The following is a 72089-nucleotide window of genomic DNA, read 5'->3' as shown; positions in this document are numbered from 1 at the left end:
CCGCGCACGTCTCCCGGCGGGGCGTATAATCCAGGCCGCGGTCTGTAGAGGGATCCGGGCCGGCACCGCGGGGTCACCGTACCCTCCTCTCCCAGCACGTAGGGGGGGGCTCCGGGGGAGTGACAGGACCTCAGCACGGGGGACAGGGAGATCTCCCGGCTGATCTGCGGGCTCCGGCCTCGGTGTCTGCGGCTCCTCCTCGATACACAACGGAAACTGCTCAAAGTCGTCTACTTCCTCCAGCAACTGTAACATGGGGGGAGGACCCAGAGTCCCGACTACTGAGAGCGTCCTGGTTACAGCGAGTCCCGACAGGTGAGCGCCCTATATCACCTTACCATTGTATGTATATGTATATGTGTGTGTATATATATATATATATATATATATATATATATATATATATATACATACATACATACATACACACACACTATATACATATATATATATATATATATATATATATATATATATATACACACACATATACATACATATATACATACACACTATATACATATATATATATATATACACATATACATACATATACATACACACTATATACATATATATATATATATATACACACACATATACATATATATTTATATATTACACACACTATATGAGATACATAAATATGAGGTGTATATATGTGTACTAGTATCTGTCTATCATATCTATCTCATACACACTAATCAGCCACAACATTAAAACCACTGACAAGAGAAGTGAATAACATTGATTATCTGGTTACAAGGGCACCTGTCAGAGGTGGGATATATTAGGCAGTAAGTGAACAGTTCTTGGAGTTGATGTGTTGGTAGCAGGATAAATGGGCAGAGTAAGGATCTGAGAGACTTTGACAAGGGCCAAATTGTGATGTCTAGATGTCTGGGTCAGAGCATGTCCAAAACTGCAGCTCCTGTGGGGTGTTCCTGGTATGCTGGGGTTAGTACCTACAAAAAGTGGTCCAAGAAAGGACAACCGGTGATCCAGCGACAGGGGCGCCCTATTGATGCACATGGGGAGCGAAGGTTAGCCCGCCTGGTCCAATCTAACAGAAGAGCTACTGTAGCACAAATTGCTGAAAACGTTAATTTTGGCTGTGATTGATGGGTGTCACTCAGAACACACAGAGCATCGCAGCTTCCTGCGTATCTGTAGACCAGTCAGAGCGCCCATGCTGACCCCTGTCCACAGCCAAAAGCGCCTACAACGGACACATGAGCACCAGAACTGGACCATGGAGCAATTGAAGGTGTCCTGGTCTGATGCATTACATTTTCTTTTACATCGTGTGGACGGCCGGGAGCGATGTTTACCTGGGGAAGAGATGGCACCAGGATGCACTATGGGAAGAAGGCAAGCTGGCGGGGGAAGTGTGATGCTCTGGGTAATGTTCTGCTGGGAAACCTTGGGTCTTGCATTCATGTGGATGTTACTTTGACACGTACCATCTACCTAAATATTGTTGCAGACCAAGTACACCCCTTCGTGGCAGTGGTGTTCCCTGATGGCAGTGGCCTCTTTCAGCAGGATCATGCGTCCTGCCAAAATGCAAAAATTGTTCAGGAACGGTTTGAGGAACATGACAATGAGTTATACCAAAATAAGATTATAATTAACTGTCAGAAATAGCTGATTATATAAGAAATAAAATGACCGCTAAGAAATAAAGATATTCTAAGCCAGAAAGCAGTTCCCTGACCACATTTAGGGCTACTACATAAAACTTAATCTATATAGTTTGGAGCAGAAAAGGGAAAGGGGGAACATGATAGAAACTTTCATATATATCCAGGGTTTGAACAGGAGGAAACCATTCTACAAAGGAAGAGAAGTATTAGAACACGAGGACATGTACTGACACTGGGTGGAAGTAGGTTCAGGGGAAATGTGAGAGAAAATTGCTTCACATAAACGGTAGTGGATAAGTGGAATAGCCTCCCATCAGAGGTGTTAGAGGCTAATACAGTAAAGCAATTTAAACATGCTTAGGATAGACATAAGGATATCCTTATAAAGGATCAAATAGGGTTTGAGGTTATCATAAGTTATTAAATGGGCAGACTAGATGGGCCAATGGGTTCTTATCTGCCGTCAAATTCTCTGTTTCTATCTATGCACATATACATAGGCTCTCTCAGGTGATCCTGTTATCTAGCTGCATTTGGCATCACTGATAGTTATATTTTCCATGGCTGACTATCACAACAAGTCATGTGATATGAGTCTGTGACATCACTAACATCGTCTATCGGGGATTAATTCCCCTGAATATTGGTTGACACTTCAACAAGTTTGCCTCTTATTTTGTGCCTGTAAAATGTTCACCTAACTTGCAAGAAAGTAGAGCGTAATTTGATTTCTATTTATTCCTTTGTGGACTGAGAACATATAATAACAGGAAGTGCATAGTGACGTCTTTTCTTTCTTGTTAATAAGTTCTGCACTAACCGGATTGTTTCACTATGGTAATGGGATATTTGTTGATCAATTCTGTGTATTTACCATGAAGAGTGTTCACTTTCTTGCTGTGTTATTCCTTATGTTGTCACTGTGTCTCTAGCAGGTTATTTATGTATTCGGGTAGAAAATGTCCCTCATCTGGCTTCAAGTTGGACAGTGTGGAAACCAGATTGGACAGGAATGGTGGCAAATTCTCACCAACAACGTAGCTGAAACTGACCGGTAAGACCTGATGATGACTGTTATGTGGTCAGTAGTAATATGGCCGTAACTTTCCTTCATCTCCCATATCCACGACATGGTCAGTCTGTAGCGGCCTATGGTTCTAACGGGACGGGGATACGCTGTCGCTATAGAAAGATGATCATTCCTATTCTATAAGAGATGAACTTGGTTTTATCATCATTGTTTAAGTATAAGAAGAGCCACAAAACTCCACAATGCTGGACAGTGCTAACAAATCATACATAGGGAATGTTTGCCCTTCGTCAATTTATTTATATGTTGAGCAACTGAACACATTATGATAAGTTGGATGTGTGGACCTGATTTTGTGCAGAAGTGCTTATGAAAGATTATCAGGAGACTCCAAACCCTATTTTGTGCTGTTGGGAGACCCTGCTCGGTTCATTATCTAAAGCCTTCCACCCTCCGTTCCATAGGACAGACAGATAGATGCTGATCTCTATGGAGAGACTGATTACAGAGGCGGGTGGCGGGGAGGAAATAGCTATTCACACCACCCCTGCTCCTTCATCTGTGTGCACTGAACCACAGTGATCCCAGCTTTCTATGCAGTATCCCCCTGACTCTGGTTTCTCACAGTAATTATTGGTGTGGAACAGCTTTGTGGTCAGAGGGCCGGGTGAAAGTGCAGGTCCTCTGGTGTAACCACATGTAGCTGCCACCATCAATGATTTGTAACTGTTTGGGGGGAAGCTGTAATTAAAGCTTTATATTGTCTGCTAGAGGTTCCTGATCTATACCGCCAGCCACTGATCACATATACACAGTGCTGTAAGGGGAGACTCTGTAAGGGGAGACCTGGGCACTGGGGGAAGGGGGGGGGGTTTGCAGGTTTTGAATTCTGGGTGTTATTTTCGGCAGGAGGAATTTCAGCTTCCGGTCTCAGCTGCAGGTAAGTAATATGCCACCCCCCATTTGTTGTAAGTGGGGGGCATATTTAATTAATGACAACTCTAACAGTAAAGGTCCATGTGCTGGCAGGAGCGTGCTCAGTGTGAGCCTGAGAAACATCCCGTGACATCATCAAGCCGCCAGCTTTCAGTGCTTTGGCTCTGAATGATCACATGAGCTTGTTGTATTAGTGAAGCTCCTCCCCCCTGCTGCAGGGATGAGAAAAGCTTAATGAGCATATTTAGTTATATAAAAACACTCCGTTATTTCTTGTGTATTAAGCTTTGTAATATGAAGCCTTTGCTATATATTTATGATGGTGGATTTACTTGGTTTTTTTTTTTCATACTTGTACATTGCAATCACTTAATGCTCTCTGTATGTTAGAGCACAATATCCGTTCTATTAGTTAATACCAGGTCCAGGAGTGCCCCCCTCCCCCCCCCCTCCCCTCCCCTCCTTTTCCCCTCTGGTTGGTTCTTCCTCTATCTGAGAAAGCAGATTGTCTTTTAGTTTCCTTTACCAGAACTGGCACCAAATTATATCTGGGTAGTTACAGCTCCTATAACTAGAACCTTATAATGCTTCACTGCTTTTTCCGCTTCCATTAATAACAGACTTCTGTAACTCTTATATACTTTGTGGCTTATTGCAAATACCAGTTAGCATGTTGCTGTTATTTTCTTCTCCATATTGAACTACCCCTAGAATATCCTCCCACCGGGCAGGTCTTAAGCAGGATTTTATGTATAGACAGATCCTCTCCCCCATTTCTACCGTTCCTATCCTTCCTCCACCTACATTACTCTTCTGTGGGCATCGGGGTGTCTCACGTCTGCTGCGGTGTCGCCATCTTTCTGAGACTTTGTGCCGCTTTGCTCCTATGTCTGGTGAATGCAGTATTTAGGCAGTGGATGGGCCCCCTGGCGACAGGTGTATATACCCCTTCATAAAAGGCTGGTCCTTTAATTTTATTCAATATATACATTTTAACTATAATAAGGCTTATGGAGTAGGACCATTATAACACCGTGAGATATACATTGTATGCAGGTGCTTTGTACAGTGATACTTCGTAGTATGGAGTGTGAATGTAAGGATGATTTCAGCTGTCACATTATTCCACAGGTATCCATATTTTTCCCGCGATGGACTGATTAATGCCATTTGTGTAGACAGTGAACCCAAGGTGATTCGGAGACTGCGGCAACAAGTGAAGAAAGGGTGAGTTACTGTCTACGCTGAGGTGTGTCCCCGAGGCTAGCACTCTGTTTCACTTCTTCCAATGAACCGAACCTTAAATTGCTCCACTTATTACTTCCATTTCAGAGTTTATCAGTAGAAAAAATGTTGTTATTTTTTTGTGTATTAAAAACCACTAAAAGCAAAATTTAATAAAAATTGTAAAAAAAAACATCATTGATACATTATTACGTATCACTGTACACTGGCCGGTTATTACGTATCACTGCACTGACCGGTTATTACGTATCACTGTGCGCTGACCGGTTATTACGTATCACTGTGCGCTGACCGGTTATTACGTATCACTGTGCGCTGACCGGTTATTACGTATCACTGTGCGCTGACCTGTTATTACGTATCACTGTGCGCTGACCTGTTATTACGTATCACTGCACTGACCGGTTATTACGTATCACTGTACACTGACCGGTTATTACGTATCACTGTGCGCTGACCGGTTATTACGTATCACTGTGCGCTGACCGGTTATTACGTATCACTGTACACTGACCGGTTATTACATATCACTGTGCGCTGACCGGTTATTACGTATCACTGTGTTTATCCGCAGGTATTTCAGAGATGCCAATATCATTGTTGGACAGAAAGGAAGAGGAAACAACTGGGCGTACGGTAAGGGCAGAATCTGCTTCATTCCAAATCCACATGGGATCAATTTTAATGTGGGCGTTGGGTTTAAACCTCTTTGTGTTCTAAAGATAAATTGTTTTGTGACATTTAAAAAATGTCATTAAGGTGACACAAAACGAAGAGAAAACAAGAGAAGTCCCTGAATGTGAGACCAACAAAATCATTCATTCAGCTCTATAGAAGTAAGATAATGTCATTCTTGTCACCTCTAGATTGGAATAACCAGTTGGGACATTTATTCCACTCACCACAGAACGCTCCTATGGCTATATCTGTCTGTTATACTCGGGAACATAGAGCAGAAACAGCCACCACATATAGAGAACGGACACACAGAATCTATTACAGAGAGTACCGGGCCATCCAAATGTCCAAAAACTGCTTCCCTATATTATTGCTTATGGGACTAAAAATATTTTGGTTATATGACAAAAATACTGAACTTTGTACCTTTGTAACCAGAATGGGTTATTATGGAAATATCTGCGACAGAGGTAAAGTTTGCAAAAGACCATAAAAACCACTTACTATAATCTCTGATGTGGAACAAAAACACCTTCTGCAATGGTTACACCCCAGTCCGTGCACCTTGTCAATGTGTAGAACAAAATAGTTTTTATGATCAAGACGGACTGGCCGGGAGCGCCTGGGAATAAAGAACAGAGAGAGAGGAATTTTTTTTGTCGTCTGGGAAAGATTCATTGAAACTGTTCCTGACACAAAACTTGTTTTTCAACCATCAATCAGATTTAAATAAGCAAAAGAACTATTACATCCTAAGGCTCCAAAGAACCACACACCCCTCTCACTGCAGTATTTAATGAAGGACCCCCTCCCCTAACGCTCATCCCCTCCCCCTTCCTATTTACTAACCCGTCCCCTAACCCTTATCCCCTCCCCCTTCCTATTTACTAATCCATCCCCTAACCCTCATCCCCTCCCATTCCTATTTACTAACCCATCCCCTAACCCTCATCCCCTCCCCCTTCCTATTTACTAACCCGTCCCCTAACCCTTATCCCCTCCCCCTTCCTATTTACTAATCCATCCCCTAACCCTCATCCCCTCCCATTCCTATTTACTTACCCTCCCCCTTCCTATTTACTAATCCCTTCCCTATCCCTCATACCCTCCCCCTTCCTATTTACTAACCCGTCCCCTAACCCTCATCCCCCCCCCCTTCCTATTTACTAACACCTCCCCTAACCCTCATCCCCTCCCCCTTCCTATTAACTAACCCATTCCCTAACCCTCATCCCCTCCCCCTTCCTATTTACTAACCCGTCCCCTAACCCTCATCCCCTCCCCCTTCTTATTTACTAACCCATCCCCTAACCCTCATCCCCTCCCCCTTCCTATTTACTAACACCTCCCCTAACCCTCATCACCCCCCCCTTCCTATTAACTAACCCATTCCCTAACCCTCATCCCCTCCCCCTTCCTATTTACTAACCCCTCCCCCAACCCTCATCCCCCCCCTTCCTATTTACTAACCCGTCCCCTAACCCTCATCCCCTCCCCCTTCTTATTTACTAACCCATCCCCTAACCCTCATCCCCTCCCCCTTCCTATTTACTAACACCTCCCCTAACCCTCATCACCCCCCCCCCTTCCTATTAACTAACCCATTCCCTAACCCTCATCCCCTCCCCCTTCCTATTTACTAACCCCTCCCCCAACCCTCATCCCCCCCCCTTCCTATTTACTAACCTATCCCCTAACCCTCATCCCCTCCCCCTTCCTATTTACTAACCCATCCCCTAACCCTCATCCCCTCCCCCTTCTTATTTACTAACCCCTCCCCTAACCCTCATCCCCTCCCATTCCTATTTACTTACCCTCCCCCTTCCTATTTACTAATCCCTTCCCTATCCCTCATACCCTCCCCCTTCCTATTTACTAACCCCTCCCCCAACCCTCATCCCCCCCCTTCCTATTTACTAACCTATCCCCTAACCCTCATCCCCTCCCCCTTCCTATTTACTAACCCATCCCCTAACCCTCATCCCCTCCCCCTTCTTATTTACTAACCCCTCCCCTAACCCTCATCCCCTCCCATTCCTATTTACTTACCCTCCCCCTTCCTATTTACTAATCCTTTCCCTATCCCTCATACCCTCCCCGTTCCCATTTATACCCCCCCCCCCCCAACCCTCAAGCCCCTCCCCCTTACTTTTTGGGGGGATTTGATTTCTCATCAAACACACGTCCTGGGGATTTATAATCAGCACTTTCATTTATAATTGCTGGACATTGTTGGTGCCTGTACGGTGACAGGAGATCAGAAGACGTAGTTGTACATATCTAGAAGGATATAATACATTATTCAGTTCCCGGCACTCACATTAGTTCTGACAGTATCTTCATCTTGTCCCCAGGATACCGAGGTGTCTGTAGCAGCTCTGACAAGAGCCTGCTGGACAGGACTATGGAGAGTTTCCGCAAGGAGGTGGAGCGGAGAGACTGTTACAGCGGCACCGTGATCCTGCACAGCCTATGCGGCGGCACTGGCTCCGGTAGGTCTATCGCCGTCCTCGGTGATCATGTGACTGGGAGTGTAATAAACCGGCTGTCCGGTGTTTCTCTATGGAGGATCGTATATATGTGGTCTCGCACCCTGGGAGCAGGTTCTATCTATGAAATATCTATTGTTCTCCTCAGGATTGGGTTCCCGCCTATGTGAGGAGATTAGAGACACGTACCCTGCAGGATACATCCTGTCTGTGACTGCAGCCCCCCACCAGACTGGTGACACCCCCCTTCAGCATTATAACTCGCTGCTATGTCTGTCTTGGTTACAGAGGTAAGGCTCATGTGGCGAATGTACTTGGCTATTTACTAATACACTCTCACAGTGGTCACTTACCCTTAAAGGGGTAGGAAACTGAACTGGGGCCGGAAAAGGGCAGGGTGTCATATCGTCAGTTTCAGCAACTTGTGGGGCAGTGGTGGGTATCCCAGTTGTGTGTTTCTGAATCATCCTATCTTACTGTCACACTTTTGGTATATGAATATACTGGCAACATTATGTAGCCCAGTTTTGGCTTCAGATCTATTTAGAGAGTCATTAAAAAAATGACTATTTAGCGTCAGTTGTGCTTTCATAGAAGGCTCCTGCTGAGTAAGCGGTGGCACCGGCTCCAGTAGGTCTATCTCCGTCCTCGTGATCATGTGACTGGGAGTGTAATAAACCGGCTGTCCGGTGTTTCTCTATGGAGGATAGTATATAAGTGGTCTCGCACTGATTTCTTATTACTGGTTATATAAATGGGGACTGTAGTCCAATATAGCTTGGGTTAGTTTCTTTGCAGGTAATGTTACCACAGGTAATATAATATTACTGTCTCGGGGAAGTGAATGAAAGACTGAGTATATATTGGATACCCATCCTAAGAGCAGCCGCTATGTAATCACTGTCTTAGGTACTGCGATGGGGTCCTTCTCTTCCAGAATGATGAGGTGATGAAGAGAGCAGCTTCTGTAGTCGACAAGAAGACATTCACCACTTCTGGTCTGCAGCCATCGGTCTCCCTCACCTCAATGAACACTCACATCGCCTCCTGTGTGGCCGGGCTTCTCTATCCGGTATATTCCCTCAAGACTAGAAGGTATCATCCACCGGTCCTCAATCTACTTGTAGAGACTTCATAACATGGAGTCAGAGAGTATTGGAGTCGGCACCATTGTTTTAGAAATATTTTGTTAAATCATTCTGTGAATTTCAGAAACGAGTTGTACCTTGAGATCATCCTATGGTCTCTTGCATTGTGGGCAACTGATGTTATAAGTATCTTATGCTAAACTCAGAAAGCACCCTTTGTTTGATCAGTCTATTTTGTATAGATTCAATAATTTGCCAGTGTTCTAGAGAGCAATGTATCCTACATCAGGTAAAGCACATTTACATCCAAGATCAGTTTGTATAAGCCGCTTTTTCTGTTCTTTGTCAGCTCTGTGAGCGTTGGCTCGGAACCCTGGGAGTTAATCCGAACTCTTTGTCCGATGTCTACTATGAAATTCCTCCACACGTCCCATGTCTGCAGGAGGTGGGTGAGAACTTTCCTCCAATCAGTTGTATGCGGGTCCTTATGGCTCACACTGAACATCAACTTTGTTCATGGCTTACAAATTATTTAGTATAAAAATAATAAAATAAAAAATTACACATATATATATATATATATGAGGATGGGGGTCCCAGTGGTGAGATTCCCTCCCCCCTCCCACTGTAGTCATGCAAAGAGTAAGCCGGTTACTATCATAAGGGAGAATTATCCATTAAGCCTTGTGGCCCATACTTTATACATAATCTTCACATTAATAGTGAAGCTGGCATATAAGTTATATACAAGTTATCATGCTGGTTCTTGCCTCTATTACCAGCGCTGAAAACACTTCATTCACCTTCAGTATCTAGTGAATATTCCTGTATATTCTGTGTGTACCAGAGGTCTGTAACGGTTGTTGTGATAGGGAAACTTTCTTGTGCAGCATTAATATTTTATCATACGTTGTAATAGATTCCCAGGTGGATCCCTTCACGGTTTCATTCTCTCCACAGGGGAACGGCCTCTTGGGATAAAGTGACATCTTCCGTTGTGCAGACTCTTCCGCGAGCTGATCCACACGGACGTCTCGTATCCTTTCCTTGTACTCCTAGTAATATTATTTCATAATACAAAGATTTGTGAAATTGCTGATAAAAAGATTTTAAAATGTATTACAATGTGCTAGCTTTAAAAAGTATTTGAAAAATAGGAATTTTGTATTTACCGTTAAATCTCTCTCTGAACACGAGTTCGAGGACACTGCTCACCTTGGAGTATAGAGGATGCTGTGGAAGTAATGGCACTAAAAAACTTGTCTAGCCTGCTCTCCTCCCCTCTATGCCCCCTCCACAGGAAGAGCTCAGTTTATTTACTAACCACACCACAAGAGAGGGGGAAAACACAACCAACAGAACTTTCAGAACAAAGGGAGGGAGTGCAGTGTCCCCCAACTTGTGTTCAGAGAAAGAGATTTTACGGTAAGTACAAAAATCCTATTTTCTCTTCCACACTTGTTGGGGGACACTGCTCACCTTGGGATGTTCCAAAGCTGCCCATATGGGTGGGAATGCTCAGAATGAGCGGCACGTAAAACTTTACTGCCAAAACTTGCGTCTTTTGAAGACGTGGAAACGATAAACCCTGGTGTATGAACAGAAGACCAAGTAGCTCCACTACACAACTGCTCAACCAAGGCGCCCTGCCGCGACGCCCAAAATTCACTAACTGAGCTTCTGGAATGAGCTGTCAGACCTTCAGGAACTGGAGAGCCCTCCGAAATGTACGCCTGTCGGATAGTAGCGGTGACCCATCTAGCCACCGTCTGCTTTGTGGCCGGCCAGTCACGCTTGCGATCGTCATACAGGACTAGAAAGCTTCCGAACCGAAGCTGTGCGGTCCACATAAATCCTTAAAGCTCTGACCACATCTGAAGAGAGTCCTGACCAGGCGCCAGCGAATCCTGAGGAAGAACCAACAGAACAATATCCTGATTTATTTGAAACCTCGAGACCACCTTAGTTTGAAACGAAGGCTTAGTTCTAAGCACCGCACGATCATCATTGAAAATGAGAAGAGGAGTCCGACATGACAGGGCTGCCACCTTGGAAACCCGTCTGGCCGATTCAAGTGCCAGCAAAAAGGTTACTTTCCACGAGAGAAGTTTTAAGGAAACAGAGTCCAAAGGTACAGAGGGCGACTTTTGAAGCGCCAAAAGGACCAAGTTTAAGTCCCATGGAGCCACTGTCGGAACAAAGGGCGGTTGTACATGAAGTACACCCTGTAGAAACGTCTGCACCTTCGCTAACCGAGGGATACATTTCTGAAAATACATGGAAAATGTCACGAGCCGCAGCGGTACTCACAGCCGCCGCGGCTCGCTTCTCATGCGCCCCAGCGTCCCGGCCGTCACCTTGACGACCGGGACGTCATTTCCTCTTCCTGTCCGGCCGTTACCAGGGCAACGGCCAGACGCTAGTACACTAGCGCTGCGTCCCGGCGGTGCTGGTAGCCGGGCGCATGCGCATAGCAGGCAGCCTGTGGGCTGATTAGGCTTATTAACAGGCATTAGCCTGCAACTGTGTAGGTCAGGGGCAAGCCCTGATTGGCCCTGCTGGATACTAGTAAATTAGCCTGCAGGAGTGTGTTCAACTGCTGATTGGTCTGTGTCTGTACTTAAGGCAATGAGGTCTGCTGCCTCATTGCCGGTTATAGCTTCTGTGCTCCAGTCTGCTGACCTGCTTGTTCCAGTCCCTGTGTCCTGTATCTACGTTTGACTTCCCGTGTATGACCCTTGGCTTCGTATTGGACTTCGCTTGTGTTTCCTGTGACCCTGATCCTTGGCTTGTTTACCCGTTCTGCTACTTTGCCTGTGACCTCTGACCTCAGCTTGTTCATCATTACTGTTACCTGCTGCCGGCCTTTGACCTCTGTGTGGACCTGACTCGTCTTGCCTGGGTTCTCCCCAGCCGGTACACACTTCACGACCCTCTGTCAGTCTGCAGCCCAGTCTGTCCCCACCATCAGGGGCTCCAGTGAACACCTGACTGGCAGAGTAGACTCCGGGTTGTGTTGTGCCGGCTGGAGGGGTTCCTAACAGAAAATGCCTCTATCTGAACCTTAAGGGACGACAACCTCAATCCCTTGTCCAGACCATCTTGCAGAAAAGCCAACACTCTGGCTAAACGAAAAGAATTAGTAGGCGCTTTGGTCTTCACACACAAACATATATATGCTTTCCAAATGTGGTGATAAATGGTGGATGATGACTGTTTTCTTGCTTGGATCATGGTTTTAACCATTCTCTCCAAAAACCCTTTCTTTGTGATAATCAAGGATTCAACCTCCAAGCCATCAAAGCCAATCGATTTAGGTCCTGATGAAACCTTGACTGAGGAGATCCGTCCTGAGAGGCAGACACCAAGGACGATCCACCGACATGTCTAGAACTTCTGAGTACCACACTCTTCTTGGCCAATCTGGTACCAGTAGAATCACTGGAAGTTTCGCCTCTCACTTTCTGCAAGATCCAAGGCAGCATCGGTAAAGGTACACCAACTTGAAGTTCCAGTGTACTGTCATAGTGTCCACTAAGAATGCCTGAGGGTCTCTTGACCTGGCACAATACCTTTCCACCTTGTGCCGCGAGGCCATCATGTCTATTTCTGGCCGACCCCACCGAAGGTCTATTTGAGAAAACACCTCAGGATGGAGCGACCATTCACCTGGATGAAGGGCATGCCGACTTAAGTAGTTGGCCTCCCAGTTGTCCACCGCCGGAAAGAACACCACTGAAATTGCAGGAACCTGTTGTTCTGCCCATTTCATGATCTTTGACACTTCTTTCATGGCTAGAAGACTCCTTGTTCCTCCTTGATGATTTATGTAAGCTCCCGCCATAGCATTTTCCAACTGTATTCGGATCGGCCAACGTGCCAGGAAGAACTGTGCCTGAACCAGAGCACTGAATACTGCCCATAGTTCCAGAACAGTTATGGGCAACAATGCTTCCTGCGGTATCCAAGTCCCTTGTAATCTGAGGTAAAGAGTGACTGCACTTCATCACAACAAGCTGCCATCTGTTGTTACCACGGTCCAGTCCCACACCGAAAAAGGATGCCTGTGTTAGGATGTCCCTCCTCAGCCACCAGAGAAGAGACAGGCGTGTTGTCGGTGACAACCCAAAGACCTGCCTTTCTAAGTGGGGATCCGACCTTGACCACTTTGCCAGAATCTTCGTTGGAACTTGTGCAAATGGAAACAAGCAAACTGCAGATCCTCGAACTAAGAAACCATGTGACCCAGTAGCTTCATACACTGAAGTACTGAGACGGGATTTAGAGATAAAAGATCTTTCAACTGACGCCTGATCTCCCACACTTTGTATGAAGGGAGAAAAACCCTCTGACAATATGTGTCGAACAACAATCCCAGGAAGACCATACGTTGGGTTTGTATCCAACTGGATATTTTGTAGTTGATCACCATCCGTGTTCCTGCAGAATGTCCCCGTCAGCTGCAGATGAGACTGAAGCTGAGGTACCGACTCCTCCTTGATCAACAGGTCGTCTAGGTAAGGTAAAATAGTCACCCCCTGTAAACGCAGCAGAGCTGCCATTATAGCCACAACCTTTGTGAACACTCGCGGTGCGGTGGCTAAACAGAATGGGAGAGCCCTGAACTGAAAATGCTCCAGACCCACCGCAAACTGCAAGAGACTTTGATGACCGCTACATATCGGAATATGTAGGTAAGCATCCTTGCTATCAAAGGAGTACTCGCCTTTCTTCATGGAATTTATAACAGATCTGATGGACTCCATTCAAAAGCTGGGTACCTGTAAGCTGGTGTTGAGGGTTCTGCAGGTTTAGAATTAGTCTGCAGGACCGATCCGATTTTTGCACCAGAAAAAGGAATCTGCTGGCGCTATATAAATAAATGTTGATGATGATGATGAGAGTAAAAACCTTGACCTCTCTGCCCCAACGTAACTAGAACAGTCACCTCGGCATCCCGAAGTGACTGTACTGCCCCCTACAAAACCTGTCTTTTCTCTGACTCCTTGGGAAAAGGTGTAGTCATGAAACGCCATGGAGGTGCCCTCACTAGGTCCAAGATGTAACCCATGGACACCATAATTTTCACCCAGGTGTCTGTGGTGGACCTGAGCCGCTGCTCCTGAAAGAGCAGTAGGCAGTAGGACTGTGTACCCGGAGAAGAGGAAAAGGTATTAGCACCTACCGTCCCAGGCGTGGGTTGTCTCTCCTTAATTCGGCAATAGACGGTGCCAGCTCCTTTGCCCAGGCTGGTTCCCTGATGTCCGCCGTACCCGCAGACGAGCGCCTGCCCAGGTCCACGGCATCGCATACCGTGCACAGGCCCCCTCTAGTCTGACCGTCCACCAGGCAAAAAACACACATCAGACCCTGGTGTGGACTGCGCTCCAGCGACAGCTCCCTCCAGTATATAATATGCCTCACTACCTGTTTGCACCACAACTTCTCCAACAAATGCCAGCGGACAGGCTGGGCAATTGGACCACAAACAGCTCTGCCTCCACAGCAGTCACGGGCGACCGGAGCATACTGCCGCGGCTCTCGGAGCGGCCCGCGTCGCCACCCTGGAAACGGCTGGGTCCTGGACACTACCGGAGGGCTAGGTGACCCTTTTCCCGGGAGCCCTACATAAATCAGGGAGGACGGCACTAAAGCGCCTCAGGCGCTCTCCCTGAAGTAGCTGCGTCGGTCACTCGGTGATTGCCGCAGAGAAATCCTGGCTATCTATAAAAAAAACACAAAAAAAACCTCTAAGATGAGACTAAAAGTGCCCTACTCTGTAGGCACTATGCAAAAAACCTGAGCTCTTCCCGTAGAGGGGGCATAGAGGGGAGGGGAGCAGGCTAGACAAGTTTTTTTAGTGCCATTACTCCCACAGCGCCCTCTATACCCCAAGGTGAGCAGTGTCCCCCCAAATAGTGTGAAAGAGAAATATATTTTAAACTACTATTATCTGTAGCCGCTATCCCTCAGCTTTACAGTCTGTCTATACTTTCCTTAACGCGCCATCCCTCAGCATCACAGTCTGTCTGTACTTGCCGTAGCTCGCAATTCTGAAGACTACTCCTTCCTGCTGTCCCGCGACTCTGTGCTGACTAAACTGAAGCAGTCGTATCGCTGCGTTTCCTGGAACCCCTCTCCCGTGCGCTGCTGGACAGGTCTGTACATTAAACTGCAGAATAGCCAAGTGACATATAATGTGTAGAGACCATCTTGCTGAATTAAACTTCTGTCCGGTAGTTATGGAGGGATTCAGAGACTAAACTTGTGACGCTGTGGAACTACAAGTCCCACCATGCCTTATTATAACCCTTCTGATTTGTGTTTCTTACAATGTCAGATTATTATTCCTGTGTTGTTGTTGTATTACAGACACGCACATAACTATACTTTTGTATTATAATGTTCCGTAGACCCCCAGAATATCCTGGACCCCTCATGTCACAGCCATTCCCTGACTGTCTGCGCCAATCACTCCAGCGCGGCTGACCTGATGAGCAGCGTGCTGTACAAAGCTCAGGCCATGTACGATGCGGGGGCCTATCGGCATTGGTATCAGAGATACGGCTGCGAGGACGGCGATTTCCAGGGGGCTTTCGAGACTCTGCGCTCTGTCGTGAATGAATACAGCAGCCTGGGAGTGCAATGACCACAGCTAGAAGTTCCTCCGTTACTTGTTTCCTAACAGGATTGAGCACAGGCCCTGCAGTTACAGCGCACGTTCTCTGCCATGACCCCGTTACACGATCACTTGCTCCAGTGACCAAGAATCTGACCACAAAGAAAGTTTTTCTATTTATACATTTATATTCAGAAGGTTCTTGTTTTCAATGACTTTATTTAGGTAAAGCAACCTCGTTATTATTAGGATCAGAATTAATTTTATTGTACTTTCTCGGAGACCACTAGATCGCCAAATTGCTGCAAGAGCGCAAGGAAAAATTATGATTATTTTCTTGTACTAGGATTTGATGTTAATTTATGTTACTGCACAATGTGACTCTGACAAGTGCTACTGTTAATGATCTCATCAGTGTTTATTCCATTGTCCATTCTTAACATATTTATTAATTTTTATATGATACAATCTACTTTTTAAAAGGATAATTAAAATATTTTTTATTTAATGAAGTGTGCTGGTGACTTTTTTCTGATATTTGTATTTAATATTTTAAAACAAAAAGTGTAGGTTCTGGGCACATGAAATATAGGTGTGGAAGTGAGAGTCAACATATGGATAACGTTTAATTCATATATAATAAAACACACATAACTGTGTTCCGGCCAAAACAAACAACAAATGTATAAATCACAATAATATCTTGAGGTTGTATCACAGATATACTGTAAGCAGGAACTGTAATTCCAAATGAATTTGCAGATCTGACATAGCATAGAAAAAGTCCAATAGTAAAGTCGATGTCCAGGATAATAGATATTGTTGGTCAATGTCAACGGCTGGTGTGTAAGAAAATTGTGTTAATCACAGAGCTCTCAGGACGGAAGAAAGTTCATGGATATCCAAATATTGCAAAAGTACATGGTTACACTCATATTTTGGTGTAGATGTGGCTCAGTCAGGCTGGGATGTCCTCCTGCAGTCCAGGGGCTAGATTTACTAAGCTGCGGGTTTGAAAAAGTGGGGATGTTGCCTATGGCAACCAATCAGATTCTAGCTTTAATTTATTTAGTGATTTCTACAAAATGACAGCTAGAATCTTATTGGTTGCTATAGGCAACATCCCCACTTTTTCAAACCCGCAGCTTAGTAAATATCCCCCCTGGTGTTCTTTTCCTCCACTAGTTGCAAGTGGATGATGATTACGTCCGTAGCCCCGTAGTCAGAATGCAGTTATGAGGTGGCGAATGCGCGCTCCATTCATACAGACGCCGGCTGAGCCGATGCTGCTGCCGCTATCAGTGTAGACGAAACTGAATTAAACTAGCATGCTAGGGATGAACGGGCATAAACCTTGTAGATGTGGAGATCTTGTGGGTATGCAGCACACTGTGAATAAGTGAAATAAGGTCATAGACCCAACGCGTTTCGCCGGTAATAAACAACAATGGGCTTCCTCAGGGATTACTGGTCATCCTTGTGGTATTTCTTGGTCCCGGCCGCTGTTCGCAGGTGCTGGTGATTGGTGGATAATCAAGCAGGTGAAGGGTTAGGGTGAGACAGCTGATGCCAAACCAATAAAAGTTCAAAACAACAATTTAAGAAAATAAAGTTACTTTTGGAGTCATTATTGGTATAGATGACGAATAATGATAATAAATGAGAATTTTGCTTATTTCAGATCAGACTGGTAATTCAAAACTAGTCATAAAATGAACAGTTCCTGCTTACAGTATATCTATGATACAACCTCAGGATATTATTGTGATTTATACATTTGTTGTTTGTTCTGGCCGGAACAGTTATGTGTGTTTTATTATATATGAATTACACTTTATCCATATCTTGATTCTCGCCTCCACACCTATATTTCATGCACCCAGAACCTACACTTTTTGTGTTACCAATACTGCGGATTCCCCTCCGTGTACATATAGGTTCTTGTGGCTGCACCAACATCTGTAAGGAAGCGCGGCTTTACCCATTTCCTTTACTTGTTCGTATTTAATATTTTATTTTATAGTCATATACGCAGTTTAACGAAGGAACTACCTCCGAGCACACTGGCTGGAGAAGGTCTCCTACTAGACAGCTCCCAGTTGGCTGATCCGTGGCCGTGGCTCCCGTTCTAGCAGGGAAAGGTGAAGGTCGGGTAATGGTGTGTAACTGGCGACTTTTACACACATTATTTCAATGCAGGTAGTTATTTTTTTTATCTTTTTATACGTTTTCTCGCTCTACAGTCCCCATGAAACTGGACAACACAGTTGAAAGAAGTGGAAGTTGATAGTGTAGACTGCCAGAAAAGAATCAAGCATTGGAAAGAATAATCCTAACTGGTGCAGAGTAGAAAGAGCTGCAGATTATTGGTGCTCATGTGCAGCTGTCCTGCAATTCTGCTGCGTAATCTGCAGCTCGTTCTGCAAGTATCAGTTTTAATCTTCCTATTAATTAGTATTGCTCTAATCTGTGCATGCATTGGATATATGTATCTCGACTATTATATATTGTACTATATTATATAGCTGAACATGTATGTTTCCAGTTTCTGTATATAGAATACTGGAGCAGACTATGGCTATGGATTAGGAGCACCGGATTGGGGTGTGATACCTGTCAAATCAGGTACCAATATTACTACACACTTCGGGCCGGATTCATGAAGGCAAAACAAACATTTTGTCTTGATGGATGCGTATAAAGGGTATACACACCGTGAAAATGGGTTTACGTATGTCCGTATTTAACAAGGTGCGGATGTAAATATATGTGTAGTGATGACTACAGGTGTAGGTCCGCTCTACTAGACGGGAAACCGCAGGATACAACCAATACTTATGAGGAATATAAAACTATTAACTCACAAAAGAACGTACAGAAAAAAATAATAATATTCAATTATTGCCACCTGTTAAGTCATTATGAAAAATCTTTAAAAATAAAATTAAATACATTTATCTGGCTGTTATTAATGCCTACTGTACTGTAATGCATTTTTACAGTTGCTCGTGATTACAAACCCAGTCATCCTCGCTAGTAATCGGCACTTACTACTGACCTGTAGGTGGAGCAAGAGATATAGCGGATAAACACATACCTTTAAAGATGCCCAAAACTTGAATTGGACGCTGCTGGTGCGCTGGAGATTGGCACACCCTTACTATACACTGACTACGGGCAAATGCCCCTTCTCAGCCCCGTCCCCTCCCAGAAATCGTGAGCTGTAGTAAGTGTAAGTGTCCTTGATGAATTGGAATTTGTTGTGTTCTGTGGCGTATGTTCTGTTTCTGGGTAATTATTTGGATTATACGCAAAAATCGCCAGTTATGTTCCTTAATTCATAGCGTCTTACATGCTTCATACAGTATACTGCATACTGTTGTTTGCTGTATATAGCTGTCACTATCAGTGATATTAAAGCCCCCAGGGTGTTCTCGAGGGGGGGGGGGAATGCACAGGAAAACCCTAACACTACAATGGCGTGGACATTCTCTTGTATTATGTCTCTATAACCAGAAGGACGACCCCTGCAGATCAGCTAGAAAGTCTTTCTGACTCAGCAATGTATAACAACAAATTCTTGGAACAGGTGTATAAAATGGGATTTTTGATCAACTTTCTCCAATGAGAACAGAAATCTTAATAAGGACAACGGTGAAAGAACAGGAAGAAAACAAAATGTAAAAAGATGGTGTCCAGTGTCTCCCATTGGAATCATGAAGTTTAAAGGGTAGTGACAGGTTCTTTAAAACATATTACATTGTCCTATATAAACACATATTTGCTCTGTAAACATAACAGAACACTCTGGCAACATTTAAAAGACATATTGCTGTGGAGAGTATTGTGTGTTTGCAGAACAATATCCATTAAGACGAGACAAGTAGACTAAGAACAAAGAATTTTTAAAGGCAAATGAACAGATAGAGATGGTTTCATTTTCCCACATGTAGGACACTCAAAGCAGACTCGTTTAATATGCAATAACATTGTACAACAACATAAATAAAGCAAAAAAAAATTGAACAGAATTATCCTAAAAATTCTGCGTTATGGGCTAAAAAAATGTGCTTCACTGACTACACTGTATAAAGTGTTGGCCTGTTATAGGAAAAAAGCTATGGGATCATTGCTGAGGATTGCTTGGAAAACACAAAAACCTTTTCTGATGCAGATATAGTATCCACAATATCACCACTGAAACCTTTAACTGTTTGAAGGTAAACGGGAAGAACAATTTCAGTTTGGTTTTCCGCAGCAGCATGCAGAACTAGAATAATTGCAGAAGACTTGTTTCACAGCTGCAGGTTAGAAATAAAAAAATACAGACTATAACAACAGCTGTGGATAAATCGTGTGATAATCACATAATATGAAGAAAAAAAAACCCAGATGTAAATAGTTTTGCCAAGTTTTGAACAGTTAACTGTACGGCATCTTCACTTTCGGTGTTCAGCTCAGAACTTTACCTGACGGCAAACCCAAGTAAGTGGACTGTGACTGGATCACTCATAAATAACTTATGGTATCAATTTAGTTAAGGGAAATAGCACAGGACGCTGATTTATATAAATTGCCAATACACTTATTTTTAATATTGTATATATTCTGATATAGGAAATCATTATTTCTGAAACCAGGGTAGAAACAGTTTTTTCCTGTTTTCACCGTACTAAAGGATATGCCTTATTTCTGATGCATATGTCTGATACAATAGGCCTTTGTGGATGGAGGTCTTATGTGTATTGGGATTATTTAGTATGGAAGTGTCGTTGTTTAGGATTTGTAAGGTTGCTAGTGGAAACCTCCAATTAGGCATGTGCAGGGAAGTCTGATAGCAGAAAGTGCTAACGAAGTTTTGTGATGAAGTGTCATGCCTGCTCTGGCCAAAGGCCCAGCAGGGGTTCGTTACTGTGTGGCCTTTTGCCCAGAGTGAATTTCATAGATAAGTGTAAATTTTGTTAGCCATGAAATGCATGTAAATCCATGTTTGTGTAAATAGAGTATATCCTGATGCTAAAAATAGCATATGTCTGAAATGTATAAATGCACTGACTTGTACACTGAAATGTGTTCTTCTGATTTCAACATTTGACCTGATCACACTGGTACCTCAAACCAGTGTGAGCAAATAAACATCTTGCTTCAAGACCTGCTTGAATACATCTTCAATATTGCTGTATTCCTGTGATCTACAGATTAGACCCTAAATCTAATCCGTTCGCTGGCTGTTCTGAGGTTTTGACCCAAGCTTTCCAGTACCGCCGCTCTGCCTGCTACCAAGCAGCCCTGGTCAGCGTGATAGACCAGGGGGGATCCATTCACAGCAACCCTGATCCACAGTAAGAGGTCAGGAGTACCAGCCCAGGTACACCAGCAACGAGATACGCTAACCAGAAGAAACCCGGTACTGGATGTCGGTAAGGAGTCCAGTAGTGGCAGCTCGTGGATGCCCCTCCTACTGCGGCAAGAGGGCGCTTTTTGGATAATGAAAGGGAACAGTGGCAAAGTAAGCCCAGCCGGTTCCCAGCAACATTAGACAGAGTGGCAAAGGCGGTCCATCCTGTCACATGAACCTTTACTAAAACTAGTTTAATAACTGTTATATAGGAAGAGAAAAACCAGGAGCAGTAATCCCATAAAACCAAACTGGTAAATCATAATCCTCAAATAATACAGGAGTTAACTACAGAGGTAGCAGCCATCTTGAGAAAAATGATGTTGGTAAAGGTGCGTGGAGGACCAAATCTGGAAGGCATAGGATGTAACGAAGGCTCTCAAGGACTGAGCTGTGACTATGAATGAGGAATTTGTGCTTTTATAGAATTAACCCTGTAGATGTGTTGACATATCTGGTACAAATAAGCAGATTTGGGTCGGATGTCCCAAAAGAAGGACAAAAGAGATTGCTCTAATGAGGTTATGGGTGATGTGGAGTTAAGGCTCATGCCCAGATAAATGCCTCACTCAGGAAAGTCTAAAAGATTTGGGAGGAGAGAAACCCTGAGTGAGTAGGATTCCTGGTCACACCACAAGGACTTACGAACATACAGACAACTGTTTCCTCACTCTAACAATGGTTTGGCTGAAGGCATCAGATAAGCAGCATGCAGTCAGGACTACAGCAAGCACATGAGCGGCAGGTTGGGGTGAAGTGTTGACCCTGTACTAGTAAATCCTGTTAAGACTGGAGATGCCATGGGTCATGAGCCAGGAAGGCAACAATGTCCGAGTACCAGGCCTGGCCTTGTTGGGGGCTATGAGAATAGCCATGGCTACCTCCTATATGACCCTCTAAATAGTCTGCGGTAGCATAGCTAGAGGGGGTGAAAGCAGACCAGTTGGTAGCACGAAGGAAAGAACACGGTGTCCACACCCACTTCGGGATGGTCCTAGTACCAGACCATGAGTCGCAGAACTCTGAAGTTGTGACAAGACACTTTCAGGTCCCCAATGTGAATGTGAGGTGCTGAGACACCTCAAGGGGAAGAGTCCATTTGAGCGAATCCACTTGTTCATGACAAAGTCGGTAAGTCACTTTTCCACCACTGGGATATTTACCGTTAAGATCACAGGAATGCCGAAGTCAGAATCACAATGGCCTCTGCCCTCACATTCCTGCTCTTCGTGTTCACCTGGTGATTGATATAAGCCGTTGAGTTGGTGTAGCACGATTGGACTCACATTGGGTGAACCTAGTGTTCCCCTTCAGCTCTATGATGTTTATGGAAAGGTGCAATTTATCTGCGGACCAGTAGCCCTGGACCGGGAGGTAATTTAAGATGTCACTCCAACGTCTTACATCTCTAGGGAGCTTCCAAATGAAGCAGTGTGGACAGACAACCCTCATGATAGGTGAGACAGAAGAAATGGCTTATTGAGGAAATGGTGGGAGGTATTCCATTGCTGTACAATATCTAGCTGTAGATACCAGGCCTCTATGTCCCATAACATTCCTGGCCTGGGATCTATGAATTCCAGACCAAAATAAGGAAATTTAGGAAGACTTTTGACGTGTGATTAGCTAGCTTTAGAATGTCAAGAGGTCAAGAATATGGGGGAGTTGCAAACTTGCTCATGAAGGTATCTGCAAAGGTCACACTGGCAATTGTTGACGGGACCAACTGGTAGTCCCGTGAGGTGCGTCAGTGACATTACAGGAATCTGCACCACTCGTCAGGGGTTCCCATGTCGGATAGTGGAGCCGTGGTGGAATCATGCACAGCCAGGGAATTTGTAGCCAAGGTATAGTACGGCAAAGGGGTGCACAATAGCTGCCAGTAAGAACAAATAAAATAATATCAGCTAAGCTATGTCCACTTCCTCAGGATGTTAAGCTGTACTTGAGAGCTAACTCCATGACCTGCAAGAGGAGGTGTCGAACTCCAACCTCCGCCAGGACCTATAACTCACCATCCCTGTGCCCCCCTATGTAACACATGACAAATGTTTCATGGTAACGAGAGACCGAGCTGTAAACTCATCAGTCACATTGTGTTATATAAATTTATTAAACTGTAAAAATAAAATTATACAAATTTATGTACAACAAAAGACCGTTGTGAAATACTTTATTGTGGACTGATGTTCATGCTGAGAATACGGACTGAGGGTCTGTGGTGTTTACACAGCTGTGAGCACAGAGGGCGGCTTGTTCTTCACACTGCTGGTTATCACCCCGGCTTTCTTCTTGGCCGGGGGCAGAGTAGTCGTAGCTCGGCTGTAAATGTGCTGTGATAATGAGAATATAAGTTATTATTGTGTCACTATTTCTAAACCAAGATAACCTGACAACCGAAACTTGGCTCCTGCTCCATAGGTAATAAGAATAACTGTATATAAAACATCCATCATATATTATCGCTGTATAAAGAACAAAACAAACCTATGTATAATAAAGAATCAGTTCCCAGACACAGACTGTCTATGAGTGGTCTGCATGACACAGGAAGTATTGTCTGGTGTGAACAGATGGCGGAACAATGGAAATCCAGGACAAGCCAGATCTCCAGATAACATAATATCATTAGGAATAAAATACTGTTCTGATGTTTCAAATTATTATAAACTACAAGTACAGCTCCCAAAATATCCGTTGGGGTCCTAGTACTAATATAACAAATGTCTCTGTTTTGGACATTCTTATTTCAATAAATAACACTCAATGTGGGAGATGGCAGCAGCCATATTTATTTTCTAAATACCAGAAAGTCTAGTGAATAACTCCTCCCTCCAATTTACATAGGATGCCCCCGGCAGAAGACAGGAGAGAGGGAGACAAACCACATACTACCGAAATAGATCCTGTTATCACCATGGAGACGCATGTTTTACATACTGGATTTGTGCTTTTCCACAAATCATATTTGGGTGTTACCAATTCCCAAAAAGAAAAAAGTTTCTTACTGTGATGGAACGATGGTACAAATCTACACCAAAGTCAATAACAACATACTTAATACATTAAGGGGCATATTCAATTCCGATCCGATCCGCGGTAACGTGCGTTACCGCGGAAAATGCGCACTACTGCCGGTAATATGGTATCGCAATAACGCGGATTTTCGTACGCAGCCCTATGGGCTGCGAACGAAAATCCACGTTATTGTGGTACCGCGGATTACATTCGCGCCCGTTCCGGCGCGATCCCGCGAATCGGGATCGGAATTGAATATGCCCCTAAAGGTGGGAAACACGGTTTCCTTTCAAATAAGCATCATACAAACAAATACATTAAATGTGGGACACACTGTTGCCTTAGAGATAAGGATCATACAAACCATTTGATTGGATTTCATTCTGGCGCTATGGAAAGGGAGGGCCCCTGGAGTCCCCATTAACAGCTCTCGCTGGAGTCTGTCGTATCTTTCCTGGTCGTCTTCACCCTGCAGGGTGTGATGCGGGAAATGTGACAAGTTCTTATGTCTATAAAGGTTTTAGTGAACTGCAGGTGGACAAACCAGTAATAACTGAAACATAATGTGTAAAATAAATAATCATGGTCTGAAGACGGAGGATTCAGTTAAGCTTCACCAATGGTGCCTTCAATGTCACGGATGGGATGCTTCTACATATATGACCATAAGCCCTTGCCCTAAAAATTTTCTTAAACAAAAGGGTAGTGTGGTAATCAGCTGACAGGGTGAAAAATGATTCCTTAAAATAAAAAAAGCTACAAGTTCCAGATGACTCAAACAGTTCTCTGGAACATCTAGATTGACAGCTCCGTAGTGACAAAATGTTTCAATATTTACTAAGCTATCAAACCTTTGTTTAACTGCGTCTGTTACAAGCTTCCACCAACACACTGCCAGGAGGAAGTATTTACAATTACTTTATTTGATCAGAAAGGATGAGTTATAATCTATGGCAGAGAGTGTTATTCCTTATAATACTGTATGTTATTAATGCTGAAGTGATGAGGTCACTAGATTGTAATTATAACCAATGACATCACTGTATTCACAGACAGATAACTATATCACGGAATGATAGGTTCTCTCCGATGGATCACTACATGTATGTCCTCATTACTTACCAATGACAGAAGCTTATTAACCGGGATCATTCCGGGTCTGAGACTGCCCCCAAATTTCACTGTGTTCTGCACGTCCTCCGGGATGACAAAGGATTCGTTATACCAAACCTCAAACTCTGATAGGAGTAAAACCAACGGTGATCATCAAATATCATCATAACCCCATAAAAATCATCAATATTTTTAATCAGGCCACAAAGATTATTATCAATCATCATTGTCACCTTCCAAAGATCATCAAATATCATCATCACCGCATAATTATCATCAATATTATTAATCATCCCACAAATATTATTATCAATCATCATTGTCACCTTCCAAAGATTACCATCAAATATCATCACCCCACAGAAATTATCTTTATATATCATCACCACTCCACAAAGATTATCATAAAAAAATAATCACTCCACAAAGATTATCATCATCATCAACCCAGAATGATTATAATCAAATATCATCAGAAAGTTTAAAATTCAATATCATTACCCCACACAAATTATTATCAAATATAATCATCATCCCAGAGATATCATCAACTATGATCATCATCATCCCACAGAGATTATCCTAGATATATACCTGGCAGCTATATAAACAATACACACAAATGGACCTTATTTACAGCAGGGTGTAAAGCGCACATGTGCTGTAACTCACAGCAACCTGTCAGATGTTAGTTTTACGTTTCTGATGGTGTCTGGTTGCTGGGGAACACATCACCACATACTGCACCAGTTTATAAACAGGTCCCAACACATAGAACGTGCACCATTAATGCCACCACATCCGTTTAGAAAGAAAATATGACTTTGAGAATAACATGACAAAGAGCCAGAATGTCATCCGTGAATATCCGAGAAAGAGCCAGACCTGCGACTAGTCGCTGCCGGCACTGATCCACCAGTTTCTGGCAGTACTGCACCTCCGCCTTCAGGTTCTGCAACTCATCGAAGTCTGCCCGGTATTGTTTCTTCAGGTCCTTCAGCCTGACGATCAGCATGAACTCTTGCTCGTCGATGATGACCTGCCCTTCGTCACTGATGTACTCGCCTGTTTGGGAGACACGACCGATCATCGGTGTCCTCATGGTACAAGGACATCATACATTGAGTATTATATCTCCATATAAAACCTCACCGGTATATATAAAAAGTGCTCAGTAAGTGTCAGTCTAGGTAACTGTATTTTAAAATCAGAATAGAATTAATTTTATCCTTTGTCCAAATTTAAGATTGCTGTGGCCATTTATCTTCTTAAAGGTCCGTACACAGGTGTTGAAAAACAATCCTCATTGTCTACGCTACAATGAGACCTCACTACGTTTCTTCACTTTCAGAAAAAAAGGCGCCTTAGAGGTGACATAATTAGTATAATTAGTAATTAGTATAATAAAATATACTTGAGGCCACTACAAGGAGTTTTCTAAAAAAAACAATTATATCAGGGACCACACAGAGGACAAATGGTCATCAAATGCAAAGTGAATAAAGACGTGGGGGGGGGGGGGAATGTCACAATGGGGGGTTATTTTTACTTGCTCTGGATCAACGTAAGTAGAATTTCTGATATGATGAACTTGGTGACCCCCTTTGTTTTTTCACCCTCACTCACTATGTAACTATGTAGTAATTCCATAACAGTAGTTCTATAATAGTAGTAGTTTCTGGGCCCTATAGTTCCCCTAGCAGCTGGCGAGCCACAGGTTCCTATGCCTGCTGTGAGTACTGGGTCCTAGAGCTTCCTGATGAAGCTTACATTGATACCTTGTTTCTCTCTCTCCAGCTTTGTCTCGTTCAGGTCCTGGGTTGTCGCATCTATTTCCTTTTTGATCATATTTATCCTCTGAGTGATCTCCTTCAGTTTCCTCCTCCTGTCGACCAGGATGGATTTGTTCTCCTTAAATATTCTGTTCAGTTCGCTCCCTCTATCCGCTTTAAAGTCTTCAAACGATGATGTTTTGGAGGGAGGAGATCTGGGGAGGGGGAGGGGGGGACCATCAGTGATTTTACAGTCTTAGTAGAACACAATAGTGGTGCTTGTGAATGAGCATTGTTCCCTAAATATCCCAGGACTCACATTTGAACAAGTCGGAAGTATAAACCTCGTTTCATATTCAGGTGCTTTTTATGCATTTATTTTATTACATTAAAATGTTCTGATTCGTTACAGGACTCTCTATCTTTGTGAATGTTCTAATGCTCTGATTGGCTAGGAGGTGGTCTAGCCCTGTGTATGTTCTAATGCTCTGATTGGCTACAAGGTGATCTAGTCCTGTCAATCCCCTAATGCTCGAATAGCCTACAGCATTATACCAATTCATGATTTGTAGAACCAGTAAACCCTGCAAAACTTATTTGTTTTAGCCCCTTGTAGCCATAACTATACCTCTGCCCCATTTTCATCAGTTGTGCAGGGCTTCAGTGAAAAGCTCTGCTGGAGGAACATGGTTACGGCACTGGACAGACACATGTATATATGTGCACACTACATTGACCAGGTTGGGAAGTCCGTCCCTCTTCTGGTCTTTAGACTGCAGGACTCATCTTATGGAATCTTCCAAACTGCCGTTGTGAGATGACTCCTGCAACGTATCGGTCGTCATCCCTAGACCAGAAGAGGGGAGAGTTTTCCACACTGCTCAGCCGTAGGTGCGCTCACATGTGGTCCCCTCTGTTATAAGATTAACAGCTCGGCACACTGGGGGCTGGAGTCATGCAGATCTCTAGTAATTACTTCCCTTGGCTATGGCACGGTGGCTACCAGTGTAACACACACACAGATGACAGTTCTCACCCCGGGCGGTTCGTCTCCTCTTTCGCCGGCATCTCCGAGTTCTGGGTGTCATTAGTTTCCTGCTGCTCTTTAACAGTCGCCTCCTTCACATCGAGATCCCGGAAGGACATTGCTGTTTTTGATGGGGAGATGGGTTCTAGCTCCATGCCGAGGGCCGGGCTCGCTGGGCCTTCTCTCCGACTAGTAGGGCTTATATCACACCGGAAAATAAGTACCATAACAGTAACTGAGACTTACTTTATGTCTAATGGGCAGTCACAGTATATTACTCTCTCTATGCTTTAATAACAGCGGCCTCCACCCAATGCATGTGAAACAAAAACATCAATTCATTAAGCACATTGGGGGGGACGTGGACCCCACCAAAATATGTAGCAATTTTTCCTGACTGCCGCAGGTGACATCAATGACAATAATAAACCCTTCATCCCAAAGATTTCTGTACATAAGAAGCCAAATGTGGCCCTTTATGATGGTAATAGGAAAAAAAAAAAGTTGATTTGAAGCTAATCTTTGCTATTCCTTTGTAAGGAGTCTACATAGCGGAACAGACATATAATAGTGAGAGGGTCTCCCTGGGGGTCCTCACACTCTGGGAATGGTCTAACCAGCAGCCTACAGCCCGGCTGACTTACACCATAAACGTCAATGAGCCAAGATAGTCTGACCACACGGAAAACTAACTCTGACATCCATAATCATTGCTCATTGTGGGGTTATATCAATTAATTAGTTTAATTAAATGTAATGTTAATGTGATAATTGCAGGGACCATGTCTAGACGTCTCACCTGGATAAATCCTTCACCTTTCGGCCCTTGGACCTTTTTGCAGACAGTGAACTATTTGACTTAGATGAAATTGCAGCAATTCCGATGCCAAAACTGCTTCCGTCCACATCTCCCACCAGCTGGCTGTCTGCATCCAACACACCTGCCTGGAACAAAGGTGATTGTGCTGTAACTCAGACACTCAGAAGCACCTGCACGTGTATTAGGACATGAGCAACCTTAAATCTAAGTGAATATGCTTCCGCAGCAAAGATGTAATAATAATCCCCAACAAACTAATAAACTTTCACCTGGCTTATGTTACACCTCAAAGCTGCCTTATATTAAGGTCTGTGCAGGGGCTTTCTTAACTTGTGTCCCTTACTGTACTGCATATGAACGCCCTACATCTCCCTTTCTAAGCAGAAGGGGCTACAAGTGCACGGTACATGCAACCCCAAACAGTGATTGTATTTGTATCATTATTGGGGCCGAGCAGTGAACATTTATCTACTCTCAGTGAACAAGTTGTGCGGGTGATTCACCTCTCGAAGCTCTTTGGCCGGATACGGTTTACACTCTGGAGAACAGATCTGGGGCCCGGGCACGCAGGTTTTGCATTGCTTTGCATCATCTAATCCCAGGTCTTTGAATAACAAAACTTTCTCTGTGGGAAATAACATCTCCACAAGTGTATTAGCTTCGCAGCTTGCAGCCTGATGATGATTTGGCATTGGAGGTATTTCATATATAGGATTTATGTGTTTTCTGCATTGAAAACACATAGATCAGCCGGCTTCACGTTGTGTCCCAATGGTAACCACCAGGTGGCAACAAAGAGCTGTCACTGCAGTTCCTCCCAAAATCCAAATGAGAGCGAGTGAGTGAGAGAGGAGACAGAGTGAGAGAGAAAGAGAGAGTGAGTGTGAGAGACAGAGAGAGACAGAGAGAGAGTATGAGTCACTTTTACCCTTGCAGTCTGGCTGGGCCAACTGCAAATGTAGACTTAACCTCATGTGTCAAACTCCCACTGTCCTATAGATTGTAAGCTTGCGAGCAGTCTTCTCACCTCTTCGTCTGTTTTACCCAGTTTGTTTATTAGTTTACTATGTTTGTCCCAAATTGTAATACAGAATATGTTGGCGCTATATAAATAAATGATGATCATGAGAGAGAGAGAGAGAGAGAGAGAGAGAAAGAGAGAGCGAGTGAGTGAGAGAGACAGAGAGAGAGGGTGAGAGCGAGAGAGACAGAGTGAGAGAGAGTGAGACATAGAAAGAGAGCAAGTGAGTGAGAGAGCGAGTGAGAGAGACAGAAACAGTGAGAGAGACAGAGAGAGTGAGTGAAAGAGAGAGATACACTCACTTGTATAAGCTACAGTCCAGGGCACATTCATATGAAGGTAATAAACTCCACATCACTGAATACCCAGCACACAATGTAGCAATTATAGGAAACTTTTATTGCAACATTATAAAGCGGACAATGCAACAGAAGTGAATATGATCCTCATCAGGAGGCATATAAACACACAGGGCCTGATTCATCTTCACACGGAAGTCCCGTTGCATGCTGTATTTTGCGTTAAGTTGCTGCGCACATGCACCAGGACAGGAATACAACTGTCTACAACTTGAAGGGCGGAACGGGGGTGGGAATGGGTGGACATTACGGGTGTGCTGAGGGCGTTCCCGAGCAGATGCGGAAATTCAAGTTCAGTTCATCTCATAGGTACGTGTTTTTTAGCCGTATCAGCTGCACCAGTTACAGTACAGGTGTAAGTGCCAACTGACAGTGATGACTACACGTATGTACGCCAGTACGTGTATGCAAGTGATAGAAACTATAAAAAAAGCATTTTATGTACAGTACGCAATAATAACATCCTGATTTATGTATTTCATATAAAAATAAAAAATTACACAAAATATTTTTTCTAAAAAACATTTTTATTAATGATTATAGTACTAAGATTTGTTCATATGTTTTATAAACATTTTTTTGTGCATGCGTTCTGATGTGCACATATACATGTACGTATCCAGCACTGTGTTCTGTCTACAAGTAATGTCTAGGCAGAGCGCACTTATACCCAAATGTAGAAGGAAACGCATCTTGAGATCCGCTTATATCGGAAAACGGGCGTACATTTATACAAGTTGCGTTCACATTGCATTCGAAGATGAATCTGGGCCACAATGAGAAACTCAGTTATTTAGAAATAAAGGGCAGCAGCAATCGCCCTGGGTCCCAATCACATAGTGACCGTGCAGCGGAAATAGAGAACAAAATATAAGATAACTTTTTTTTATTTTGTTACACCAGGGTGTACTAATTGCAGTCTGCAATCTCAGCGGATAAAGCTGCAACAAAATACTAAATCACAATGAAGAATATAAAATACACCAAATAAAGTATAAAGGGAATAGCAGATAAAAGATAAAGTATCACAATAGTCTTACAGTCAATATATCAGAGCTGTGAAAACAACGGTTTGTTAATCAATGCTGGAACCAATCATAGTAACCGCTAAATAACAGCAGACTCATCGTAAGAACTACAATCTACTGACACATGTAGAATACAGGATTATATATTAAACGATAAATCGGAAGTGGGAACCATTCATAAACATAAGTCACATAGTGTATCAGTAAACACTACGAGGTGACACAGCGCAATGAGGCAGGTACAACGGTCAATGTAGTAGTTATATTAAAGCCGTCAGAGCACAATCAGAGGAACGCCAGCTGAGATGTAACCAGTGCTGGGATTCTGCACAGTGTTATTAGATATAACTGTATCCAGAGCACAGTTACAATAAAGTCACCCAGCTCTGCTGTGTATATGAATTGCTGATCACACATTATATTGGGATTGATACTGAATGGCTATGTGGCTCTAGCACTGGGTAGATCCCGGCACTGCTGTGGTTGGACACCAGGGGGAGATTCAATTCAGCGTGATGTGTCTTAGAAACGTCCACGGAAACACACTGCGTCGATAGAGGCACCCATAGAGCTGTGCAGAAAAACTAGCAGAGATTCCTACCGTAATGACTGTGCGCACTCGGACATCGCGGTGATGTCCTCGCGCCACATCGTTAGCAACTGGATCTCCCCCCATGTGTTTGTCTTCAGTAAACGGCTTCTTCTCCGTACTCTTTGTATTTACAGGGCATTGTCACCTACAATGGTGGAAACCATTGCCCAGTCCAAGCAATGGTACAGTGCAGTAATATTAATACCACAGACGTACCTTCTGCACCGCGGAGATGGCGGAGTAGTCAGTCTTATCTATCAGCGTGTACTTCTGTCTGAGCCGGGCCTCCACTTCCCGCTCCTGCCGACTACAAAGAGACCCCAGTCAGTGCTGCCCCCTATCACGTATGAACAGTAATGATATGTAATATGTTGTGTTGTATGTCCACATATTTAGAAAAAAATAAATAAATAGGGGAAATAACCATTGATATTTTTACACATCTAAGATCATAATGTTTTTTTTTTGCAATCTATAAAGCTAAATAAAAATTAGAGTAATACATCCACAGTTAACCCCTGTGTGTCCCACGGTCATATCAGTCCAGGAAAGGACAGTTACGTTATGTCTGTTTGGCACCTGTACGTCAACATGCAGTGAGGTTGTGACATATATAAAACTAACACTTACTTCAGAATAAGTTTAAACTGGGAGAATACCTCCTGGATTTGTCGGAGGTTTATGATCTGGAAAAGAGAAATATATGATCAGTAAATCATGAAGTTAGCACAGACACACAAAGCTAGAAAGCACTTATATATAGACTCCCACACACAGAGGACATGCACAGCTAAACTACCTGAACATAAGAGTTAGAATATCTCCACATTACACCTTATCAGTGAAAAGTACATGGATCTCTAATAATAATACTACAAGTGTTAAGACCAGTGATCACTTTTAAGCTGGTTTTCTTTCCTCTTTACCATTGGTTTTAAATAGTACTGTTTGGGCACTCCTCCAGCTCCACACAGAAACCACAGATACAGGTCTTGCACTGATGAGATCTAACAAGGTCGTAACAGGCAGTTTGTAAGTGAGATTTATGACTCTGGACCTATATATGTATCCAACGGTCGTGGGTGCAACTGAAGTTTCTGGCATATCTCTACTCAGAATACCAAGGGTGAAGCTGATTTCTTGATTCTTTGAGATAATGTTGGATGTTATAAATGAGTACTATATATAGTGTGTGTTACTGCTACCAGTACTCACATCAATCTCATCCAGAGTACCGTCCAGATACCTTTGGACCTGAGAGTTAATCTCTGCGATCTGACCCGCGTTGAACGGTTCATAACTAACATGTGTCTGCTGCCCCTGAAATAAGAAAATAAATTGTTGCATTTCCCGTAACGAACGGTTTAAATGTATCAATCATACAATGATAAGTCTGACACTAATGGGCCACATTTATTAAAACAGTTATTTCTAGAAAATATCATGAAGTTCAAAAAACAATTATTGGAATTTGTAAAAGCCGGATAAATGTTTCTGTTTTCAGCGCCTGACTGGGGAACGTCTAATGTAAATGTAGCGTTAAGGAGAACCCACGGATTACGTAGTCTACAGCGTAGTGAAGGAAGGATACAGCAGGTTGTGGTAGGAGAAGAACAGATGACAAAAGTCACAATAAAGTCTATTTCCTGGGTAACTCTTTTCTCCTATAACGCTGAGAGTCGGTTTCCTTACCAGGCAGTCGCGGAAGGACAGTTCCCGTCTCAGGTGATCGATCTCTCGCTGCAGATTTTTAGACATTCGCTGAGAGAGGAAAGAAGAATTAGGAGACCGGATTGTGATTGTGCTGCACTGTGACGTGTTCTATGTTACATATCAAGGATTGAATACATGTCATGTGTAAATCAGCCATGACCCCCCCACGTGATGTCCAGCAGGCAGCAAACTGATACATCTAACCATGAATCTGAAACAGATTAATATTCGGTACATGATATCTTTCTAAAGCACATAAGTCCTCACCTTATTCTATGTTTATATTAATGGGGACCACTGGAATGAAGAATTAAAGGCCCTCTAACCCTATATTCATAACCATCTCCATGTACATAGCTGTGTAATACGTCAGTGCTTTATACATAAAGGAAATTAATATTATACTTCTTTATTTTCACTTTGCGTTTGTCTTAATGAAAATATTCATAACATTATTTTTGCTATATGTCTGAGGGCAGGAATAGAGGTGACCGACACCTCCTGACTCTTCCCCCAGCTTGCACAGAGGTGTAACATAAAACCGTGCCACGTTTATACATTTCTCTAGGCAGCATTAAGCCCAGAACACCCTGCAGATTAGGGTCCCTTTAACCAGCTTACCACCGGGTCGTAGTGCTTAATGACAACAGACTCAGCCGGGATACATTTCATCCTGCTGGCAAATCGCAGCGTTGACAGCTAAAACAGAAATATAATGTTTACAAATTAGTCCTGATAATACTATAAAACTGAGACAAAGATAACTAAACAAAAGACACTCCTAACACCAAGCTTAAATGAAATGTCAGCCCTTACACCACATCATAACCCTGGACTGGGTTATAGTCCTAAACCAAGATTGTGAGATAAATGATCTTCTGTGTAGATAAATTAAAGCTAGTTATGGATACACAGAGGTACAAATCTTCCCTATTTAGTCTAATATCGCTCGCCACCCTCACCACACTCCATTACTTATCATGTGCTAAGGAAGCCAATAATGGATTGACAATAAACTGAACTAAGCTCTCTCAGAACACATGGATGTAAGCCAGGATGTTAAAACACATTTCTTTTGTGAAATATTTTTGTACGGAGACTTCTGTCAGCTACAGCAGAACATCTGTCATGGTGCCATTCACATCATCATACAACATATCAACAACAGATTGTTCCTTTACAAGCAACAAGGTAAAGAAAATATTTGATAATACCAGATTTTTTAACAAACATTTTTATATTTTAGGAGACCAACATGGCCAGTCGTTAATGTTTTATGAAAGTCTTGGTTCAGTGTGGACTGGATAATTATGGCACAACCGTCTTATCACGCCCAGCTACGGGAATTTATGACAGAGGTACATCACGATCACCAATATACTTACCGTCTCATCGATCTGAGCCGCCTCACCGTACACATTTGCCACCAGAACAGTGTTACAGTTTCCTCCTAGAGATCAGAAACACGTTAATGAGAATGACAGATTTGTTACTGGATCTTTATGCGCGGAAACAGCAGCATTAGGGTAAACTGTAAATGGTGATGAGGACTTGGTCCATTCAGTATTTGAGAACATGTTATAATGGAGCTTAACATTAATGAGCGCCAACATTCATTATCATTTTAGGGCTGACAGTTGTGATAAAAAATAAGGATGCACAAAATCCATATTTACAAGGCTCTGATGATAAATCAGTAGAATCCGAACCCATATTTGTATATTAACAGTAGAGGGTTGGCTAAAATGTATATTTTAACTCCTGGAAGTCGTATCTCTGGGTTCTGGCCAATAAAATCAGAAATTTAAATCAAATTTGGTTGAGAGAATCCAAAAGACTTTGCTGAACTCATATTTGCCTATAAGTATTTAGTGGGAATCCTGTAATCGTTGCTTCCTACAAAAATATACATGTATGGAAAGAGCCATCAGAACTGACAACACTTTTGCTGTGCATTGTGGGTAAGAACTGTTTCTACGCACAATCTGCCAGATGAACAGAAGGGACTATTATAAACCCAAACGCCAGGGGACAAAGAACAAGCAGATTCACAGGATTTAGGGAAGGGGTTTCTAAGCATGTCTTACCTAGCGAGTCCTTAAGGGCATGAGTGAGTTTGCTTTGCCTGAAAGGGACGTGATCTCGGCGGTCGGCCAGAGCGATGATGACTTGCTCCAAGAACGACAAGGACTTGTTAATGTAAGTGGCCTCTCTCAGCACCTGCCCTTCAGACTGAGGAACAGAACAGTGAGTAACAGCGGGTAATAAGACAATGCTCCATGAACAGGGGGAGGTTATACATCACACAATCACAATGTAACACATAGGATGAGAGATCTGTGCACTCACCCCAGTTTTACCCAGTCTTTCCGAACCAGCCAGATCCACCAAGTTAATTTTTGATACGGTGTATTTTGCATTAGATAAAATCCTAGAATGAGACTGGAGAACAAGTACGTTATATAGTTTGTTATATTCTGTACTGACCGAGTAATAGTACAAGAACCCAGGAACTGTCTGAAGAATTACGGGCGAAGGTCAAGGTCTAAACTACATCCTCGCATTGAGCACTCAAACATTAACAACACCCTGTTATAGATCAGATAAAGAGGAACATATAAGACTAGTTCCCTATTTTGTTAGGCTGTTGATAGAAAAGTAAATTATTACTAATAATTGATAATTTTGAGCAAGACCAGCCAATAATCAGACCAAGGAAATAGCGGAGTATGAAGCTGTCAAAGTTGAATAATTGGAAGAAAGAAAGTATATTGATTAATATTGTTTTACCGTGCGATTGCAATCAGTACGCCACATATCATGGCGCAATCGCACGAAAAATAACGCACGCATACACTCGCACTTATACATTCACTTGTATACAGTTCATATTTATAATAGCTCAAATCCACAGTTGTTTATGAGCAGATGTTATTTGGTTTATAGTTAAATATTATAAGGTTATATGTACACATTAGTGAGATCTAAGGTTCAGGTCACAGGAAACGTCATGTCTGGTATCATTCTAATCCCCTATTTATTCGCAGACGTCCGGTTCATTTTCGGAAAGGTTTGCACATTGAGTATGCTAGTTATGGATGATAGGGAATAAATGATTATAATGATATTGTCTGTGTAATGCTAATAGACCAGTTTAAACTAGTTCTTGGCGGGAACATTAGTATTCATCATCTGGAGAGCTGACCCCCACCCTTGGAAAGCTGACCCCCACCCTTGGAGGGGGTTGTTTGAACTGACCTATGGACTGCATTACACTGGACCTTCCTGAATCCTGAACTTATGGAAACTTGCCAAGTCATCTGTATTGTATTTACTGTAACACCAATTGTATATATATTGCTCCCTGGAATCAGCTAGTCAGTCACTCTGACCACAGTCTTCAGGACTGAAGGACTGTCTAGCTGGACCCAGCAGAGCGTAGCCCCGGGCAGCGTATGTATCGGTTGTACTTATTTATTGAACTGTTATTATATTTGCTTTTGCTAAATAAATAGCTTGTGCTTTGGAACCACACTAATCGCATAGACAATGATTATTGGAAAACGATGAAATAACTTTAATAAAGCGGACACGTTCTAAGTTAGCGTTTTGTCTGGGGGTACGGACAGCGGAGGAAGAGATAACATTTTACCACTTAGCATCCATCCTCACTAATCCTGCGTCCGTCACTGTTACATATGAGAAGCAAAGAACTCAAGGGCCCTGACCTAAAGAGCTTACAGTCTAACAGTCAAATATGCAGTGGTGGGAGAAGCAGAAATGCAGAGACAGTATAATGTAGAAAGAGAGTAAGGGGCAAGTAAAATAAAGGCTTTTGTTATTGTTATATAATTCTAGGGAGAGGTAATCCTTTGCTGAATGCCCCGAAACTTCTGGGTTGTAGTAAGTTCTGTGAATGACAGATGACAGATTCTGTTTAATTATTTAAGTACTTACCTCCAAATGAATGGTAAAGATACAATGGGATCTGGAAGAATTCTTATTCAAGATGTGTGATCCTATAATTCGGTTTGTCTGCCCCTACAGGAGATATTATGGGGTAAAATGAAAACACGCAACACAAAGATAATATGTTATCACACACATGGCACAACTGGAAATAGACAGAAAACATGTATGTGTCATAGCTTCTTGCCTCAAACAGCAAACTGAGGCCTTGTTCTTCACTGGAGGAGTGATGGACAGATAGGCCTTTAACAAACACCCCCTGCAGATCCTCTACTATGCTCATCTGGTTGGCAGAAGCGGGGACGTCCGGCAAGGTCGACAGGAGGTCAAACAGGGTTTCGTTGTAGATTTCCAGGTAAGAGATTCTCACTGTAACCAAATTGTCATTTTGCTCTTCGATCTCTTTAAAGACCTGTGTAGGATATGATAATAATAAAGCCAGTGCTCCACATACTACGTTACAGAAGAAGGTAAGTGATTGGCACAGGACTACTGATGGGTTTTGGGCCCCACATATGCAATCACTTGGGGTCAATCTGGTCTAAAACAACCACATTGGACATCCAGATTGCAGTGCGTGTAATCAGATTAAAGCACGAGAGTAGTGGACAACATTATGGAACTGCAGATACGGGTCAGAGTTATCTCCGGTCCCTGTGGTGAGCGCTGGTACCTGCTGTAAGGTTCTTGGGATGATGCCGCGGTGCTTGTAGTTTTCCGTTGTTCCGGTGATGGTGTGTGTTTTTCCTGCTCCTGTCTGTCCGTAGCACATTATTGTACCTGACAAAACAAAGCCGCAGGAAACACGCTGTCAGTGAGATGGGAACCCCATCCAGTAGGGCCACATTGCTGTTTAGGGCCAAACGAGCAGGACGGGTGTTTCAGACAAGCCTAGATATTAACTCTCTTGTACCCAGACCGCTCGGCTCAGAAAGAACTTGGTACAGGAGCTGTAACTACAACAGTGTCAGTGAGGTAAGTGCCTCTGGATGTCCTCTCAGGAACATAGATAAGAACTGTCCTTAATTTCCAGTACACAGTTTTAAAGAGTTTCCCCAGAAATGTATCCAATCATCAGTATTGATCAAAGCGCTGTTTAATTCCTATTATTATGTATGGGGGGTGCAATTTTCAGTATCTATCCTTAATCTATGATCTTTATAATGTAATATTTAACAAAGAGCAATTATAACCAACTTCTGTAAACACGTAAATATATTATGACCAAGATTGTAATACACAAATGTCTACCTAAACCGCAACGAAAGGACTGAGCAGTAAAATGTGCCAGGAAATTAATATGAAATGTTGGAAGGTATAAGGTTAATTAATAATTCTAATTGGTCTAATTGAACAAAGAAGGAGGCCGGTGCTCACCGTTGTAACCTTGTAGTGCTCGGGACACTACAGACTTTGCCACAGACTCGTAGACATCCTCCTGCGCCGCGTTCTGTAGGATCCCGTCCACTTTAAATGACCAATCATATCGCTTGTTATTGACAACTCCAAGTTTCTCGTCTTTCTTAAGGAGTATGTCGATGGCCTGAAGAATTAGGAGATGAAATGACACAATGAAGGTTTAAGGAATAAATATGATACTGGCAATAATACACATTTATAGAGAAGTCTCACCTTGTTGTCTTCTTCAAGTTTGATAATCTCTTGAGCAAAATTCGAGGTTGGCCTGATCCGGACAAAGACCCGCACATCACTGCTCTCCCCACTCATTTCAGCCCCTGAGAATAGAACACAACAGTCTGACACAGCTACAAAGTGGGATGATGAAAAGGTGAGAATCCAACTAGCGGATGGAAATATCTATCTATATTAGGATACAGGGATGTATCTCAGCTGCCTCTCTGTGTGTGGCCAGGTCCAGTGTTCTGTCCGCTACACGTGTGCGGCAGCCATGTTTAAATGTGCTCTGGAGCTGAGAAGGTTAATTCACCGGCGCTAGGCGTTGCGTGTGTAAAATAGTTATTTAAAAAAAGTATGTAGTAAAAATAAATGTATTTTAAATGTGCGCTGCTGTGCTGGAAGAGTAATACCAGCGCCGCAGCATTCAATGGGTTAACCCTCAGCGCACAGTGAAGAATGTATTTTGAAATGTAATGAATGAGTATTTAACGTATGGACGCTATGGCACCGGTAAATAACCGGTGCGCAGCTCCGGATAGGTTTAAGTCCCGGCACTTGGAGTATGAATGTATATATTTTCATATTGTTCATGTATTGATTTATGAGGTAATACGCCATGTTAGAGGAAAGTTGTTTTTGTACTTTTCTAAAGCAAGTCACCTGCTAATTAAGTCTTTTCAGCAGAGTGACCAACACATCTTTTTAGCCTGAATACATAGCAGGGGGTCGTTACAGAAGAAGGTAAGTGAGCCTTTTATTCTGTGTATTCTGTTATACAGATAAGGGACTATTTCAATAATCTACCAGCAAGTAATTTGGGAAATCACAGATTAGTGTATATTTTGTTAAATTTAAATTGTGTTAAATCCAAGTTTAGAGAATTTATTACATCCTGATGCTAAACGTCGGATGCAATATCTCAGACTTTGTGGTGCCAGTTAGGATCAGGTGACTGGGTTACCCCCTGCTAACATGTGTCCCGGAAACAGTATATAAAGAGCCCTGTTTGACCACATAATGTAGTATACCATCTGTACTTCTGGATGATCACTAGTACCTCTAACTAGTGTGTAGTTCAAGGGTCCTTATAATGACCCTTGAACATTAAACTTGACTGCTTGAAGATTTTGCCTGGTGCCTATTGCCTGCTCTATCCTGTGACCAACAGATCAGAGCTTACACTCTAATCCATTCCCCAGCTGTCCTGTGTTGAACCCAGCGTCTCTGTGTCAACACTCTGCCCGCTACCCAGCAGTCCTGATCCATAGTAAGCGGTCAGGAGGTACCAGCCAGCCCATAGCAAAGAGGTGCTGCAGCAGATATAACAGCTACCCGAGAAGTACGCGGTTCCAGGAGCCGGTGAAGAGACTGGTGGTGGCAGCTGAATTCTCCTACAACTATTGCGCAGTTGGCATTTGTAAGTCGGAGAGTGTCTGGTAGCAGATGACACCAGTAGAAGTGGTCAGTAACAGTCGGTTACTGACGGTGAGAAAGCGATCCAGATAAACTGTGTAACATCCTTTCTCCTCTTCCCCAACAGACCGGGTGGTGAAGTCAGCCCATCTGGTCACAGTCTAATATATTATAGCGTATATACAGTATAATACACAGTACTGTATATACATTATAAGGATAGGATACAGAATATATGACAGTGTAAACAATATAATAAATAGGATACAGTATATAATACAGTGTATACAGTATAATATAGGATAGAGTATATACAACAGTAGAATATATAGGATACAGTATAATATATAGTACATTATATACAGTATAATATATATTAGATACAGCATATTATATGGTATATTATGTAGATAATAGTATATAGGATAGAGTAAACACGGAATATAGGATACAGTATAATATACAGTACAGTATATACAGTAGAGGGGGATTGTCTCATCTGCTCTCAGCTGTCTCTCAGTGTATACAGAAGGGGATGTCTCTCAGTGTATACAGAAGGGGATGTCTCTCAGTGTATACAGGAGGTGATGTCTCTCAGTGTATACAGGAGGTGATGTCTCTCAGTGTATACAAGAGGGGATGTCTCTCACCTGCTCTCAGCTGTCTCTCAGAGTACACAGGTGGTGATGTCTCTCAGATGTCTCTCAGAATACACAGGTGGTGATGTCTCTCACCTGCTCTCAGATGTCTCTCAAAGTACACAGGTGGTGATGTCTCTCAGCTGTCTCTCAGAGTACACAGGTGGTGATGTCTCTCACCTGCTCTCAGATGTCTCTCAGAGTACACAGGTGGTGATGTCTCTCAGCTGTCTCTCAGTGTATACAGGTGGTGATGTCTCTCAGATGTCTCTCACCTGCTCTCAGCTGTCTCTTAGAGTACACAGGTGGTGATGTCTCTTAGAGTACACAGGTGGTGATGTCTCTCAGCTGTCTCTCAGAGTACACAGGTGGTGATGTCTCTCAGCTGTCTCTCAGAGTACACAGGTGGTGATGTCTCTCAGCTGTCTCTCAGTGTACACTCTCGGTCTCCATGGTTACATCGTGGGAACCGGAAGTGGGCGTGTCATGTGACCGGCCCGGCGGCGGCTCGGGGTCTCCCCCTCACGGTTCCGCGGTGCTCGGCCCGGACTGACCTCCCCCCCCCCCCCCCCGGTCTGCGGTTCCCGGGACCGGACATGGTACCGGAGCGGGCGGACGGCGGACACCGGAAATGCGTCATCAGCTGAGAGCAGGGGGCGGGGCCGGGTCACAGGGCGTTCAGTGTCACTCCGCTTCCCGCCGGGTCACAAGATGGTGGACGAGCTAGAGGAGCTGGAAGACCTGGTGCATGTCACGGTGGGCGACCTCCCCAGCCGGGGCTATGGCGTCATGGAGGAGATCCGGCGCCAGGGCAAGCTGTGTGACGTCACGCTCAAGGTGCCCCCTCCTCCCTCCCTACATATATATATATATATATAATATACCCCATCTCCTGTACTGACCCCCTCCCCAAATATACCCCATCTCCTGTACTGACCCCCAATATACCCCATCTCCTGTACTGACCCCCTCCCCCAATATACCCCATCTCCTGTACTGACCCCCCCCCCCCAATATACCCCATCTCCTGTACTGACCCCCCCCCCCCAATATACCCCATCTCCTGTACTGACCCCCCCACCCCCCCAATATCCCCCATCTGGTGAACTGACCCCCCTACCTGCCCCCTTCCCAAATCTCCCCCATCTCCTGACAGGTGAGGGTGAGGGGCTTGAACTAAATTCTGAAACAGATAAGGAGCCAATGAAGGGATTTACACAGAGGAAGATGTGCGGTGGGAGAGGAGTGTGGGCCGAGCCGCAGCTTCTGGATGGGTTCAGGGTCAGGAAGACCAGTGAGGAGGAGGTCGTAATAGTCAAAACGAGAAGTGATGAGTGAATGGACCAGGTGTTTGGTTGCTTCTTAGAGAGGAAGGGACCGATTTTCATGATGTTTCGGAGGAGGAAGTGGCAGGATTTGGTGAGGGGTAAAGATGAGGGGCCTTGGAGTCAAGGCTGCAGGCTGGGGTGATAGGAGAGAGTGTTGTCAACCAAGAGGGAGATATTGGGAGGAATAGGAACATTAGCAGGAGGAGAGGTGATAAGTTTGAGGAAGTGCTGTGACATCCAGGTAGTTACAGCAGAGAGACAGCTGGACACCTGGGTTAGGAAGGCGGAAGAGAGGCTCAAGGGAAGAAGATAAATTTACATGTCATCAACGTAAAGGTGGATTTGTTGGCCAAACGATTGAATAAGTTGGCTGTGAGAGATGGTGTAGAAAGAAAAGACCAGAGGACTGAGGACAGAGCCTTGGAGGACTCCACTAGGAAGGAAGGGAGGGGGGGGGAGAGAGACGGAAGCAGAGACACTTAAAGAGCGGCCAGAGAAATAGAAAGCAAACTAGGAAAAGCTGTTTCGTGAAAACCTTAGGAGTGGAGGCTGGTGATGAATGATCATCGGTGTCAAAAGCAGCAGAGAAGTCAAGGGGTACAAAGAAGGGATAAGTGACCTTTGGACTCCTCTGAGAGTAAGTCGTTAATTACTTTACTGAGGGCAGTTTTAGTTGCGTGAAGGGGAAAGGAAGTCAGACTGTAGATGGTCGAGGATAGAGAAAGTGGACCAGACGAGTGAAGACAAGTCGTTCTTGAATTTTACAACCAAAGGGAAGCAGAGATATGTGCAGAAATGTGAGTGAAAGGATGGGAATAAGGTTGGGGGATTGGATGTTTGAGGCGGGACAGGGTGATATGTGGTGGAGGGAGGAACGACAGCAGATAGAGGGGATAGACTTGGGTCTGTAGTATCGAGTAATGATGTGGGGAAGTGGGAGGAATTGTTGAGTGGAAAGTAATAAGGTACAGGAGATGTGATAATTGAGTCCTTTCAAGGTCATGAAATAGGAGAGCGGGACAAAGTCCAGTCCAAATCCAGTTCAGACCCCGTTTCAGTTCTTCATGCTTGTGGTGGCAGGCAAAGCCTCATGCAGGCTTGAAAATACAGTAATTAGATAGAGGACTCTGGATCAGCTGTTGCAGGGGAGGGGGTGGCTGATCAACAGAGGGGGTGTTGCAGGGAAACAAACTGACAGCTCAAAAAACAGACTACTTGTGGTGTGAAGCATGCAACCAGGGAGAGAAGAGTAGGGTTTCCGGTTAATGTTGAACGCTGTCCTCCTGGTGCAGTGGTTGCATCAGGTAGAGCATTTTCCTCCATATTACGTTATCAAAATCCTCCCCAATTTCCTATAGAGTCTCCTAATACCAGCACCATTCCACACCCCAATATCTGGTCCTCTCCTATACATTGATCCCACAAATCTCAGCCCTCATTTCCTATACAACAATCCCCAAATATCCAACCCAATCTCCTGGAGTGCCTCATACCACCAATATCAGACCTCCTTTCCTATACATTGATACTACAAATATCAGGCCTCATCCAAACCCCAGATGTCTGGTCCTCTCTCCTATACATATGGACACCCCAAATATCAGCCCACATCTCGTATAAACTGACCGCCCCTTCATCTTATATATGCTGGCACCAGCCCCCACTACCTGACACCCCCAAAACTCTCCCTCATACTAGCCATACCTCCTAGGAGCAAACACCCCAAATGCAGAATGTCCTGCATGGTACCCACAGATACCCCTATGTGTTATACATACTGCACACTAACCCAACAGAGCTCGTTCTCCAACTAACCCGATACTCATTACCAAACGTCCTCACATTTTTTTTACAGACATTTGTTTCCGAACAGATATTAGAAATGATCTTTGTTAGTGGAAATCTCCAAGCAGACAATGTTCCCATTGTATGTAAAGTGGATTTCTGACTGTAATATGTCTAATTTCCATATAGTCTCTGGTATGTGTCTGCCATTAGTCCCTCTGTCATCTCGTGATCAGGGGTGAAAATGTTATGGTATTATATTATTTGATTATCAGCTCTTTACATGTATGCTGTTTCCGGCTCACCAATGTATTCACATGGGGTCTGCTATTGAATCCCCAAGTTATATCTTGCAAGTCGGTCTAAGATGATACCTTTCTGTGATTCTCTTTCTACTTAACTTAATTGCAAAGTGATGGGAAATTGCTGTTGAACAAGATATGACCAACATCTGAGGACCACAAGCAGCAATCTGAAGTCCATTACTTATTCTCCTGGATATCTGCTGCGTTTAACACTTGATCACTCTCTTCTCATACAGACGCTGCATTCCCTTGGTTTTCAGAACACTGTCCTATACTGGTCCTCGTCTTACTTATCAACATACTACTAAAATAACCCAGTCTTCTTTTATTAGTGTGTTTCTTACCAATTTTATAGCACTGTATGCTGGAGCTATTTAAATACATGTTGATAATAATAATAATTTTTTGTACCATACTTCTTGTCAAACAAATAACACTGCTGCTTCTAAAATGAAAGCAAACAGGCTGATCACTATCAAGTATAATAAACTACTGACGAGTACTTTAAATATACAAAGGAGCAAGCAACGTGCTTTCTGTAAATGCGGTTTGAATCCATGTGTTTTCCATTTATAGGAGTCACTGTCAATATAAACATTTATAAATGTCTGATCAGCCTGTAGTCGGAGATAACTGTGTATCAGGGAGAAGACAGGACATAAACTGTGCTCTCTATGGGAGATTACATTATATTATATCACAGTTGCTGATGGTCTCATCAGTTACATTTGATTGACAAGTCTCATATACTTGCTACAACAATGTATCATATACACTTCGCTTTACTTGTATAAAGACTAATGTAGGAATAGTTACCAAAACGTTTGTGTTGTCCTAATTATCTCCTAGAATGTGAATTGGGTTTGTAAATATGCCAATGTAAGGAGTTGGCTTAGAGAAAACACTGAGCTGTGTAATTATTCTGTTGCCTGAAGCAAATCTATGGGTGTAACAGAGTTTTATTGTATAGAAATGAAGTTTTATTGTGATCCTGGGATAGAGCGTAAGCCTGCGGTCTCCCTTACCCTCACATTGCCTTGTCCTGTAGCAGATTTACAGGTCTCCGCTGAAACCCCAGATTCTAGGAACATTGTTCGGAAATGAGCTTATTTTATCGTTCCTGAACACTAAAACAAGGACAGTCCTGTATAATAGTCGTCCGGTGGTCCCTGCTTGTTACCCCGGTATAATTTCCCATGAGTGTGGCCCTCGCAGAGCACCCTGCGTTATTTATTTTACGGCAGGAAAGCTAATAACACAGCTTCCTCTCATCCGGAAAAGCAAATATGCAGGAACTGAGGCTATCGACACAAGCTGAAGCCTGTATATTGTTTTATACAAAGTAAACTACTCTGCGAGTATATTTCTCATTAACTCTTCCCCCCCCCCCCCCCCCCCTTCCAAGAAGTAGTAGTACCAGGGGGTCCAAGGGAGGCAGTTTAATGCCCAGGACCCCAGTAGAGGCTCAGCATACTGGGGCTTGTAGTTTCACAACACCTGGAGGGCCGCAGGTTGGACAGGCCTGGTATAGACATAGAGAGGACCTCCTGTGAACTTTGTATTCATTCCTATGGATCTGGCGTCATCACTCCTGCGGGTATAATGAGGTGACGTGAACCAGTCTTCACTTAACAAGCTTGACGTTCGTTTAGCTGCTTACAGTAAGATCAGCATCAAATCCTTATCTTCCCGCATGTATGTCGCTGTGTATAATATCCATATGTCCTCTATATATAGCAGATTCCAGCCCTGACTCTCTCCCACTACGACCTGTCTGTCTCTCCTCTGTGTATCTTTACTACACCATTACAGAAAGAACATTTATTGGAGCATACGCACTATATTATCTTCTTTGTGCTTCCATCATGCGATTTGACATTATTAGCACAGCTTATTTTTTTAATTGTGGCACTCTTCATAAACTAGTGTTGCCCCCTGGTATTTATCAGTAAAGTTATTGGGTCTTACAATAGATTGCTTGCGTGTGTCAATGTCCTCGTTTCTGTATCCCCATCGAAATATACTTGTTCCAGCCTAAATTTGTCAGTGCCCCATTGTACATAAGCAAAAGGGATCTATTACACGCTGTCTTTCCAGGAGTTGTAAAACCACAAGTCCCAGCAGACATTGCTAGCTGTTGTCTTGCTATTATAGTTATCGTAGATTTGTAAGACTCCACAGTGCTCTGCAGCGCCATACAGGAGGGAAAACAGGACAAACATAAAACAGGGATATACAAGAGAGACAAAATAGACATGAAAATTTGCTGCAAAGCATGCTGGGGCTTGTAGTTTCGCAACACCTGCAGAGAGACAGGTTGGCCAGGCCTGCAGTAGGGTATCTGCTTCCCACCCAACTAGTATAACAGGTCAGTGGTCTAGTAGACTGGTTCACAGTGATGGTCGTTATAGCGATGTTCATATGACCGGATGGGCTTCTCCACCGGTCTGTTGGGGAAAGAAGGACGAAGAGATAATCTTCCTGCACAGTTTATCTGGGTTTCTCTCACCGTCAGTAACCGTCCGTTACTCACCACTCCTACTGGTGTCACCAGACACTCTGACTGCACAATAGTTTGGGATTTCAGCTGCCAGCAGTACACTCTTTTGCGGTGCCTAGAACCGCATACTTCTGGACTAACTGGTAAAGCTACTGCAGCACCTCTTTGCTGTGGGCTGGCTGGTACCTCCTGACCACCTTACTATGGATCAGGACTGCTGGGTCGCAGGCAGAGCGTTGACTCAGACGCTGGGTTCAACACAGGACAGCCGGGGAACAGATTAGAGTGTAAGCTCTTATAAGTTGGTCACAGGATCCAGCAGGCACCAGGCCTCAGGCAGAATCTTCAAGCAGTGATGTTTTATTGCTCAAGAGTCCTGATAAGGACCTTTCCACACTAGTTTAGAGGTATTAGTGATCATCCAGAAGTACAGACGGAATACTACAGTTAAAATACAAATACATTTCTTATATACTGTTTCTGACATACATGTTAGCAGTGAGTCAACCAGCCCCCTTCCTAGCTGGCACCACAAAGTCTGAGATATTATATCTGATATTTAGCATACGGATGTAATTTATTCTCTTATCTTGGACTTGACATAATGCACATTAAATTGTGATTTCCTAAATTACTTGTTGGTTGTATTATTCAGTAGTTCGTCTATCTTTTTAACAAGACAGGATCATTATCATCAGCTATTTATATAGCGCCACTATTTCCGCAGCGCTGTACAGAGAACACACTTAGATCAGTCCCTGCCCCATTGGAGCTTACAGTCTAAATTTCCTAACATACACACACACAGACAGGGAGAGACTTGGGTCAATTTTCATAGCAGCCAAATAACCTACTAGTATGTTTTTGGAGTGTGGGAGGAAACCGGAGCACCCGGAGGAAACCCACGCAAACACAGGGAGAACATACAAACTCCACACAGATAAGGCCATGGTCGGGAATCGAACTCATGACCCCAGTGCTCTGAGGCAGACGTGCTAACCACTGAGCCACTGTGCTGCCACAATACAGTGGCGCAGTTGAAATAAATGTCTACAATAATAAGTGATCCAGCCACAGTTCCTGTTCCACAGGCTTTTTCTTTTAGCGGTTGCTGTTTTTTTGGGGGGGGGGGTTTGTGTTGCGTTTAGTGGATCCCCCCAGTGAAGTTAGGTTGTGTTATCCAGTACATATCACCAAACAAAATCCCTATCTCCTACACAGCGTTATTAGGCTAAGATAATTTCTTCCGTGGTACTAATCCTACAGAGGTGTTCAGAATATCTGAGATGTTTAGCAGAGTGTATACCGAGCACGCAGCATTGAATGACACAACTTGTTCACCGTAGCAGTCGCCACCAGCCAGTATATTTATCACATTTAAAAGAGTCATTTATGCAGATAATAGTTACAAATTTCCTATTTTTTCCTTTAATAAAGATGTCTTAAGTTTCTGAGCTGTCGCTATCCTTAATTTCTATCATCGTCCATGAGCCTCTGAACACTGGAGGTTTGAGACTGGTTTTCCTCCTCTTCCACATAGTAGTCTATTCCACGATTTGCTGGGGGGAGTTTCACATGCGGAGGATGGAGACATCAGAGTGTGTTGTGTAGAGGCCAGAGAGATGTCCTGGCAGAGTCTCACGGCGTTCCTGGACCAATCCGCTGAACGTATCTCTGCAACATCAAGACCTACGCGTGTTCCTTGTTTTCCTTGTTTCGTAATGCGGTAACAATGCCGTCATCACTAACACTTCTGACTTATAATCCTGGATCCAAGAGGTTTGCAGCAGTATTAATTGAGTGGTAACAAAATTCTTACTAACTGTTAATGTATTTTACTTGTAAGCAGAGATGCAGATTCTCAACAACAGCTGCTTGAAGACATAATCATGACGTCCTGCGCTTCTAACTCTTCTGGGTACTTTAAGATTTTCTATTATTACTGTTCCTTGAAGAGTGAGCGTCGTTGGGTTTTTCGTTTATGTAATTAACAGTTGAATGAAATCATGACTGCACCCAACTGGTTTTACTGCAGCGTGTGAGTGCAACAATTTCATTCTTTGGTTCTTCCTAAAGATCACAGCTACATCTTTACATGTCTCATCGTTTCTTTGTTCTATAGATCTTTTCCAGATCCAGCTTCATGATAACATTGAGAATCTGTTTGTCTATGGAATACAGACCCTGTTGCTGTATCATACGAATGTGTATCTGTTCCCTTTATTACTCTGTGACACCTAGCAAAGCAAATCCTTTACCACACGCTGCCGTCTGTAGGACCTCGCGGTTTACTACCACTATACCCGGTATGACGCCTCTTCTCTCCTGTTTCTGTCTAAGGCACTATCACAAAGTCACGATTCCCTCCCCGCACACTGTCCATCTAGCTGTAAGTACGGTGAGGCAGAGCTTGTTGTTCTTTCCTTGGACAGACTACATTATATATGTCCATAATCTGGTTCTCTCAATATCTGCTGCGTAAACAGTGTGATGGTCGCCGTAATTCCATCACCACGATCTTGTCAGTGATGCCCATGAAGGACAGGACCCTCCTTACATACAGGATGTTTGGTCAGCCTAGTGGCACTTGGAATGGGCACGTTATTTGTAGATCATCAGTTTTTGTTCTCAGAATTTGCACCTTGGAAACAGTCTAGAAGTTGGTTGCACCATTTTGCTGACGGTGATAAAGTAATGTCTAGCTTGTGTATATAAACACTAAGCTCATTAATGCAGCCAAACTCTTACCTTCCTATATAAAAGTATACTATCTTTCAGCTGCTTCTGTAATTTTGGATGTCAAGCTCACTGGGCCAGGAAGATGCAGGTTCCAGCTCCAAAGCCTTGAATGAATTCACGGGCACTCCCTTAACCGCTCAGTCAATCACACGCAGTTTTCCCTTGCTAGCACAATGTGATTAGCTGACGGTGCTTTGATCACACATTAATAACAATGAGCATTGCTATGGAGCTCCATTCACGTAGATTGGCCATAGAAATGAATGGGCCATAGATGTCAATGGGAAAAGTGCAGCACAATGCTGGGTAAACTGCTTGCGTTACCCTCCATGTACATCATGTACTCCCATAGAGTGAGCCAACTGGGGCGCCATGTTTTGATTTCATTGAAATGGAACATGCGGCCTTCAGCACATCTTGCTGCAATGCAGGTGCAAGTATGAATACAAATGTATTTGGACCCCATAGCAAGTCAGGGACAGTATTAGGACACCAGTGGTTAATTGTCCTTATAAATTACATTTATATATTACTTTTGAACCTGTAATAGTCCTTAATATAAGACAAGTACATAAAGTGTCAGTTTATATGGGGCAATGTACAATATGGTGCAGGAGCTGAGGCTCTGCCTCTAACCTGGACTGTAAGGGCTCCCTCCAACCCACCCCCCACCTCTTTACCTTTACCAATCAAATAACTCCCCCAAATCTATGTCAAATGACATTCTATTGAAATGTTTTTTCCCATTGGTGGGACCCCCCCCCCCCCTCCCCCCACCACCTTAGACTTTCCATTACGCTACATTAATATTTGTGTTGTTTTGTCAAATTTGGACTCATTTTGTTTTTTGGTGAAAGTTTTAATCAACAGTGACCACTGACATAGTTTGTCTGTAAACAACACATGTTGCATACAGATGGCAGAACCTATATGTGAGAATGCAGCTTCTTCATATATAGCGATGCTGACTTACAGCGTGGGGGTCATGGGTTCGATTCTAACCAGGGCCCTGTCAGTGTGAAGTTTGTATGTTCTATCCGTGTATGTGTGGGTTTCCTCCGGGTGCTCCAGTTTCTTCCCAGTCTCCAAAGACATACGGATAGGTTAATTGGATACTGACAAAAAAATAATCCTTATGTGTGTGGTAAGGAATATAGATTGTAAGCTCCACTGGGGAAGGGACTGATGTGAATCATTAAATCTACTCTGTAAAGCGCTATATTACTAATAATCTGGTTGCAGCAGGGTGTGTTACGTTCGTTGCAGTCAGACGGTTTCTTTGACATCGGGCACTTGTGTTAACGTCTGTGGATATTGCAGCTATCGCTTGTCTGACGTTACCTGATGGAGCTGCGCTGTAAGCCCCACTGTCTGTGCACTAAGCAGATTAGTGCTTAATTCTGCTTGATTAATTGGCACATTCTGATCACTCGCTGCTTGTGGAACAATACTGACGTAAGGCTTCCTATTAAGAGACGGGGTCACTTAAGGGACGTTGCTGGGTTTTTCCATAGACAATGTTCGCACATGTTGTAATACATTGTCATCATCTGCCGACACACTGCGCAGGCAGCCATGTTGTGTGCTGTACTAATAGTCATTCACAGCTCACTAGTTCCTAATGAATTGATTGGGTGAATATTGGTTCAGTCCAGAAATGTCTGCCTCCGCTGTGCAGGTGATCTCATTGTTTCCAGTACAACTGTAAAATTAGCTAAATTAATTTACATGTGCACAGTATTTAATCCTCGCTATCAGGGAGAACAATGAGGGTTTTTCCACGGATCTTGGTCATTCTCCAACACCTTGAGATAGAGACACCACACAGCAGATCTGTCTCATATTGTATTGTTGTGTCATAGACTGGATCTGAACTGGGCAGCTCAGCCCAGAAGTGCACATTTTAAATAATTTTGGGCTTTGGGAGAAACTGAAATGATCTCAGTCTTTTGGGGGTGTCAGGGACTTGTGTAAGTGCTGTGACTACTTCCCTGGCCCGTGCTGGTCCCCCAACCCCCCTTAGGTCACGAATGCGTACGGATTGCTTCAATAAGGGGGTTTTTAGCCGTTGCAGATCTGTATATGGAAAGTATTCCATACCTTGTCAGACACACTGGGGAATTTGCTACAACAGTGGAGGAAGATTCTTAATACCTTCCATGAAACTATTATATGTCGCACTATATTCAGAATGTAAACATGCCCATTTTTAAACTTTTTTTTTTTTAGTCTATAGTAAGTCATTTTCCATTCTTAGAAAATATATTTTATGGTCATTCCTTTTACAGTGAGTCTCTCCAGACAGGATTCCTAAGTATGTAGTATTAAGTCCCCAAAAAAACCATAAATTACATAACATTTTTTGTATATTATTGCGGCTTAACTGAGCCACACCCACTTTTTACTGATTAGCATAAGAGGGCGAAAGTGAGGAGGAAAATGTCAATATAACTTTATAGAATAAGAAGTATATACGGAGAGGAGGACTTCTCTGAAAACAAGTAAATGCAATGTTTCCCTTCCTCCTTTTATATAGAACACCCCCTATGTATTACTAGCAGATATTTCCAGATATGACTGATCTTCAATGCACGGTGGCTCAGTGGTTAGCACTTCTGCCTCACAGCACTGGGGTCATGAGTTCAATTCCCGACCTGGACGTTATCCTTGTAGAGTTTGTATGTTCTCCCCATGTTTGCGTGGGTTTCCTCCCACACTCCATCAACATACTAGTAGGTTAATTGGCTGCTGACAAAATTATGTGTCTCTGTGTGTGTGTTAGAATTTAGACTGTAAGCTCCAATGGTGCAGGGACTGATGTGAACGGCAGATATTCTCTGTACATCGCTGCGGAATTGGGGGTGCTATATAAATGGTGGTGATGGGCGGTATTTTGTTTTCTCTCTACTATTTTTATTCAGTTTTATTCAGTTTCATGTGAATTCAGAAATAATAGCAGAGTAATTGTGAGTTTTAAGTCTTTATTTTATGGCTTTCTCTATGTTTCCATTAAGGTCGGGGAGCATAAATTCAGCGCCCACCGGATTGTGTTGGCGGCCTCGATACCCTACTTCCACGCCATGTTCACCAACGACATGATGGAGTGTAAGCAGGATGAAATAGTGATGCAGGGGATGGACCCCAGGTAACACGTTCACACCGATCACATCAACCGTACACAGATTCTTATAGTACTATATGTGTATTAGTCCTTGTGTAATCCTAGAACCTGTTACTTTGAGACCAGAGTGCATTGTGGGAAAGGGAGGGGCTCTTCCATACATCATCTCTTGACTGTCAGTAATAATAGGGGCATCGTAGTGATGTGTATTAATGTTATTTTTGGACTTTCTTAGGTCCCTGCCGATATCTTACATAACCTTTTACATGGTGTCAGAAATATCCCTTATGCTACACCCAATCTCTTTGTATTACAGGAAGATTACATGCAATAAGATTGACAGGGGACAGATTATAAGGAAGGGAAACAATAGCAACTGTACTGAATGGAGAGCTATTCAAGCCGATTTTACTAGCGCCATCATAAAAACTAGATAATGTCCAGTAGCAAAAATATGTCTATACACTCTGTGCTGCTGAGGGACCCTGCTCCTTCCACTATATAACTCTCAGTCTGTGGCTTCCTGTTGCCTTCATTCCCCTCCTCTATCATGTCACTGCCCCTGTCACATGCAGCCCCGTCCTCACTAACACATGACCCATCTCCTGATATACTCTGTGCTGCTGATATTTTTTCAATGACTGGAATGTTTATACTTAAACATGTCCAACATACTCTCACTCCTCTGCAGCAGGCTGCCAAGTTAGGAGGGAGGAACTTTTCTAACAGCAGGCAGAGTGTGAGTGACATCTGTCCAAACTTGCTGTGCAGAGCTAGTGTGGATTGAATGATTTGAGGTCTGTTATGTCTCAGCAACTTTGTCTTAACTTTGTCAGATCCTATGAGGACACTGTCGTAAATAAGTAGGAGAAGCTTCTGATGTTTGATGAAGGGGGGGGTAGTAATACTTTTTTGCGAGAGCTGCAGTAGAATGTTAGGGTAGCACTGAACAGTATATTCTACATTCATTAGTAATAATCCACATCTCCCTTTCCCCCCTCAGTGCTCTGGAGTCTCTGATAAATTTTGCCTATAATGGGCGTCTAGCTATAGACCAGCAGAACGTGCAATCTCTCCTGATGGGCGCCAGTTTCCTGCAGCTGCAGAATATAAAGGATGCCTGCTGCTCTTTCCTGAAGGAAAGGTAGGTGGTTAGTCGAGGGTGGCACTGAACAGCGAGGCCACCGGTCTTTTCTTCCAGCTTGCAATACATTTGTCATTTCTTTTGATACCTAACATTTTAGTGTAATCTAGCGTAGGGAACATTTATAAGGTGTTGGGAGTGAGGATGATGTTATTTCTGCTTAGTGTATCCCCCTCCTCGCAGGCCTGAATAGACCTCAGGCGACCTTACATCTCTGCACCCCCTGCCCGCTTATTTTTGCTCTAGCTGACGTATTAGCATTTACTTACCTGCACTTAGACCCAGCAGCTCTACCCCCTGTAGGTACAACTTGCATAAGCTGCATAGAGGTCCCGCCTGGGTCTCACTCAGGACTTCTGCCACCAACGGGTACACAGCACCTCAGAGTACCCTCCGCTAGTAGGTGGGTGTTTAACAGGTTATATGGGAACCGCTGTGAACCTCCTATGATTGCCAAGTGGCGTTGTACACACAGACGTAATGCAAATTAATTGGTTAGTTATGAAAAATAAACTTTAAGGGAATATTTCTAGATAAAACATAGGCTGTGGTTTAAGTTGACACGTGTATAACGCACACTTAATACACACAATCTGTCACACTGGGGGGTCTCTACCTTATTACAGATACATTTCTTTTACAATGACCTTTTTTTTTGTCTCCCTACATTTCAGTATTCTGTCTTTTTAGATCCCAATAAAATGTAAAAGACTATAACAATATATATTTCTTTTGTAATTTTTCCCATTGAATTGTTTTCTGTCTTGTCTCAGATTACACCCTAAGAACTGCCTGGGAGTGCGTCAGTTTGCGGAAACGATGATGTGCGCGGTTCTGTACGACGCTGCAAATCGCTTCATCCACGAGCACTTTGTGGAGGTCTCCATGTCGGAGGAGTTCCTGACCTTGGCCTTTGATGAAGTGTTGGAGCTGGTCTCCAGGGATGAGCTGAACGTAAAGGCCGAGGAACAGGTAATGAGGTTCAATATCCTGCTCCACTTATCTTGTGCTGCTGAATTCCAGATATTTATAGAAATGTGAAAGATCTAGTTGGATAAAAACACCCACAACAATAGTTGGGGAGGCATCTTTTTTTTTTTTTTATTTAGGAAAACTCGTTTCTGGGTAATTTTACAAATGAAGGAACCAATCGGATTCTGTAACTTTTCTGGTAAACATCTGCTGCTACTAGCAGCACCTGCTCTTCTCTACCTATGGAAGAGGTTCAATAAATATCCCCACTATAGTTATGTGACTTCCTGCTGTCTCCATCCCTCTCGTCACATCATGTCACTGCCCCTGTCACATGCAGCCCAGTCCTCACTAACACATCACTCATCTCCTGTTATACTCTGTGCTGCTGGAGAACCCTGCTCCTTCCACTATATAACTCTCAGTCTGTGGCTTCCTGCTGCCTCCATTCCCCTCCTCACATCATGTCACTGCCCCTGTCACATGCAGCCCAGTCCTCACTAACACATCACTCATCTCCTGATATACTCTGTGCTGCTGGAGAACCCTGCTCCTTCCACTATATAACTCTCAGTCTGTGGCTTCCTGCTGCCCCCATTACCCTCCTCACATCATGTCACTGCCCCTGTCACATGCAGCCCTGTCCTCACTAACACATCACTAATCTCCTGTTATACTCTGTGCTGCTGGGGACCCTGCTCCTTCCTCTATATAACTCTCAATCTGTGGCTTCCTGCTGCCTCCATTCCCCTCCTCACATCATGTCACTGCCCCTGTCACATGCAGCCCTGTCCTCACCAACACATCACTAATCTCCTGATATACTCTGTGCTGCTGGGGGACCCTGCTCCTTCCACTATATAACTCTCAGTCTGTGGCTTCCTGCTGCCTCCATTCCCCTCCTCACATCATGTCACTGCCCCTGTCACATGCAGCCCAGTCCTCACTAACACATCACTAATCTCCTGATATACTCTGTGCTGCTGGGGGACCCTGCTCCTTCCACTATATAACTCTCAGTCTGTGGCTTCCTGCTGCCTCCATTCCCCTCCTCACATCATGTCACTGCCCTTGTCACATGCAGCCCTGTCCTCACCAACACATCACTAATCTCCTGATATACTCTGTGCTGCTGGGGGACCCTGCTCCTTCCACTATATAACTCTCAGTCTGTGGCTTCCTGCTGCCTCCATTCCCCTCCTCACATTATGTCCCTGCCCCCGTCACATGCAGCCCTGTCCTCACTAACACATCACTCATCTCCTGATATACTCTGTGCTGCTGGTGACCCTGCTCCTTCCACTATATAACTCTCAGTCTGTGGCTTCCTGCTGCCTCCATTCCCCTCCTCACATCATGTCACTGCCCCTGTCACATGCAGTCCTGTCCTCACTGACACATCACTAATCTCCTGATATACTCTGTGCTGCTGGTGACCCTGCTCTTTCCACTATATAACTCTTAGTCTGTGACTTCCTGCTGCCTCCATTCCTCACCTCCATGCCCTCCTTGACAGGTTTCTCTCTGTATGTTGTGTCTTCTGTTCTCTTGCTCCATTATTTGCATTATCTTCTGCTTGTGTATTGCTGACCGTACGGCGCGGATTCTGTGGCGCCTCATAAAGTAAATGGTGATGATGTAACAATGTTCCTCATGACCACAGTATAGAGTGATGTCCCTGGACATTTACAGGCTCTCTCTCCCCTGGACAGGTGTTTGAAGCTGCGCTGGCGTGGGTGCGCTATGATCGGGAGCAGCGAGAGGTCTTCCTGCCTGAGCTGCTCACTAAAATCCGCCTCCCCCTCTGCCGCCCTCAGTTCCTCACAGACCGAGTCCAGCAGGACGACCTGGTGCGCTGCTGTCATAAATGTCGGTACGTTATGCAATAGTTTCATTTCGGCAGTTAAAGGCCTGTGAGTGATTAGTTAATTGTGGTGAAATTCTACCGGCAGTGTCTAGAAGGCCGAAGAAGTTACTGTATTCCGTAATGTTACATCCTGGTTTGTGTGTTTTAGGGACCTTGTAGATGAAGCCAAGGACTATCACCTCATGCCGGAGCGTAGGCCGCACCTTTTGGCGTTTAAAACTCGGCCTCGATGCTGCACATCTATCGCCGGCCTGATCTACGCTGTGGGAGGACTGAACTCAGCAGGTACCTTGCATCCCTCATCTGTGGGGTTATTACCTTCCGGTACTGATCAGTGTGATCGGGGGGGGTTGTGTGTGGGAGTAACCAGATATTACACAATACACCCCACTTCCAAACACAGACTAAACAGGCACATGTAGTATTGCCCGGTAATCAATCCCCCCCCCTCCCCACCCCCTTTTTAATTCTATACCAATAATAGAGAGAACTCTGCATTATAGTTTGGTACATTGACTACAAGTTGCTGTAACAACAGATAGTATATCATGCTGATTTATAGAACATACATTGTGCACATGTGAGAAGATACTCTCTCTCCATTATAACCAGGAATGGAGAGATCTTTTTGTTGGGTTTCATATAGTGATTAGAAGATAAACGTAGCATAAATAAAGAAGCTTTAGATTGAGATTTAGGCACTCGTCTCTCTGCCGGGGAAGGGGTTACACAGTAGGTGGGATTATAAGATAATGGGGGGGGGGGGGCACGTTTCTTTGTCAGAAGGTTACGGTTCCTGGTCTGTCTACATTCTGCTCTGTGATTGTGTAAATTGTGGCACATTCTTTTGTCAGAGACAGAAAAAACATTTCCAGTAAAGTACATGCATAGTGTGTGCTGAGCCCTGGGCTTCATTTAAATATTTAGGTTTCTGGATATGCACGCTATGGATAATTTCAGACGTCATCCAAGCATGTATAAGTGGCCTGTGATTAAATAGTCAACTTGCCTGCAGTCCCCCTGGATATACATTGAGGTATATGGTGAAGGCGTCCTCTGATTGGACAGGTGCTGCCTGATTACTCCCCATCTCCAACAAGTTTGGAATGTTTCCTTGTGGCCCTTCTAGAAGCGGCCCAGGCGGGAGTTATCGGTCTGTAGGTGTTTGTGTTTATCAGATTATTTCTTCATGTAAAGTGAATCACTGTTAAATGTTTAAGACGAGTAGCACATTTCTACGCAGGCGACTCCCTGAACGTGGTGGAAGTCTTCGACCCGATCGCCAACCGCTGGGAGAAATGTCAGCCAATGACGACTGCTCGCAGCAGGGTGGGTGTGGCCGTGGTGAACGGACTCCTCTATGCTATTGGCGGCTATGACGGCCAATCGCGTCTAAGCACTGTGGAAGTCTACAACCCTGAGATGGATACGTGGACCAAAGTAGGAAGTATGAACAGTAAGCGGAGGTAGGTACCTGCCCACCCCTCGTTAATGGAGCGCGCTGTATGGGGACACCGGGAATCTTATATTATATAGATGGTACAAATAACGCGCCTAGCTCTGTTATAAGACATTTATAAAATATTACAGCATTGTCTTTGTTATTAGGATAGCGTTAATATTCCCTTTGAGAATATTCGTGTAGACTTTTCCTGTTTTTAGATTAGATCTATTTCCCTCTGATAAATGATCTGTAGTTTTTTCAATTAGAATTTAGATCCTCATTTATTAATTTTCATAAATGCAACATTCTTACACATTTCTAAAAGTCCAGTTATCATTCTGCAGTTACTGACAATACTTGGTTTAATGTACAGTAGATGCATCTATACCATAAACCACTTTCCCTATAGGTTGTAAATTTGTTATCCAAACCCATTTTATTACTGTGCTGCGGAGTATGTTGGCACTTTATAAATATATCATTGTGTATAGAAGATGGACCCACAATCTAAGTCCCGGGCCCCCTGGATTAGACTGGGAGCAGGGAACTCGGAAACCATCAGAACTTTGTACGGATATGTTTGTAGCCAGAGTATTGTATAACTAGGATGGAATTGTTAAGCTGGAACGAGATGTGACGTTACTAGAGATATGGAAGATGGACCCTATTTATGCAATATAATTTATTACACTCTGTGACTGACCTGCATGCCCACGTGTCAGACACGTGTCGTGTTCAGCTTTGTCTAATTTGGTTTGTACTGATCACCATTGTCGGTAGATGACGAGACATCACATATCGCTATATCAGTTTGTTGTCAGTAATTATCCTTATTACCGGTGTAATATTTAATTCTTGTGATTCCAGTGCGATGGGAACGGTGGTACTGGACGGACAGATCTACGTTTGCGGAGGGTACGACGGCAACTGCTCCCTGAACTCTGTGGAGACATACTCACCGGAGACAGACAAGTAATTCGGACTCTGCTCTCTCTCTTTCTTTTCCAAGCAGTCTCCGCATACTGAGAACAGCTGTCTAGTTTCTGTCTAACATACCCAAATGTGTGCCGGGTACACAAGTGTGGAGAATTGCGTCACTAAGCCCTGCCCCCTAAATGTGCATCACCATTATGTATGACGACGCGTGAATCACGTCACTAAGCCCCGCCCCCTCCATTAATCTTTTGAAACTGGCTGGGACCCGGGAGGTCGCCTTACTGACATGGGAGGCCAGGAGGACTCCCAGAAATTAGAGAGTCTCCCGGACATTCCTGGAGAGTAGGCAATTATGCGGGAAGCACCCTGTACAACATGTCACCTCAGGAGCACAAGAATTTCAAACCTTTGTTTTACTACTTAACATGTGATGTTACATAATACGCTGATGTTAGACTTTACTGACTATATAATTATATATAATTAATCAGATGGACGGTGGTAACGCCCATGAGCTCCAATCGTAGTGCAGCTGGGGTGACGGTGTTTGAAGGCCGGATATACGTATCGGGTGGACACGATGGGCTACAGATCTTCAACACTGTATGTACCTTACATCCGCGCATCTGTCGCTTATTATATTATATATTACACAACCGTTGTTTATATAGAAATTACTGTAAAAAATATTTGTATAAACTGAGTTCTGATGTCGTCATTTCCGTGTTCAGTATGAAAAGTGTTGTATCATAGGAATATTTCACTCCCTTATGTCAGTTATTAGGGATTTTAGTGACCTGTATAATCGCAGTTGACCAACGCTTCGTGCCTTCATGTGACGCAGATGTCCTCAGTGTCTTCTAATGTCCCTGTAATTAACTTTATATAAACAGTATTTGTAGCGCTACATCGATGACTTGTTATGTTGGTGATGCAGCCGATCGGTCCCCTTCCAGCTGATTCACACAGGTCATTTCATCAGCACAAAACAGTTGATTTCTGTGCCCCAGTCAATGCCTGGATCAATACACAGACGCCAGCATGACCCACATCACGAGGGAGCCCATTGTCCCACTCACATCCTATCTGCATTAACCTGGACTCTGTTCACTGATGTAATCATCGTGGTTTGTCTCCACTATTTATCCAACCCCAGGTTAATTCAGTCAAAAAGTACCAGGCAAATGTCTCCTCAAACGGTTCCTGTTGACCTGTTTAAATGCGCCATGAAATCTGACCCCCCAAATACAAGACTTTAGGGGGTGATTGGGGTGTTTGGATCTTAAATTTGCCTTTGACACCTCTAGATAAATCCACTCTCCTGTGATAATTTTTGAGACCCTTTTATAGAAATAAAAATTGCATGTGTTAAAGCTTGTCATTTACATGTAAAGCCACACATGTATGTAACAAAATGAAATGTAGACTAGTATATCTTATAGCGCTAGATGCTCAAGAACAGGATGAAGTGTCTCAAGTGAGGAGCAGGATAGGGCCATCGTAATAACTTCTCCTTTATGTAGGGTCCCAGCGTCCTGCAGAGGTGTCTTAAAAGTGTAAAACGATCTCTGGAACATAAAGCTACATTACACAAGAAGTACCGGGAAATCCCAGTTACTGAGCGTTAAATCATTCACAAGTTATCAATCAGTATAATCTTTATTTTTAATAAATTTGTAGAACCATAATACAGCAGAAGAGTAATTTTCTTTTTTTTGGCCACAATTTGGACACCAAAACCTTTTTACACAATAAAGAATCCTGCGATTAAATCACTAGATGTTAATTTGTGAAGGACCCTAATTGTTAGGCGAATGATGCATTATATTACTGCTTATAATACCTCTGTTTACCCTCCACAGATGGAATATTACAACCAACACGCCACTACATGGTACCCCGTGGCAAGCATGCTGAACAAACGGTGCCGCCACGGATCCGCCTCGTTGGGCAGCAAAATGTTCATCTGCGGCGGATACGACGGCTCCGCCTTCTTGAGCGTCGCAGAGGTTTACAACTCCATGGCGGACCAATGGTACCTCATAACCCCCATGAACACTCGGCGCAGTCGCGTCTCTCTAGTAGCTAACTGTGGCCGCCTCTATGCCGTGGGCGGCTACGATGGTCAGTCCAACTTGAACTCTGTAGAGATGTATGACCCGGAGACCAACCGTTGGACGTTCATGGCCCCGATGGTGTGCCACGAAGGTGGGGTTGGGGTGGGCTGTATACCGCTCCTGCCCATATAGCAGCTTGTGGACCACTCCAAGAAACGTATTCCACAATTCCGGGAAACAGGCTCAATGTCCGTTTTTATTAATGTGAAATGAAAGACTGAGGTACATCTCCAGGTGCTCAAGTTTATCCTCCGTTGTGTTATATCCTTGTGTTTTCATCATATATATTATAAAGAATGTATGTATGACTGCTCTATCAAGGTCTACTGTCCCCATGTAAGGGAAGATAGTCCGGGGGGTCCAGGGACAAACCCGCCTTTCCTGGATGACAACGTTTGTGAACTCATTTGTATAGCTTATGCACCAAAGTGATCTGTGTGCTATGATTGGACTGTCCGGGAGCTTGCAATTCTTCATTACTGTGTACCTGAAGGTTTAGAGGTTATTATGATGAATATCGTGCCATAGTTTCCTGTAATGACCCAAAAAACTCTCTAGGTGCTTCTTGCTCTGAAAGCGCTCTGTGCAATGTGTTCTAAGTCTCCCATTGGTTTAAAGTGTTCCTGTCGCCTACATCTACTGGAGGCAGCCATTTTGTGTTGACGACAAATATATATGAGAATGCAGCTCAATAGGATCCTGTCCAGTCACCGAGGCTCCTAATGAACTGAGTTGTTGTAATTATTGGTTAAGTTCCACCACAAAATGGCTGCCTCCTCTCTGTACAGGAAACATGCAACTTTCCGCTAGCAAAACAAGTTGTGTCCTGGTGTTAGCAGTGGGATGACTGTCACAGTGCATCTGATATATGGTTGTATTGTAAATAATATATTGCTGCTTCTGCTGCTGTTTTGACACTGGCACCAAAGCTGATGAATCCCTACCAGTACCACTTTCACAAGTAATGCATCGCATCGGGCTCTAGTGTCCTGGCTGGTGTAGGCCATAGATTTGTTAGTTCAGTATCATTTTTAATATTTTATTAGCGTGCAGTGACGGGTTCTTCTGGTGCAAGAGATGCCTCATTTCTGATTCCAGCAATAAATATTTTGGAAAGGGTTAAAGCTGAAATGTGGGTGTAATACTGTTCATACAATGAAAACCACCTGCTGTTTTCTCACAATTGACCACTGGGGGCACTGTTCCACTGAATGTTATGAATATTTTATTTTACTTCTAAATATACAGTTATGTATCTCCTGCTCATTTTATTAATTTATAGAGGGGAAAAAAAACGTTTTGTTTTTTTTTGCAGAATAACTACAGGTTTCTCTGATCAAGAAAATCTTAGTTAAGTAAGTCTTGTTTTTCCTCTTTCAATTGTGAATTTATTTTCTAGAGATCTAATCTTTTAAATATAATAATGAAAAACTATACAGGGAGGTGGGGGGGGGCATATTGCCTAAAGTGGGGTGCAGGTGTAACGCTCTGTAATTTACATATACTATATGGATTGGTGGCTATGTTTACGTATAGTTTCCATGCTTGGGTACAAAGTCGTCAGAGGGCGCCTTATGACATAGTGAATGGTAGTCAATCTCCTCACTCCTGAATGTCACATGCTCTGTGAAATGTACCAGGATCAGAGCACCTCTCCATAGACTCTCATTATTGTCCTTGTCTTCTCTTTGTCTTCTCTCTGAGCCCTCCTGTTACTCCTAATGATGTGTGATAAGTTTCATTATAGTTCTGGGGGACAGCCTGATGGCTAAGGATGAGCATTAAATCATACCTCCCAGCTGGCCCGATTTGAGGGGACTGCCGATTTGGGGACAGTTGAGGGATATGTCCACCCTCTTCGGTGCTGCGAGTGCACGGGGGGGGGGTTTAGAGAAGGAGGCTGGGGGACAGCTCAGCAATTGTTACGTGCTGGGCACATCCTGGGGGAACATGTTATGTCTCCAATGTTATGTCACACCCTTGTCCTGTGTGCACGCTGTCCAAAATAACATCATACTCTCTCCAGGGGAATATCTGTCTATACTTTCCTATGTATTAGGCAGCATTAAGCAACTATCATTTTTCTGGTTATAGTGCCTTTAGTATAGGAATGTAAGTTTCCCATTAGCTTGGTGTTTATATGCAGCATTTTAATGTATTTATATGTGTGTGTATTATACATGTATTTGTGTATATGTGACCTGTGTAGACAGATGTGCTGTAACAGCACATTAGGAAATGATTGACGCGTCCTCTCCATAACCAGCAGGATTGTGAAGAAATAATAAATTCCGGCATCTCCATTTGTGATTGTATCCTTACACTAAAGAGCAGAGGCAGGCAGTGCATGCTTGTTCTTGTAGTTCCACAACAGCCAAGAGCCAATCCTGCTATAGAGAAACCTGATGTCATTAGATCGACTGATGTGGGTTACGCTGACCTATCATGTAACAGATGGGAGGTGGTGTAGCTGCACTAAGTACTCCTTATACTAACATTGTAGTTAGGGGGGACATGTGCACTGATCCACATCGACCAATCAGCGATTCAATGTTATCCACCTAGTGCAAGATAGAGAATGCAACCAAGAGCCTGATTGGCTGCTGTAGTTTGGTGCAGATTTAGCACCTAGATGTATTGTTAGTAAATAAGCCCCACTGTCTCCGACATAACCATGGCAACAGAACGGGATGATTCCACTGAACCCGTAAATAAACAGAATATTTTTACCAACATAACAATACAGCAAATAAGGCTTTGTACTATAAAGAACAGAATCGATCTGTTGTAATAACCTTTTCTCTTCCGCTCAGTAGTGTCGGTTATGTAATAGAATGCCTGCTGAATCTGTCTCCTTCTCTCCTACACATAGGATTTCATTGGCATTGGGAAGGGAGATTGGAGACATATCATTTACTTTAGAAATGCTTAATTTTTTATGTATTATGCAGTTATAGATCATCAATTCATGGTGACAATCCACTGTCTGTATCATTTATCATAAGGGTTTGATATGATAGGGTACAGGCTGTATATTGTATCTGTACTGTGTATGAATGGCCAGTCTGCTGCTTTCCATGAATGTCAGAATATTAGGGGCATAGTGTATAGAAAGCAAGATCCTCTCGCTGTATTACATGCTTATTATATCCATGTATTGTTCTACTTCTTCCTGTAAGTCAAAGCTGCTGACATCAGGGTGTTGGGTATTTGTAGAAGACTACATACTATTCCCACCCTCTCTTAAAGAGAAGAGTCTTCAGGTAGATGTAGTTAGATACTTGTTGCTAGATTGTATCCAACCAGCAAAAACAGTTGGGAGTGTGCTTTTGTGAAATTGGTTCCTTTGTATATTATGTCTAAAACTGTTGTGACTCCAGTTGGTTGAATCCGCTTATTACAGTATGGTTAAGAAGGTTTTTTGGCCTTGCCTACCCTGTGCCACCTCTACACTGACATCCTGATACTACAGACCATTGTGTTACAGTAGGGACATTTATGATGATCTGAATCATTGTATCGTTGAGAAATAAATGAGATTTATTGACCGAGACTAGATGACGGCTGGATCGCTGATGCTAGAGTAAGTGCTAGCTGAAAAGCGACCTCTATTGCAGCCTATACATTTACAGGAAGAGTAACTCTGTGCTTTCCATGCAGGGAGAGGTGGGATTAAAGAAAAGTACATCTCGGATAGCTTTCTTTAAATGCCAACGCTTCTTGTAATAACAAATGTTTGTTAAAGGACTATTAAACATAAAGTGCATATATATATATATATATATATATATATATATATATATATATAATTAGAGAGAGAGAACACTAGACACTTCTCTAGCAGTCTGTAATGCTGGTGATACATGTTTTCTTGCAGAGCACATTTCTACGTATGTCTGCAGTGCCTATTGTAGTCATTCTACAAAGCTACACACAGATTAGCAGAAGATTAAGGGTGGAGCTAAAACCACATGTAGCCAATCGGAGCGTCAGAATGTTAGCTGCTGCACACATGCATAGGTAAGTTGAAAGTGATATTACCTAGATATTAAAGGTAACATTACAGGGCAGTGATTCGAGTTTCCTGTGCGGAATAACTAGTGCCCATTACCTCTCTCTACCCAAAGCTGTAGGAGGAAACTTCTGAGGTCTGTAATGTTGGACATGTTGAAATGTTCTGGAAATGTCATAGTGAGGGCACTTTGGTTGGTTACAAGATGCCTTTCTAGACCAAATCAACTTGTATTTAAGGTATCGTTTTCTTTAAAATGCTCATAAACCTGCTCCATTTGTGTTTCTCTGTTTTAAAGAAAATAAGTGAGGGGACGGTCGGGGCAATTGCCCCCCACCCAGCAGCAATGTTCATCCAATTAAATTGGGGTGGAGAGGTCCGATCATCAGGAAAGGTGGCGGGGCCAACCACATCAGCCAGATTGAAGGAGGGGCGTGGCTATATAAAATTGCCCTTCCGCCCCCTAAAAAAAAAGTCTAGGTCTGCCCCTGATTTTAATGTCGTATTGGATAAACCGGAGCACCGTGCTTTCATGAGGCAGGATAAAACGAAGGGCTATGCCGGAAAGGTCAGCACATTTACACCCTTTCCTCCATATTGGCCTCGTCTCAGTCGCTGTGCGCGGCCGTCCGCCGTGGTGAGTACTCGCACATCGCATTATGCGCCAGGGAATGTTTATAGAGACCGGTGCAGAGGAGAGGTGATTACTGCGCGTTACAGCATCTTTTTCCTGGTCACCAGTTTCTATAAATTCCCCCCAATTTTGTTGTATGAAGAGACAGCGGTTAATGGCGCTTTGTGTATTATAACGATGGGTGTTTATAATGTACAGTGTCTGCTGAGTGACGCTATTCTTGGCTGCTAAATGGAACAAATTTAAGGAAAGAATCCTCAAAATATTATCAGTTGTGTACTTTTAAAGAAAGTTCGACTTTGTAGTTTTCTTTGTAGCCATAAAGTACATACTGTAATCCGGGTGGTGTTTGTGGTCTGAGGCTGTTGCTGTATCGGTGGAGCGCTGTCAGTCGCTGACTAAATCTTTCTATGGACCGAAATAACACAACTCCCAGAATTCCAGTATGAAAAGTCTGTAACAAACATTCTGGCACCTGATCTGCCAAGACCAGGAATTGGGATGTGACCATAGTGTTGTCCCCTTTGGTCCATCGGGGTGGTGGGGTCTCGGTGTTGAGGACAACTCTAATAAGAGCACAGATCATGTCGGCAGATGTCCAGAGAACCCGACGAGCCACAACAGGGCAGCTATATGTACTTGTATAAGAAACCAGAGATTCTTTAGCTTTAACGTGTGGGCTTAAAAACACCCATCTGATTCTTCCCTTTAATGTTTACGCTTATGTGTGTGCTGTAAAAGCCAGACGTGACAATTGTGTAAATGTGAAATCGCTGTGTGTGACACAGTACTGTGTGTGTGATTACAGCTTTATCGCCTCCTTGCAGGCTCTTCAAGTGATGATTGTAAGTCATTTTTTGTTGTATTTTTATCTGTTTAATAAATGAAAGTGATAGCAAACATTGCACATGGCATCGGTCTCTTATCTTTAATGTAATGTGAAGATGCTGAATTACATTTACCAACATTTTGGCAGAAACATGGTTAAACTGTATACTATAATCAGTGGGATATTGAGGTGTCGATGACCATTCAGGGCTGGAAAAATCCAATAGTAGTCAAGGGATTACCTGGGGAAAATTTTAAATGTTTAATAATTTGTTTTTTAGCCCACAATACCTCCAATTTAGAGACCAGGGCAGTTAGTTGGTGTTTAGTGTCCTATCAATATCTCCTCCGATATGAGGTTAACTTGAGGCAATTCTGCATCTGCTTATTCCCATCTAATAACCTTGGTTATAATGTATCTATGCTGACAGGCGGAGGCATCTCCACTGTGTAAGTCAACAACGACCGACACAACAGTCAATTACAAGTGATACAAAATGAACACTGTCGGGTATCTTCTGTCATAACACTTTCTAAGAACATCAAGAGATCTCTCAAATGGACAAACCCAATTACATCAATCAAGCACAAACCAATTCCAGGGAGCGGAGTCTAAACTTGGTGGTATTTTAACTGCTAATAAACAAGTTCGGCTTCCACAAGTAGACATAATGGTAACAAATCAGAATACTAAAGTACCCGGGTTTCTTTCTCGGCACAAAGCTCCAGAAACAAGGAATAGATGATATAACACTTCCATGTTGTTCCAATTGACCCATATTTCCTCTAATTCCTCCTGTCCTGGGGAAAATCAAGCAGTACTAACGGTTATTTTCCCATTTTAGCCTTGGAACTTTCAGAGAAAGGTCATGGCCTCTACCTCTGCGGATGAATTTACTAAAACGAGGTCCAGTTTTCCATAAAAATGTAAAACCTCTAACTTTAGTGGCTTGGTGACTGAGCGACAGTGCTCAGGAATAAAGGAGTTTCAGTATCTGATCAGTACAAGATTTGTGTTTAACGTTAATCCAGCTTCAGTGACTATTCCACACATCTTAGACTTCTTGCTAAAGTCTTGTCTTAGCCACACTAAAAGTGTTGGCTCGAAGTGTCTTGCTGGCTGCTAAATTAGCTTCAGAAGAACCGATTATACGTTTTTCCCAAGCAGTAAAATGTTGACCCTTTTGATCGGCTGCAAGAATTACTGTGTTTGAAAAGATGACAGTCTGAGCTCTTCACCCCCCCATATTCTACTATAGATCTCGGCTGGTAATCACCGCTACTTTTAGTTTTAAGTTTGTGGAAACAATATTGATGCAGGGAAATTGATGACTTTAAATAGTCTTGTAAAGGAGAAGGAACTGAAGCATTATTTTAAACTGTTTATTGAAAGAATGAAGACCAAAACCTAAAACAAAAGCATAGACTTAGTATCTGCAAAGCAAAAGACTTAATAACACCACTTAATGATGCCAACTTTTTAGTTTAAGGCAGGTAAAAAGTAGAAGTGGAATAAGTAAGTGGAGCCTAGGTGAAAAGGAGAGAGTGTGGGTGGGAGCCAAGGAAGAAAGCTATAGTTGGATATTCTAGACCTGGATCAACATTATAAATTGAGCAGGGTCTGTCTGACCGGGAACTTTATGAAGGGATACAGAGGAGTTCTTCGGAATGCTAGTAATTTATTCCGTTTATTACGTATGCCACACTATTGTTAGGGTAGGAGGGTGAGGGTTTCATCACAGAGCCGCTATCCGTCATGTGGTTGAACTTATAATGTGTCTTATCAGTTTATATGAATGTTTAGGGACATCAGCAATCGGCAGGAGTACTAGGATACATTTTGGGTTATGTGGGATCACTGTGATGGTGGAGATCAGAGTTATGACCTCCACACAATGCTTTAAGGTTTGCTCCAACCTATATGCAGGAAAGGCCCCAGCTGCCCACGGGTCCGATGGGTTAGGAAAATTGCCGTAGAGTGTGGTTAGGACATAATACCATCTAAAAAGTACTTTACAAACTTTTTTTTATTTATATGGACGTTGCTGGGCACCAAAACTTTTTATTTTATAACAGTGATTTACAAATGATCATATTCTCTATTGAGCTATATATTTTCTATAGTTTGTGCAGATTAAGTTAAATACTATGTTCAATCAAAGAAACGTGTTTGTCAGCCAAAGTTTATTCAAGCAGCGAGATCCAGAATCTTTCTGTTCCACCGAATCTCACAATGTTCAGATAGCGCAGATCACAGACTTACATCCACTCAGGATAACTCCTATCCTAACATTCCGAAAATACATCCCAAACAGCGCGAGAGGTTCCAGTTCATATCTTCTATATATTCATCCTGGTCATTACCGGAATTCTCTACATCGCCGGTGTTTCTGGTGCTGTTCATCGGTGTCACTCCAGCAGTCTTCTCCGCTGACCTCTAAAGCAGAACAAATGCAAGGAAGGTCATCTCTCATTGTATTTCTGTATCAGAGACAGGTTTCCTAAAATTAGCTGAAAATGTATTTATCAACAGAGCCCCAGTCGCTGCAATAAGGCTGATTATATATATATATATATATATATATATATATATATGTTAACCCGTGCATGATACTCATGCATTCTAGTCACCAACCACTCCCCACGGTCACCCCCGGCAACCACCAACCACTCCCCACTGTCACCCCCGGCAACCACCAACCACTCCCAACTGTCACTTCTCCTTCAAGAAATATATATTTATTTTTTTTAAATCTTTATAAACACTTTTAACAAATTAAATTAACAAATTAAAACATCTTAGTATACCAAATTTCAGCCCTTTCTGAATTTTTTTTTACACACTAAGAATTTAGTAGGTCAGTGTATAACTCCGCCCAGTAGGTGGCGCTGCAGCTTGGTTTTATTTTTTCCACACACACACAGACTAACACACGCCACTAGACATTTATGTTATAGATATATATATATTTTTCCTGATTAAACATTTTCTTTCTTTTTTTTAGCCCAGGGGACTGATTATTCCGTGACCTGTATAATGTAATCACAGAGGACTCTGGACTTGGATTTGGCTCAAATTGAATCTTACTAATAATCTTTTAGCTTAAGCCAAAGCCAGGATTGATGGCTTCCCAAATGTCATCATCATGTTCTATAGATTCAATGCTGTAGTCTCTTTATAATGCACAAATAATATACAAAAATGTATGTATGCATATAAATAACATCCTTATAAATGGTGCATAGTGATGTCATCTGAGATTACATTTTGCAGCAATTCCCTGGCTGAAGAGCTCCATAGGGTATGTTAGGGAATTTAGACTGTAAGCTCCAATGGGGCAGGGACTGATGTGATTACGTTCTCTGTACAGCACTGCATAATTAGTGGCTCTATATAAATAGATTATGACGACTTCTAAAATACTGTACCTATATTATTAATAGCAGGGGTATTTAATAGTTTTGTCCAAGTTTTCAGGCCAGATATATTTAATCAATAATCTCATGAAAAAAGAGTCAGTGTCTCCACCAAATAGATATCTGCACCTTCTACTTTCCATGATATGTTGTTTGAGAACCAATTCTCAGTTAAGTTGATTTTACATCATTGGATTAACAAACACTGGTTTCCTGGTATAATGTTTAACATACTCTCAGTGCTGTGTGTTTCCCTTTGAGCTCTAGAATAATCTCATTCTGTAAGATTCTCTCCATGAAAAAGACACAGTACAAAGTAAGGAGATATATACCGTTGTTTCACTGCTCTTAAATTGCGAGCTCTTTGGCATAGACATGCCTCCCTTATGTTTCATTGCATTTAATATATCTGTCATATGACACTTGTGTCTCTCTAATTTCCCCACAGGGAAACAAGGTGAAAGTGAGATTATAACGTCCATTTATAACTAAGGAGAATAATAATTGTTACAGAATAAAGGTCTCTGTACCTCAAGTGTTGCATTGTTACAGGTCAATATGTACTTCAATGGGTCCTGGTTAGACAGGTAGGCAGAACAGGTCTTCACTAACTGCGGGGACAGAAGGGAAATATCAGTCTTAAAATAACCTCATTAAAGTGACATAATACGGTAACATTTATTACATAGACAATACATGTTTATGTGAAAGCTGCTTATTCCAGGCTGGCAAAGAAACAAGTTGTATTAATGTTGCTTGTTTGATATAGAGGTGGGTGTGTTAAGGGCCGGGCTTAGAGAAGTATACATGAGGAGCTAACGCCCCTATTTACTAACATTTTACTTATGTCATGTATGGTAAAGTTATTTCTATTACTGGAGGTGGCAGCGAGAGGAAGCAGTTACCAGTCACAGAGTTATTAACAAACTACCGAGGATTTAATTCTGTTTCCACCAGTTTCTTTGTCGTCTTGTAAATATGTTCAATACATTTTGTTTCACCCTTATACGCTAAATTATATTTTTTTATTAACAATTCATTCTTTGAACTCATCTATAGTGTAAAACAGTTTCACTCTCTAGCGCTGAGACAGTTTCTTTATCTTTTTTTTTTTTTTTTTAAAATTCTGTTTCATTTAGTGGATAAATAATTTAGGTATTTGAACTTAGTAACGCCAACAATAAGATGTACATCTAGGTCGCTCTCCTTCCCAGCAGTCTTTAGTAAACCTGTATAGTCACAGAGGCCAATTTGCCATTTTGTTTTAGTTATGTGTAATTCCACTCTTGTAGGAGTATAATTACAGATATGTGGGCAATACACTGTATTCCTTCTTTATTAGTAACCGCCATTATAATTAAACCTCTATTCAGCTTTGATTATCCATTTAATTTCACCACTCGCTGTTCTTTACATTCAAATCTCTGCTTAAACTGTCCTGACGCACTCTCTCCGGTGTATTTTTCTCTCTTGTTGCATCTCTCTATAGTTTTCTCTTTCCTTCTAGTTTCCTCTCTCTCGTTTCCTCTCTCTCTCTCGTTTCCTCTCTTTCTCTCATTTCCTCTCTTTTTCCCCGTCTCTCTCTCTCGTTTCCTCTCTTTCTCCCTCTCTCTCTCTCTCGTTTCCCCTCTCTCTCTCTCATTTCCTCTCTTTCTCCCTCTCTCTCGTGTCCCCTCTCTCTCTCTCGTTT

General features: G+C 43.1%; 3 protein-coding genes across 7 annotated transcripts; 2 read left to right on the top strand and 1 right to left on the bottom strand.

The window, feature by feature from the left end:
• Window positions 1-231: 231 nt before the first annotated feature.
• Window positions 232-16239, top strand: LOC142159356 (tubulin delta chain-like). 2 transcript variants are annotated; one of them, XM_075214172.1, is made up of 11 exons: window positions 232-315; window positions 2582-2700; window positions 4744-4839; window positions 5432-5493; window positions 7890-8027; window positions 8173-8314; window positions 8934-9119; window positions 9462-9557; window positions 10073-10148; window positions 15129-15270; window positions 15526-16239. In XM_075214172.1, exons 2-11 carry the CDS (start codon window positions 2606-2608, stop codon window positions 15759-15761), a joined length of 1269 nt encoding a protein of 422 aa, XP_075070273.1. In that variant the 5' UTR covers window positions 232-315; window positions 2582-2605; the 3' UTR covers window positions 15762-16239. The 2 variants fall into 2 exon arrangements, with proteins under 2 accessions (XP_075070273.1, XP_075070272.1); XM_075214171.1 differs by having other exon boundaries at window positions 237-315; window positions 2579-2700.
• A 6979-nt stretch (window positions 16240-23218) lies between these two features.
• Window positions 23219-41647, bottom strand: KIF9 (kinesin family member 9). Of its 3 annotated transcripts, none has more exons than XM_075214165.1 (21): window positions 41431-41647; window positions 39194-39297; window positions 38939-39104; window positions 38235-38341; window positions 37749-37973; window positions 37550-37633; window positions 35942-36034; window positions 35680-35824; window positions 34978-35042; window positions 34214-34291; window positions 33572-33640; window positions 33095-33199; window positions 32510-32565; window positions 32096-32186; window positions 28859-29004; window positions 28069-28257; window positions 27039-27247; window positions 26146-26325; window positions 25270-25385; window positions 24512-24616; window positions 23219-23462 (listed from the first exon to the last, which is right to left on the bottom strand). In XM_075214165.1, exons 2-21 carry the CDS (start codon window positions 39287-39289, stop codon window positions 23355-23357), a joined length of 2433 nt encoding a protein of 810 aa, XP_075070266.1. In that variant the 5' UTR covers window positions 39290-39297; window positions 41431-41647; the 3' UTR covers window positions 23219-23354. The 3 variants fall into 3 exon arrangements, with proteins under 3 accessions (XP_075070266.1, XP_075070269.1, XP_075070267.1); XM_075214168.1 differs by having other exon boundaries at window positions 32105-32186; XM_075214166.1 differs by lacking the exon at window positions 41431-41647 and adding an exon at window positions 41263-41361.
• A 120-nt stretch (window positions 41648-41767) lies between these two features.
• On the top strand, window positions 41768-67058 carry KLHL18 (kelch like family member 18). Of its 2 annotated transcripts, none has more exons than XM_075214170.1 (10): window positions 41768-42087; window positions 52922-53052; window positions 54032-54172; window positions 54946-55144; window positions 56857-57017; window positions 57160-57296; window positions 58255-58477; window positions 59323-59427; window positions 59883-59994; window positions 61254-67058. In XM_075214170.1, the coding sequence occupies exons 1-10, from the start codon at window positions 41962-41964 to the stop codon at window positions 61638-61640; spliced, it is 1722 nt and encodes a 573-aa protein (XP_075070271.1). In that variant the 5' UTR covers window positions 41768-41961; the 3' UTR covers window positions 61641-67058. The 2 variants fall into 2 exon arrangements, with proteins under 2 accessions (XP_075070271.1, XP_075070270.1); XM_075214169.1 differs by having other exon boundaries at window positions 58240-58477.
• The last annotated feature ends 5031 nt before the right edge of the window (window positions 67059-72089 follow it).

This window comes from Mixophyes fleayi, chromosome 5, assembly GCF_038048845.1.
Source record: "Mixophyes fleayi isolate aMixFle1 chromosome 5, aMixFle1.hap1, whole genome shotgun sequence".
Lineage (NCBI taxonomy): Eukaryota > Metazoa > Chordata > Amphibia > Anura > Limnodynastidae > Mixophyes > Mixophyes fleayi.
This window is presented reverse-complemented; position numbering and strand designations above follow the sequence as displayed.

What these genes read in the sequence shown, in the direction of transcription:
- LOC142159356 (XM_075214172.1), top strand. Translation starts at nt 2,606, where the DNA reads ATGTCCCTCATCTGGCTTCAAGTTGGACAGTGTGGAAACCAGATTGGA. An exon ending in TGTCTGTCTTGGTTACAGAG is followed by an intron (nt 8,315 to 8,933) that starts GTAAGGCTCATG and finishes TCACTGTCTTAG; the next exon opens with GTACTGCGATGGGGTCCTTC. An exon ending in TCCCGTGCGCTGCTGGACAG is followed by an intron (nt 15,271 to 15,525) that starts GTCTGTACATTA and finishes AATGTTCCGTAG; the next exon opens with ACCCCCAGAATATCCTGGAC.
- KLHL18 (XM_075214169.1), top strand. Translation starts at nt 41,962, where the DNA reads ATGGTGGACGAGCTAGAGGAGCTGGAAGACCTGGTGCATGTCACGGTG. An exon ending in ACGTAAAGGCCGAGGAACAG is followed by an intron (nt 55,145 to 56,856) that starts GTAATGAGGTTC and finishes TCCCCTGGACAG; the next exon opens with GTGTTTGAAGCTGCGCTGGC. An exon ending in GGCTACAGATCTTCAACACT is followed by an intron (nt 59,995 to 61,253) that starts GTATGTACCTTA and finishes TACCCTCCACAG; the next exon opens with ATGGAATATTACAACCAACA.
- KIF9 (XM_075214165.1), bottom strand. Translation starts at nt 39,289, where the DNA reads ATGAGTGGGGAGAGCAGTGATGTGCGGGTCTTTGTCCGGATCAGGCCA. An exon ending in AACTTGAAGAAGACAACAAG is followed by an intron (nt 39,105 to 39,193) that starts GTGAGACTTCTC and finishes CTAATTCTTCAG; the next exon opens with GCCATCGACATACTCCTTAA. An exon ending in CGGCTCAGATCGATGAGACG is followed by an intron (nt 34,292 to 34,977) that starts GTAAGTATATTG and finishes TTTCTGTTTTAG; the next exon opens with CTGTCAACGCTGCGATTTGC.